Raw genomic sequence first — 72,089 nt, 5'->3', positions numbered from 1 at the left:
ACAGTGGAAACTGAAACTGTACACAGAGGAACCTGAAGCAGTACACAGTGGAAACGGAAACTGTACACAGTGGAAACTGAAACTGCACACTTTGGAAACTGAAACTGCACACAGAGGAAACTGAAACTGCATGCAGTGGAAACTGAAAATGTACACAGAGGAAACTGAAACTGTACACAGTGGAACCTGAAACCGCACACAGTGGAAACTGAAACTGCATGCAGTGGAAACTGAAAATGTACACAGAGGAAACTGAAACTGTACACAAAGGAAACTGAAACTGCACACAGAGGAAACTGAAACTGCACACAGTAGAAACTTAAATTGCACACAGCTGGACTGATGTCTTCTTGCTGCAGTGTACGACTGACCACCACTGAACAGTGGCCATCTGCATGGAGCCTGCAAACCTTGTGTGGTTCATGTCCACACTGACATTTTTTCTGTCTGAGCAGGTGTCTGGTGACTGTTTCAGCCACAGCAGTCTTCGCATCTGCCCATCACCTGTCATCGTGAGACCCCCTCAACTCAACAGAGTGGACATCCAGTGCAACCTCCTTAGAGGGAAACTGTATAAACTGGAGATCGGGGTAGTGAGGGAAAAAGTCCCCGGGAACTTGCTGCTGTACTATACAGTGACTCTGGAGGCTGACGGTGTGTATAAGTACAACACGGGCAGCAGATCTTTCTCTCCAGAAACCGTCACTCGCGTAGTCCACAACGCCAGCTCGATCACCCTGTTGCTCAGTGAGGCTACGCTGGCAGACCTGGACAACCAGTGGTTCTGCAACAGGAAATTTGACCGTAACAAATATTCTGGACAGTACCAGTTTGATCAATTCTTTACAGACCCCATAGCCATACCATATCCTGTCAACATCGACCTCGCCCTCAACCCCTCCAAGCCCACATACCACAGTCACGAAATTGTGAGCTTGCAATGTACAGCTTTATCGGCGTTGAATTTCAACAGAACCACGCCCAGATTTCTGAAGTACACCTTCCAGTACTTCCATGGCGTGGGCTGGGTCACCATAAATGAGAAGGACAGTCTTCAGGTCATCGGAGTCGTGGCTGGTGTGTCAGTGCCAGAAGGAATTTATCTCAGAAGGACATATTCCCTGAAACTACGAGTGTCCTCCATCCCAGGCTGTAGCCGTTCTTTTCGCTGTATTCTGTCGTATGGCTCTACCATCTTTAAAGAAGATACACCTCAAGTGAAGGTCAATGTGACCACATGCACCGGGGGCTGCAGACCCCAGACTGGTGATGAGTGCCAGACAACAGAGTCACCTCCCCAGAACCTGACCACAGAAAGCACTGTGGATTGGTATGATGACACCAAAGAAGTCACGGCTAAACCGCAGGCCTCTCCTAGCAACAACGCGAGTTTTCTGATCGGGGTCATTGTGGCCGCTGGGCTGGGCCTTCTCATTATCCTCGTCATCGTCCTCATTCTCATGCAACGTCGGAACAGGATCAAAGGAAACGCTCTGGGCAAAGTGCGGAGACGCTCCTTCGTGGTGCAGAAAGGCTCCCCCGTGGTGCAGAGAGGCTCCCCCATGGTGCAGAGAGGATTCCCCGTGGTGCAGAGAGGATTCCCCGTGGTGCAGGGAGGCGTCCCAGCACTCCCCCAGCCTTCCGTGCAGGAAAGCTCCATCGCTGATGGCATTTCCGAAGTTCAGTCTTCCACGCCCTCTGCCTACATGTCCGACACGTGGCAGTCTGGGAGTTCTGTTGTGGCTAGCTCTGTGGCTCCCAGCACCGTCGTGTCTGAGAGCTCAGTGGACGTGCGTGACCTGTCCAGATCTGACGGCCGTGTGTTTGTTTAGACTGGCCTCTGGCCACAGTGGCTGACCCCGCTGTACATGGGTGACCGTCAGCTGAGCACGCTCCACCAGTCACGTGGCGATCCACCTCTGCTGGCTATGCTGGCTGGTGGAACTCGTGTGGTGTTTTTTTTGTTTTTTTGTTTTTGTTTCGTTTTTTTAATCAAACAATCGGAAATAATGTTTAGTCATCAAACTGTTGGAACTGGCACTTTTCTGAAATTGATGAAACTAATCGTTTGTTTTCAAACTGTTGGAACTGATCCTTTATTATCAAACTGTTGGAACTGGTCGTTTATAATCAGACTGATGAAACTAATCTCATTTTTTTTCAAACAGAACCGGTCGTTTACCATCAAACTGTTGGAACTGACCGTTTGTCATCTAACTGTTGGAACTGACCATTTGTTACCACACTGCTAGAACTTTTTAATCTTTTTATTATTATTTTTGTTTATATTATCAAACTGGCCTTTTTATCAGACAAAGTTGGAACTGGTCATTTGTTATCAAACAGTTGGAAGTTTTTATTCGTTTGTTTTGTTTTATTTTATTTCACACACACACACACACACACACACACAGAGAGACATATATATATATATATATATATATATATATATATATATATATATATATGGAGTGATGGCCAAGAGGTAACGCGTCCGCCTAGGAAGCCAGAGAATCTGAGCGCGCTGGTTCGAATCACGGCTCAGCCGCCGATATTTTCTCCCCCTCCACTAGACCTTGAGTGGTAGTCTGGACGCTAGTCATTCGGATGAGACGATAAACTGAGGTCCCGTGTGCAGCATGCACTTAGCGCACGGCAACAAAATGGTTGTTCTTGGCAAAATTCTGTAGAAAAATCCACTTCGATAAGAAGAACAAATAAAACTGCATGCAGGAATAAAATTTTAAAAAATGAGTGGGGCTGTAGTGTAGCGACACGCTCTCCCTGAGGAGAGCAGCCCGAATTTCACACAGAGAAATCTGTTGTGATAAAAAGAAATATAATACAAATACAATACAATACAAAATATATTCCTTTTTTTTCTTTCTTTTTTTTTTTTTTTTCCTTTTTTTTGCTGCAAATAGCATATGTCTATGGTTAGAGAGAGAGACAGATTTTCTTACCTAACTCTTATCTGCCTTGGTCTCAGTTGATATGCTTTCTTGATCAAACTGTGTTGATCTGCCTGAATTTGCTGATCTAACGTGTTTTCTGTCTGGGTTTTTCCTTGGTTTAACATGTTGATCTGCCTGGGTTTTAAAAATAAATGTTGACGTTCCTGGGTTTTGTTGATTTGTGTTCATATCTTTGGGTTTTGTAGATCCAACTCAATTGATTTTCTTGATTTTTGTTGATTTAAAGTGTTGATTTGCCAGGGTTTTGTTGATCTGCATTATATATATATATATTTTTTTTTTTATCTAACATGTAGATCTGCCTGGTTTCCATGAACAAATTGTGTTCATCCGCATGGGTTTTATTAATCTATGTTGATCTGTTTGAGTATTGTTGATCTGCTTTTTGTTGTTGTTGTTTGTTTTTCGTTTTCTTTTCTTTCATTTTTTTTTTTTTTTTATCTAATCCGTGTTGATCTGCTTGGATTTTGTTAACCTGCTTGGATTTTGTTGATTTAACACTGATCTTCCAGAGTTCCTTTTATCAAACGCGTTGATCTACCTGGACTTCGTTGATGTAATGTGGTGATATGCCTGGATTTCGTTGATCAGTCTGGGTTTTGTTGATTTGACTCTGATCTGCCTGTATTTCGTTGATCCAACGTGGTGATCTACCTGGGTTTTGTTGATACACATGGGATCTGCTGATCTAACGTGTATATCTGCCCGGGGTTTTGTTGATCTGACGCGTTGATCAGCCTGAGTTTTGTTGATACACATGGGATCTGTTGATCTAACGTGTTGATCTGCCCGGGGTTTTGTTGATCCAACGTGTTGATCTCCCTGGGTTTTGTTGATACACATGGGATCTGTTGATCTAACGTGTTGATCTGCCCGGGGTTTTGTTGATCCAACGTGTTGATCTCCCTGGGTTTTGTTGATACACATGGGATCTGTTGATCTAACGTGTTGATCTGCTCGGGCTTTTGTTGATCTGACGCGTTGATCAGCCTGAGTTTTGTTGCTCTACCTAGTTGATCTGCCTGGGTTTTGTTGATCTAACACGTTGATCTGCTTATATTCATCAGCCTGGGATTTTTAAAAAAAAATTTTTATCATTTAACATGTTGATCACCGTGGGTTTTATTTATCTAATGTGTTGATCTGCCAGGGTTTATTTGATCTAACGTGTTGATCTACCGATGTTTTTTCAATCTGTCTGGGTTTTGTTGATCTAACGGGTCGACCTGTCTGGGTTTTGTTGATCTAACGGGTCGACCTGTCTGGGTTTTGTTGATCTAACATGTTCATGCTTGAGATTAGAAACTTGGGTTTTGTTGATCTGACGTGATTAGCCTTTTTTGTTTGTTCTTTTTGTTTAAATACTTCTTATTGATCCATGGTGTTGATCTGCCTGGGTTTTGTTCAGCTACCGTGTTTTTATGAATCTAATGGGTTGATCTGCCTGGGTTTTGTTGATCAGCATGTGTTTTGTTGATCTAACGCGTTGGGTCTTATAGATCAAAGGTGTTGATATGCCTGGGTTTTGTTGATCTAACGACTTGATCTAGCGGGGTTTTATTGATCTAATGTATTGGACAGTTTGCTGTGTAGGCCCAATGGTCATTGCAGTTTTCAAAAAAAGTACTTTACAATGTTCAATACATCCTGTTATGTTGGAATATAACGAAGATTGTGGGTGAAAGGATGTGTGTTTGTGATTGTGAATGAGGGACCACGCATAAGAGTTTTATGCGTGCGCGTGCATGAATATGCGTGCAAATCGGCGTCTTTTGTGTGTATGTGAATGTACATAGATATACATAAATATGCAGACATAGATATGCATACCAAGACAGTTGTCTTGTTCACTTTGCGTCACTTTTTGTATGGCGATTGCTTTTGTGTGTGTGTGCGCGCGCGTGTGTGCGTGCATGTGTGAGAGAGAGAGAGAGAGAGAGAGAACACTGAACACTTTAATGTCAATAGCTTTACAGCCCTAATGACATGGGGGTTCATAATACAAAATTAATAACAACTTGTATCAATAGTAATGATATTGATGAAAACCAAATCCGAAACGAAATCAGTCTATATATTTGTATAACTAAATGCACTGAGTTCGACCATCCACGTATTTGTTGGGACCCACCCACCAACATACTCACCACCCGGAAACTCCTCCATCACACCCACCCACCCACACACACACACACACACACAACGCGTTTGCTGCCATTCCATGTTACTGAGAGCCGTCGCCCACGGGGCGTCCGTGTCGGCTGCACATGATTTCTGAAGTCTCGCTACATTGCAGCGAGAAGGCTTGAAACCTGCAGCGAAACGATGTTTTTTTGTTGTTGTTTTAGACAGCGTTTCTTTCTTCTTTTTTTTTTTCCAAACACACTCTCGTTTCCTCAGTGCAGCAGGTATAGGTATAATTCGTCACACTTTATCCATCTAGTCTATTTATTTTATTTAGTCCTTTTATTCTGCGTTCCGAGCCCCTGTGACCACAAGCTCAGTAGTTGTGTGTGTGTATTGCTGTTGTAGTGTTGTGTGTGTTTGTGTTTTCACCCTTGAATACAAGGTTCTGTTCTACATGTTTTCTTACGTGAACCACGATTACAGTTTCAATGTTCAAATTCAATGTTCCGTGTAAACTGAACAGACAAAAATTGTTCACTTCCGTTCTTGTGTCAATAAATTTTATATGTTTTCTGGTCCAAGGAAAGAAAAAAATCCAAAAGAATGGCATGGAAGTGTACGAAAATGACAAAAAGGAAGAAAATTAAAATATAGTGATGACAATTATATTTCTTGGGTGATTTTTAGCAAATGCAGACATACGCACGAAGATAAAGATTACGCAAACAAAACGAACCATGAAAAAACCACACACACACACACACACACACACACACACACACACACACACACACACACACACACACACACACACACATATATATATATATATATATATATATATATATATATATATATATATATATATATATATATAAACACACGCATACACACACATATATATAATATGGTGGTTCATCCGTCGGGATCGACGAGGACCATCTAGTCATCCTGGGGGTGGGTGGGTTGGGCTCTGTGAGTGCGCAGATGACTGGTCAGGCCAATCCGCGCCCGGAAGGTTCTGACGCAGTGTGGACAGGGGATGGTGGCGGCTGTCAGGGACTTGCTGGCACTGCTTTTCCTGGCCTGTCTGCGTTGCTCTGCTGCAGCGATTCTGTTGGCCTCACAGGATTTGGCGCCTTTGTGGACAGCTTAACGCCACTTTGGTCTGTCCATTGCATTCAGCTCCCATGTGTCGTGGCTGATGTTGAAGGCCTTCAGAGAAGCTTTCAGAGTGTCTTTGAAGCGCTTCTTTTGGCCTCCATGGGAGCGCTTGCCATGTTGGAGTTCGCCGTACAGCAGTTTCTTGGGGAGCCGGTGGTCTGGCATGCGAACTACATGGCCTGCCCAGCGCAGCTGGGCCTGCATCAAGATGGTGTAGATGCTGGGCAAGTTTGCACGAGTGAGCACCTCTGTGTCAGGGATCTTCTCTTGCCACTTTATGCCGAGAAGTTTTCTGAGGCTGGTGGTGTGGAAGTGGTTCAGCTTTTTGGCGTGGCGTTTGTAGACCGTCCATGATTCACATCCTTAGAGCAGTGTGGTGAGAACTATGGCCTTGTATACTTTGAGCTTCGTCTCCAGGGTGATGTCTCTCCTGTTCCAAACGTTCTTATGGAGTCTGCCGAAGGCAGTGCTGGCTTTGGCGAGTCTGGCATTCACCTCGTCGTCGATGACAACTGTGCGAGACAGTGTGCTGCCCAGGTATGTGAACTTGTACACCGCGTTCAGTCGTTGCCCGTTGATGAAGATGTTTGGTTCAATGTAAGGCTTTCCTGGAGCTGGCTGGTGCATCACCTCAGTCTTCTTTGTGCTGATTGTGAGGCCAAAGTTGTCACAGGCAGCAGAGAACTTGTCGATGCTGTGTTGCATGTCAGCTTCGGAGGCAGCGTTGAGAGCACAGTCATCAGCAAACAAGAAGTCGTTGACGGTGTCTGTCCTCACCTTGGTTTTTGCTTGAAGCCTCCTGAGGTTAAAGAGTGAGCCATCTGTGCGGTACCTGATGCCAATGCCTACGTCAGCGTCTCTGAAGGCATCTGTCAGCATGGCTGAAAACATGAGACTGAACAGGGTGGGAGCAAGAACACACCCTTGCTTGACTGCGTTGGAGACAGGGAATGGTTCTGAAGTCTCTCCGTTGTCTTGGACTCGGGCCAGCATCCCATCGTGTAGTTGCCGTATGATGGTGATGAACTTTCTGGGACACCTGTACTTCGCCATGATTCTCCAAAGGTCATCTCTGCTGACAGTATCGAAGGCCTTGGTCAGATCGACATACGTGGAGTAAAGGTCGGCGTTCTGTTCCTGACACTTCTCCTGGAGCTGCCTGGCAGCAAACACCATGTCGATAGTCCCGCGTTCTTTCCGGAAGCCACACTGGCTCTCTGGTAGGAGACCTTGCTCAAGGTGTGCTATGAGACGGTTGAGTAGCACTCTGGCCAGTCTTGATTGCGACGGACAGCAGGGATATTCCACGGTGGTTGTCACATGCCTGACGATTTCCTTTCCGCTTGTACAGGTGTATGATGGAAGCGTCGTTGAAGTCCTGTGGAACTGCCTCATGCTTCCAGATGAGCTGGAACAGTTGATGAAGCTTCTCAGCCAGCGCCATACCACCTTCTTTGTAGACCTCAGCTGGAATGGAGTCTGAGCCAGGGGCTTTGCCATTGGATAGCAGACGGATAGCTTTCTGGGTCTCCTCCAAAGTTGGAATGGCATCCAACGACTCACTGACTGGCACCTGGGGGAATCGGTCGATGGCTTCATCATTGATGGTGGATGGGCGGTTCAGTACGCTGTCAAAGTGTTCAGCCCATCTCTCAAGGATCCCGTCCTTGTCAGTGATCAGGGTAGAAGCATCAGCACTGAGGAGTGGAGCAGATCCGGAGGTAGTGGGACCGTAAACTTCTTTCAGGCCGTTATAGAAGTTCTTCATGTCGCTCCTGTCTGCAAAGCCCTGGATCTCATCAGCTTTGTTGCTCAACCAGGAATCCTGCATCTGCCGCAGCTTCAGCTGGATGGTGCTGCGTGTGCTCTTCAGTATGTCTTTCTTTGACTGTGACTTGGGATCTTCAATGTGGGCTCTGTAGGCTTGGCATTTGTCTTCTAGCAGCTGCTTGATCTCAGTGCAGTTCTCATCAAACCAGTCTTTGTGCTTCCTGACAGAAGGCCCCAGGCACTCCATGGCAGTGTTGTACACCGTCTCATGCAGTGCGCCCAATGCTGCCTCCATATTAATAATAATAATAATAATAATGGTACTTATATAGCGCTAAATCTTGTGCATAAACAAATCAAAGCGCTTTCGCACCAGTCATTCTCACGCAAGCATAACTCTAAAACTGAAAAAAAAAAAAAAAAAAAAAAATCTAAAAAGACAAGGAAGAGGCAGGGAAGGGAGGCGATTTTGGGAAGAGGTGGGTTTTAAGGCCAGACTTGAAAGAGCTGAGTGTGGAGACTTGACGAAGCGAAAGAGGAAGTTCATTCCAATTGCAAGGTCCAGAGACAGAGAAAGAACGGTGGCCAACAGTCGAGAGTTTGAATCTGGGTATGTGTAAGTGGAGTGGATCCGAAGCTGATCGTAGTGAGCGAGATGGAGTGTAGAGGTGAAGGCAGCCACAGAGATAGGAAGGGGCTGATTTGTGAATACATTTGTAGCATAGATTGCTGATCTTGTACTTTATTCGGTGTGAGACAGGGAGCCAGTGGAGATGTTGCAAAAGAGGAGTGGTGTGCTCAGATCTTTTCTTTCTGAGGACGAGTCGGGCAGCAGAATTTTGTATGCGCTGAAGGGACTGAATGGATGAGGCAGGCAAACCAGACAATAGAGAGTTACAGTAGTCAAGGCGAGAGAGAATGAGAGAAACGACAAGTCTAGATGTTGCGTCAGTGGACAGATATTTCCGGATGGAACTGATGCGCCGCAGTTGACAGTAGCAGGATTGACATGTCTGATTGATAAATGTTTGCATGGACAGTGTGTTGTCAAGGACAACGCCGAGGTTCCTGACTGAAGTGGACAGAGGGATGGATGTACTGCCAAGTTTGATTGTATTAGTTGTAATGGAAGAGAGTTTTTGTTTAGTTCCTATGATCATTGCTTCAGTTTTGTCCGCGTTCAATTGTAACTTATTTAGAGTCATCCAATTTTGAATATCCAGGAAGCAGTTAGATGTTTCTTGCAAGAGCGACAACAGTTTTTCAGGTGTATCACTCTTCTGGAGTTGAGTGTCATCAGCATAAGAATGATGACTGACATTATGGCGGTTGATAATTTCAGCGAGAGGAGCAGTGTACAGTGTGAAGAGCACTGGGCCTAAAACAGATCCCTGTGGGACTCCATGTTCAATTTTAACGGGTTCAGACTGGAAATTATCAACAATGACAGACTGGAATCGATCAGTGAGATAAGATTTGAACCAGTTTAGAACAGTGCCGTTGATACCAAATGTAAAATGAAGACGGGAAAGAAGGATTGAATGGTCTATCGTGTCAAAGGCGGCTGACAAGTCGAGAAGAGTGAGAAGGGAGATCTGTCCTGAGTCGGACGCTAGCAGTAGGTTATTCAGGATGTGGAGGAGAGTGGTTTCGGTGCTGTGGTCAGCACGATAGGCAGACTGAAATGGGTGGATGAGATTGTTGAAACAAAGGTGATTGTTGAGCTGCTTCAGGACGGCTTTTTCAAGGAGTTTGGACAGGAATGGAAGATTAGAAACTGGTCGATAGTTTTTCAGAATGTTTGCGTCAAGGTTGGATTTCTTCAGAAGAGGCCGGATTATTGCAGTTTTGAAAGTGGATGGAAACGTTCCAGTGAGAAGGGATGAGTTGACAATGTTGGTGATTGTAGGGAGAAGCTGTGAGACACACTGAGAAAAAACAGAGGCTGGTATAGGATCGAGCTCACAGGATTTTATTGTCATTTCTTTGAGGATTTCATGGACATCTGTTTCAGTTAATGGATTAAAGGAATGGAGAGGAGTGCCGTTGAATTGAGGATCAGGATGAGTAGGTTGGAAAGGCATTTGGTCTAAGATGGTACGAATATTCTGGACTTTGTCAAAAAAGAAAGAGGAGAAGACATTGGGGAGTTCAGATAAAGTGTAGGCAGAAGGAAGAGGAGTCTTTTTTTGCAGTGCCGAGAAGATTTGACATGATAGTGTAAAGAGATTTGGTGGATGTGGCATCGAGAACTTGAGAAGAAAAGAAGTTTGTCTTCGCTGATGAGATCATATGTTTGACTTTATTTATTTGTTTTCGGAAGATTTGATTGTGGACTTTCAGTTTTGTTGATCGCCATCGCCGTTCCAATTGGCGACGTTTGCGTTTTGCAATTCGAATGTCTTGTGTGTACCACGGGGCGGAAGGTCTATCAGGGAGCATGCGGGTAGTGGGGGGTGCATGTTCATCCAGCAGTTGAGAGAGGACAGAGTTGTAGTGTGTAGAGACATTGGTGTGGGAAGAAATTTTGGAAAGGCGTTCAGCAGCTTGAGAAGAAAAAGTGTTAATGTTGATGGATTTCAGGTTGCGACGAGTAACGGATTTTTTGGTTCTGGTAGGTTTTGAAATATTAAGCAAGAATAATACAGCAGAATGGTCGGAAGAGAGTTCGTCAGTTACAGTCACTGACGCAATCATAGCATCAGAGTCACGTGTGATGAGCCAGTCCAACGTATGGCCAGATCTGTGTGTTGGTTCTGTAACGAGCTGAGAGAGAGAATGATTGGACAGAGATAGACATAGGCGTTTGACATCAGAGGAAGTTTGGTTGTTGAAATGAAAATTGAAGTCTCCGAGGATGATAAGTTTGCCAGAACGAAGGTTGTAGTAATCAAGTAATGTTCGGAACTCATCGTGAAACAGAGAAGACGTTAGGTTATTTTTGTGGTTATCCAGCACGGTGGACTCAAAGCGTTCCTCCAGGGTGTCAGCAAAGCTCTGCTTGATGTTGCCTAGCTCCAGCTTGTTGACATTCAGGCGTTTGAGTGCTTTCATGCCCTGAGGCCGTCTCTTGGGCTGGATGCGGAGGTTGAGCTTGGAGACGATAAGGCACTGGTCTGTCCAGCACTGGGCGCCGCACATGGCCCTCGTGACTCGTACGTCCCACGCTTCCCAATCACGCCTTCCCAGGAGGTGCTGTCACAACCAACTCTCGCGTTAAAGTCACCAAGAATGATGAGCTTGTCTGCGTTGGGAACAGTGGTGATGACAGCGTTCAGGTCCTCGTAGAACTTGTTCTTGATCTCATCCGGGTTGGTCATCGTGGGCGCGTATGCACTGACAATTGCAGTAAACTTCTTCCCGTTGCATATAGGGAGTTTCATCGTCATCAGGCGATCGTTCACTCCTTTCGGGGGGCCAGCCAGCTTGCCAACGAGGGTTGTCTTCACTGCAAAGCCAACTCCAGCCTCACGTCTCTCCTCAGGTCCGCGACCACTCCAAAGGAAGGTGTAGCCTGCGCCTCGCTCACAGAGTTCGCCTTCTGCCAGTCTGGTCTCACTTAAAGCAGCGATGTCGATGTTGTACCTGGCTAATTCACTCGCAATGAGTGCTGTGCGTCTCTGTGGTCTGGCTGAGTCGCTTCTGTCCAGAAGCGTACGCACGTTCCATGTGGCAATGGCCAATGGGGTGCTCCTTGTTTTCTTCTTTCTTTCCTTTGTGTGTCGACCGCTTGAGTAGGGTCCCCGTCAGCCGCAGTATGCTGACTAGGGTGGTGTGGAGCAGGCAATGTTTAGGGCACCTTTTCTAGCCCCTTCCTCATGCCATGGAGTTGAGCAGTGCTGTCCTGAAGAGGGCTGCTCAGTCACTGAGGGGGCTGCCGATCTCCACCACCTCTCCAGTCGGTGAAAAACGACCGTATGGCCTGAGCCGCCTGTGTGCAGGTCCGCGGCTACGAATGCCAGTGTACCCACACCTGTCGCTTCGTCGCTCGCCTGTCGCCACAGAGCTTGGGGAAAATGATGGTACGGGATGAAAGATGACTGATGACTTGCGCGATGATTTTGTTTATAGTGAGGAGGAGTTGCGCACCGTCGACCTCACTCTCTTGTCCGAGACCGTCTGTATCCAGTGGCAAGACGAGGTCAAGACGACTGGAGATGGAAACGGATGCAGTGGATGACCAGGATGTCCTATGTGCCTCATCCTGCCCTCAGCACTCCACAGTGCTCTGCTGCAACCGCCTTCCTCTCCGTTGAACCATGAAGTTTTCCTCCGCAGAGTCCGCCGGATCCAGTCTTCACATGCTTGGGTAGACAAGCCCTAACTCACCGAGGGTTTGAGACCCGTCGGCTACCCTCACCACGTTTAGCCAACCTGTCAAAGCCGTTGCCCGGGGGTTGAGCGCTGCCGCATGCTAGCAGCTTCTAGGACCCATAAGTGAGAGCTGGGTGCCGGTGGGGACCAACAGAGGACGAACCACTCCCGGAAGAGCGTGATAAGCCCCCCCTCTAGAGGTACTACCCCTCCCGTGCACCCCCTAACCCCCCATATATATATATATATATATATATATACACACACACACACATACATGCATACACGTACATATGCACATTTCTGCACAACATGAAATCTACATTAATCTTGGTAGTACATTCTTCGTTGTATGTTCAGTGTTGATTTCATATGACTGAAGATCAGTTTATCTAAAAAAAACAAAAAAAACAACAACCAATAACAACAACAATACATCCTTGATTAATTATAGTGGCATGTTTGCTGCTGAGATATAGAATTCTAAGCATTACAAATATGGTACTATGTAGCGTAAATAAACATAAATCATTGATGCGGGACCCATTCTGTCAAATCACTTCGTTCGGTTGTTCTTCAGTGAACACAACCTTTTATTTATAAAGATACCATTTTCAAACAAGTGTATGAATGCCATTTTTTTAAAAAAGGTGTATTTTTCAACCTTTTAATTGTAGACACTAAGAGATGTTCAATGACTGGTTTATGTCTGTTAAATCTGTATCTGTATATAAAATGTTTGGCAAGCAAAAAGATCTTATCAAGTATATCGTCTGTTTTTGTGACAATGTGCAACAACACAGATAATCTTGTGCTGAGTCTTTTTCACGTTCACAGAAGTTGCATTTTTCGTAACTAGTAACATCCTTCTTCAAAATACTAATCGTCACTAAGATGCCATAACACAGTCTGATTTGAAATCATTTCAGTTTCATCTCTTTCCTCCTTCATAATTATCAGTTTTAAAGTGGTTTTCCAGTCAACGCGGTATCCAGAGGTAACCAAAATTGTAGACTATGTTATTTGAGTTATTGCAATCACCTTTCTAAAATAATGGGAGAACAGTGGGTTAGAGAGAGAGAGAGAGAGAGAGAGATTCGTTGCCATCAAGATCATAATTAAATTCATATCAAATGCACAAATGCTTTGTGAATATTCACACAGAACAGAATTTCCGGTGGCAATGTTTACGTCTTTGAAAGTATCAGAAGCGTCCGGTGTTCAAGGCAGTGGTAAGCTAAGAAAACACATTTGAACTCGTAAAAGATTACCCTGTGATTTAATGTTATCTCTCTCATTCCTTCCTCAACCGCTTGTCCACCCCCACCCCCTCACCCCCCCCCTCTGTGTGTGTGTGTGTGTGTGTGTGTGTGTGTGTGTGTTTTAGATACCATTATGTTTTGTAACATAGAAGATTCTAGTAAAAGCTTGACGACCAGATGTAAACTGATATGCACACAAAGTGCATAGAACTATAGGATAAATGAATAAAGAGTCATTCTGTGTCAGCATATCTGTAGTAGTAGTAGTAATAGTAGAACTATAGGGACTGGCAAGTGGTCTGCCTAGACCTATGGGCCTTTTTTATGTCCCCATCGAATCTTCATCTTCACTTCTTCATTTTATTTTATTTATTTATTTTCTTCTTTTGTTTGCTGATGTTGGGCGGGTTAGGCAAGTACACTTCAGTAAGAAACTTTGTTTTCATTCTTCATATTACATAATCAAACATTTTTTACGTTAAGATGGTGTTGGTGTTAAGGAGATTTTTGAACGTGTTTGTATTTTGTGCAAGTTTAACTGAGGTTGGTAGTGCATTGCACATTTGTGCAATTCGGTTAGCCAATGAATTTTTTCTAAGGTTGGTGTTGCAGTGTTCTAAACATATTTTCTTTACTGAGTTCCTTGTACTTTCATAATCCAACATTCTAAAGATCTATGTCTTGCATTTACAACATTTATGTTATTTGTTATCTTAAAAGTTTCGATCAAATCTCCTCTTAATCTTCTATCTTTTAGTGAGTGTAGATTTAAGTATGTAAGTCTTTGTCTGCACTCTGTCCTCAGACTCTCTTTATAGATCTCTCACTGAAATCGTTTTATTTATTTATGTTTTCATTCATTTATGTATATATATATATATATATATATATATATATATATATATATATATCATCTATATTATCTTACAATCTGTTCTCTCTCAAATCTGATTTATAATTCGGTATGGTTAGGAATGAAGTGTCCTGCTCTGGAGGCAGTCTCACCAGACTTTATTAAAAATATGTAATTCAGCTTTTGTAATTAAAAAGGGGCAAGAGAGGTTGGAGAGTATTAGTGCATCATATGCACCAAGGGCACCACAGAAGCTAAAAAATAAGAATAAGATAGAAATAAAAATCAGCACAAGTAGGCCCCCAGCATGATGTACCACCACAGCCAGCTGACATGGCACATAGTACTGACATACATGTACACAAACTGTATCCACCACAACCACATTCTGACAAAGTACTTGACATGTAAACACAATATATATCTAAACTCACACACCACTTCATCAAGTCCCACTTTCATAAAAATTTGTTCAAAATATTATCACGATGATAAGATAGTAACCACACATATTTGATATGCATACTGTAAAAGACATGAAGTCATGAATGTGTGAGTGTGTGTTTGTTGATCATGCAGTTGGAAGTGCAAGAACATCCCCCTACTCACCCACCCCCCACCTCCCCACACACACAGACATACACACACACGCATTCACACAGAGATGGAGATGCACCTCAATGACTTAATTCAGTTTAAAGTCCTGTACGTAGTCTTCTATTCAAAATCAGAAACACAATCACTGAATCAGAAACTGAGAAAGTGAAAAACCAGCCGATGTGCTCATGTGGTAGGGCCACAGCCCATCTGACGAAATCAGTTCATGGACACACTGGAGAGCTCACATCACTGCACTGAAACATGTACTGATGTAGTGTAGATCCATACATAAATGAAAAACAAAAGCATGCATGCAGACCTTGGAATTTGCTTCAGTCAGCGGGCACAGACGCTCACAGCTAAACACAAATTGACAAACACACACTCACTCAATGATTGATCATGATATATCACACAGTATTTGTGACACAGTGACACACACACATGCACACACACACACACACACATACACACACAAGAGATACCACACACACACACACACACACACACACACACATCACACATATTCTGAATGAAGATTGATTAATTGAAGCATCTCTTAGATATGATCAGCATGGTAAAAGAGACTAGAAATGGCTTGAATATTGAAATTACTTCTGATCTGCAGTTTTGGCTTTGATAAATGTGTATGTGTGTGTGTGTGTTTACGTGTTCGTGCAGACAATGGAGATGACACCACCACCCCAAATCTAGAAACTTTCAGTTTCAGTTTCACTTTCTCAAGGAGGCGTCACTGCGTTCGCACAAATCCATACACGCTACACCACATCTGTTGAGCAGATGCCTGACCAGCAGCATAACCCAACGCGCTTAGTCAGGCCTTGAGTGCATGCTTACATATTTGTGTACCTATGAAGGGGATTTCATTTTACGTAATTTCGCCAGAGGACAACACTCTCGTTGCCATGGGTTCTTTTTCAGTGCGCCAAGTGCGTGCTGCACACGGGACCTCGGTTTATCGTCTCATCCGAAAGACTAGACGCTCAGTTTGATTTTCCAGTCAAACTTAGGAGAAAGGGCGAGAGCGGGATTCGAACCCACACCCTCACGGACTCTCTGTATTGGCAGCTGAGCGTCTTAACCATTCTGCCACCTTCCTCCTACTATTTCTACGCACGTGTCAGATACTATTACTCAATCAAATGTTGATCCACAAAAGGTTGCTCCGATTATGAGCACTTCACCTGTTCCACTGTGGGAATTAACGGGAGCAGCTTTTGACATTCAATATTGTGACATTAAGAAAGATGAAAATCCCAATATACTAGCTCCTCGAGTCAAATCACAATTGTCTGAAACATCCCCCACCACTTAAAAATATGCACAGACGGTTCCGTTATAGAAAATCAGTTTGCTGGTTCTGGATATGCCATTCCTACTTTGAAAATTGAAAAGTCATATTCGAAATGGCTTCTCAATTTTTACAGTTGAATTAATTGCCGTTCTTATGGCATTAACATATGTAATTGATCTGCCCCTAAACTTGATTAATGTTTTATTTTGTGTCGATTCAAAATCAGTTCTACAGTCTATCAAATCAGGTTGTACGAACATTAATTATAACATCATTTTTTAAGTAAGATTTTTGATTCACTGTATTGAAATGAGAGGAACTAATATTGAAATATGCTGGATTCCCTCACACTGTGGGCTTTTTTCTAATGAACGTGCAGATCATCTTGCAAAGCTTAGAGCTAAAATCGCTTTAAATGCAATTGAACTTCCTCATCGTTTATCATCATTTGAAATGTGTAATATTGTTGGAAGAAATATGCAAAATTCCTTTCTGTCGTTAGAAGTTAACACTTCTGCCTTATTAAATGCTAAAAGAACTGGCTAGTTATGTGTTGAATAGTCCAGTTGGTTGTTTATTGTAGGTCCCCACATGAGCCTCTTTTCAAATAATAATCTACAGAAGTAGTGCATACAATATTTGATTATTGATAATTTTTTTTGGTCCCAATCCTGCTTCCCCCGTCCCGCCTCTCACACACACCCTTCCAATATTATGTTTTTTCTTTCTCCAATCACTGACACTCACCCTCTCCATTTTACATTTTGTTCTTTGTCTTTTCCACATTCTGTTCTCTCTCTCTCTTTCTTTCTTAGTCCCCTCCCCTGTACCTCAACCACCCTCCTTTTCATTCGAATATACAGAAATGTCGATTTCTAATTAATAGTAACAATCATCATTTTGATAGAAATGATAATAATCCAAGTAATAATAATAATACTAATAATATCAGTTATTTTCAGTCTAATATCATTTTAGATGAACAGACTATAAATAAATAAACGAACGAAAGGATTTACCACTGGAGACTGTTTCTCACAAACACCCACAGACTCCAAATCCCAGAAGGTTTTCAGACCTGCCTCAGAGACCTCAGTACAGAAAAGCTGATGCATAACCCTAACAGGACACAGTACAGAATTTGCAACTGGCACGCACCCTGACAAGACCCAGCCAAACACAGATTTCTGAGCTACCAAACTCTGAGACAAAAACTGCATCTCGCTGGTCATCAGCTTCCAATATGCATCAAGACCCACAAGGATGTCCACCTTCACCTTTTGGCCTACTGGAACTGAAACAAATCCAAGCTCACCGTCAAAGGAGGTCAAAATACTCCTAGGGACAGAGGGCTGACACAGAGGGACACAAAAAGTGGGAATTTCAGTTGCCCTCAGCCTCACCTCACTCCCATTCCCTTGCAGCTGCACATTGTACACATTTCTTTCTTTGACCCTACTTGTAGTATCTGTGCTGAATGCAGCATAAGCAAGAGCCTCTGACCCCAACCACTCTGTATACTAGATCCTTGGTAATGTAGGATCTGTCTGAGCCAGTGTCAAAGAGAATGACTGCTTCAGTCATCCCATCCTGGCCTCTTGCCTTAACCCGTACTGTTTGCATTAGAACAGGTGTCTGATTTTCAGTCACACTGACACCAGACACATGTACCCTTTTACTAGATAAGCCTGAGCTAGGCACTGCTGCGCCCTGGTGTGTATATGTGTTCAAAATGCGTGCATCTGTGTTCCTTGTTGGACTAATATATTTCTGATTCCTCAGGAGAACACAAAAGGGCATGATGTCCACCCTTGCACTTGACACATTTTGCCCTACACTTTCTGAACGAGTGCCCCTTCACTGTAGACAGACATTTGAAACAGGCACCTACACTCCTAAGCTTTGCTTTCCTATCACACATTTTAGCACATGTTACAGTGAAGCAACTGACCATTGTATGGTTCTTCCTATTGCACAGTTCACAAGCATGATGATTTGAAGAGGTTTGCAAAGCGGCGGCTGTAGGTGGCGAGTCCTTGGGGGTATTGTTGTTGGTGAAGGTTAGAGATCGTTCCCTCCTTTCTATCTCTTTCTTCAAAAAGTTCATGAGGATGTCAAGGTCCCGTTCATGTGTCTCTCCTTCACGGGTCCACACGAGGTGCAGGTCCTGGGGGTAGACGTGACAGGATAAGCAGAGTGAGGATGACACCATACTGTTCACCAGAGATGTCCAAGCCGGCCAAACTCCTGATGTGAGTTTGGAGGTGGTTGTACGTCATCCACAGTTCTTCAACTGAAGGTGTTGACTGAACTTCAAACACCAGCAAATCTTTAACGAGCGTGAAAATGATGCATCTCTGCTTCAGCAACTCGCAAGCCGTTTTGTAGTTTGCTGCTTTGAGAGAGAGTCCCTGAATCGATGCCTTCACTTCTCCCTCTAGAAGGACCGTAGGTAGGAAAATCTAGTAATTTCTGGAAGATCGCCCTTGTCCACAACAGCTTCAAACTATTTCCAGAAAAGAGTCCAGTTCTGAATGTCTCCGCTAAAGGTTGGAAGTTCAAGTTTTGGTAATTTTGCTTCCACAGCAGTTGAGCTTTCTGGTGAATGGGACCAAACATCATCACGACCCTAAATGCTGGAAAGCATCTTCAGAGCAATGAGTCTGCTCTTGGTTGCTTTCTCCCTGAACACCAAAGCAACCTCAATGTTGGCATCCAAATTTTCTTCATCAATAGCTGACTCTATGGCTGACTGTGCATTGTCTAGGTTACTCAGCCGTTCCCTAAATTCACCCAGAGCTTTCACACAGGATCGCGTAACCCAACCCCTGGCTGCTGTACGCATTCTTACCTTCTGTTCCATGTTCACAGCCATTTCCACACACAAGTTCAACTTCCACTGAACCTAACACTGGCACAAGCAAACTTGACACAGTTCGTTATCCATATATGCTACACCACATCTGCAAAGCAGATGCCTGATCAGCAGCATAACCCAACGCGCTTAGTCAGTCTTTGATAAAAAAAAAAAAAAAAAAAAAAAAAAAAAAACCCAACAAACAAAAAAATAGATAAAATACAAAGATAAATGGATAAAAATACTTCTACTACTACTAATGATATTCAAAAGGCGCAAAATCTTGATTAAGTCAACTCTAGGGTCACGCGCGCGCGCACACACTCACACACACACACATGATAATTAAGCAAATAAATGTAAAACATGCAGACACACTCACACACACACACACACACACACACACACACACACACACACATGCATAGCAGATATGCAAGAAACATGCCGTTTAACAGATATGAAAGCACGATCAAATACACATAAATGTACATGACCACCAACACGCACACACACACATTACCCTGCACCCCCCACCCCCGTCCTCCACACACTCATTTCCAGGCTACAGATCGCAGCTTCCACGGCACACACACACCCACACCCACACACACACTTACTTGTACAAGCACACACACATACGCCCATATTCCCCACCCCCAACCTCACACACATATATATATATGCACGCCCGCACGTTCCAATATTCCGTTGCTTCCACAGCAGTGTACACATGGATACACACACATACCTCATCCTCAACACCCCCACCCCCCCACCCCCCTCGCCCACACACACATACACGCACGCACGTGCACACCGCTCTCCTGCCACATGCGTTTAATTACACCCTCGTGCACACACACAAACACACAGACACACACATACACACACGCACAGAGGCTGCCACTGATTGGCCGCAAGAGGGGTGGTAAAAGATCTCTGATGCCAAGACCGTGGCGTGTAGATGTTGCTCAGTCTATTGTATTTGGAAAAGCCCACAGAGACTGTTCCATTTTGAAGTAATTTGCGCAGTGTTGGTTTGGAAATGATGTCGATATTCGTTTGATTTGCAAAGCATCATGCTCTATCTTTCACGCTAGACTTACAGCCGCTCCCTCTCTATACCTTTATTTCTTTGAGGTGATCGATGGTGTGGTGGCCTTGTACCTGTTCTTTTTGGTATTCTTTGACTTTTCTGAGGATTTCCGATTTTCCTAGATGTAGGCCGCTTGTTATTGTTGCGTTACCAGCAAGTCTGTCAGCTCGCTCATTTCCCTTAACATCTGCATCTCCCGGGCAGTATGACCATGTAATTTTTTTTAATCTGAAAGTTGTGCATTGCCTCATGTCACTCTGGGCTTCCCATTCTGCTTTCAATTTTCTGTATGATGTTCATTGAGTCCGTTAGAATCATGGCATGTTGGTTTCCGGGCATATGGATAGATGATAGCCACTGGAGGGCATGTGTCACAGCTTCAACTTCCATTGTTAGGCTAGAAGTTGTGACTTTGTAGGCAGCATTCTCTTCCCTAATTGTTTTTCCATTTTGCTTCGCAGTGAATCCCCAACCGGATTGGTCTTTGGTGGCTGAGCCATCTGTGTATATCATGATGTCCTCTTCTTTACTGTTTTTCTTCCATGAGTGGCTTCACTTCTGCATCAGTTTTTCCCTCTGGCCACTCCCAACAATGTCTTCCTAGAGTGGGTGAAATGGCTGTGTTGAATAGATGATTGAGGTTTTTGGGGTTTCCTCCCATTCTTTTGTTTCTTTCAGGTCTTGTAGTTGGCATACCAGCTGGATTGTGTCTTCTGCTTGTCCCGTCCATGATCTTCCTCGTCCTAGACGGCTGGCTTTTGGTTCCTTGATTGCGTCATGCAGTGGGTTTTGAGGGTTTTCTAATGCTCTGGTGTAGGTCTTAACCTGTTCTAACCTGTTTCTGGCCCGCACTGAAGGAAGGTGAAGCAGGTATCACATGGTTTCTGTGGGCATGTCTTTTGTTGTTCCAAGGATCAGCCTCATAGCTTCATTTTGAACTCTTTCTAATTTTAGGAGACTGCTTTGAGATGGTGTTGTTAGCCCAGGTCTGTTGATGATCACACCGAGGACGAGTGATTGATATAGCAGGAAGAGGTGGCAGCGTCCTGTCAAACTGTATTCCAAGGTAGTGTAGGCATTCGGTTTTCTTGATTTGAATTCCGTCAAATGACACATGTGGTGGTGATTTGCTCGCGGATCTGTTGTTGAGAGTGCACAACAGCGTTTGAGCTTTCACTGGATTGATGGAAGATCCTGTGTCCTTGCACCATTGAGCGATAATGTTCAGTTGTTTCTGGACAGCTTTAGTTCTTTCCTGAGCAGTTGAGTGAGTGTAAAACAAAAAAGGGCATTGTGGGAAGATTAATATCAAATCAACTTCTGTTGTGGCCCTAAATCACAAATAAAATTATTGGCAATGCAATATGCAACAGTATTTCCAGAGAAAATGGCAATGTCAAAGTTTACCAGGGACACACACACACACACACACACACAGAGAAAACCGAACACGGGTTAAAACATAGAATCACTTTGTTTATACAAGTGTGCCAAAATGACCCCATGATGACGCGAAATTAAATGACGTCAGAGACGTCATTTACGCAAACTGGTCCATGACCAAATCTGGTAAGCCTTCTTCGATCTTCGTGAATGAACGGTAATGTGCAGTGTGTGCGTGTGTTACTAAACTTGACAGATTTTGTACTGCCCTGAAAAAGCAATATTCTTCGTTTTTAAATGATGTAGACAAAGGGGGCTTGGGAAGGCCAGGGAAGGAGACTGGTAAAGGGCTTGGTGCGAGAAGCCAGGGTGTTAGAGGCAGGGTGCTGCCCTCCTGAAGATCAACGAACTTTCCAGTCTTGGTTCCTGGTGTGTGGAGCATCAGATGCAAGGTTTATTGCATCTCACCCACACTACACGGTCAGTGTGAGGGCTGACAGTGACATCGTGTGACAGTGACAGTGTGTGACAGTGACAGTGTGTGACAGTGACATAGTGTGGCAATGATGTTGAGGGGTGGCAGTGACAGTGTGTGAGAGTTGGCAGTGACAGTGTGAGGGGTCACAGTGAGGGTGTGTGAGGGGTGATAGTGTTGGTTTGTGAGGGGTGGCAGTAACGGTGTGTGAGGGGTGGCAGTAACGGTGTGTGAGGGGTGACAGTGACAGTGTGTGACAGTGACTATGTGTGAGGGGTGACACTGACGTTGCATGAGGAGGGGTTACAGTGGCGGTGTGTAAGGGTTGGCAATATCAGTGTATGATAGTGTGTGAGGGGTGGCATTAAAAGGTGTGTGAGGGGTGGCAGTAAAGGTGTGTGAGGGGTGGCAGTGATCATGTGTGACAGTTATGGTGTGTGAAGGGTTGCAGTGTGATAGTGTTTGGCAGTGAGAGTGTTTGAGGGGTGGCAGTGATAGTGCTTGTGATGTGACAGTGACAGTGTGTGAGGGGTGACTGACAGTGTGTGACGGGTGACAGTGATGATGTCTGAGGGGTGACAATGACAGTTTGTGACGTTTAGCAGTGACAGTTTTGTGAGAGGTGACAGTGACAGTGTGTGACGGGTGCCATTAAGAGTGTGTGAGGGGTGACAGTGACAATGAGGGGTGACAGTAACAGTGTGTGAGAGGTGACAGTGACAGTGTGTGAGGGGTGACAGTGACTGTGTGAGTGGTCAAATCGACAGAGTGTTAGGACAGAGAGCACTGAAGATTTCCTATTGATGTGGGTTCATGAAGAAGCAGACAGTTTAGTGCAACACTCAGTGGGACTGAAACTGTACACAGTGGAAATTAAAACTGTATTGTGGAACTGAAATTTTACCCAATGGAAACCATAGCTATGTGTAGGGATTGAAACTGCACACAGTTGACACTAAAACTGTTCAGTGGGACTGAAACTGTACATAGTGGAAACTGAAATTGCACACAGTGGAAAATGAAACTGCACACATTGGAAACTGAAACTACACAGAGAAAACTGAATTTACACACAGTGGAAACTGAAACTGTACACAGAGTAACCTGAAACAGTACACAGTGGAAACGGAAACTGTACACAGTGGAAAATGAAACTGCACACATTGGAAACTGAAACTGAACACAGAGGAAACTGAAACTGCACACACAGGAAACTGAAACTGTGCACAGAAGAAACTAACACTGCATGCAGTGGAAACTGAAAAACTGTACAGAGAGGAAACTGAAATTGTACACAGAGGAAACTTGAACTGCGCACAGTGGAAACTTAAATTGCACACAGCTGGACTGACGTCTTGCTGCAGTGTACGACTGACCACTGCTGGACATCTGCATGGAGCCTGCAGGCCTCGTGTGGTTCGTGTCCACACTGACATTCCTTGTGTCTGACCAGGTGTGTGGTGACTGTTTCAGCTCGAATGGTCTTCGCATCTGCCCTTCTCCTGTCATTGTGAGACCCCCTCAACTCAACAGAGTGTACATCCAGTGCAACCTGCTTAGAGGGAAACTGTATAAACTGGAGATCGGGGTGGTGAGGAAAAAAAAAATCGGGAACTTTCTGCTGTACTATACAGTGATTCTGGAGGCTGACGGTGGGTATAAGTACGACACGGGCAGCAGATCTTTCTCTCCAGAAAGCGTCACTCGCGTACGCCACAACGCCAGCTCAATTACCCTGGTGCTCAATGAGGCCACGCTGGCAGACCTGGACAACCAGTGGTTCTGCAACAGGAAATATAACCATAACAAATATTCTGGACAATACCAGTTTGATCACTACTTTACAGACCCCATATCCATACCATATCCTGTCAACATCGACCTCGCCCTCAACCCCTCCAAGCCCACATACCACAGTCACGAAATTGTGAGCTTGCAATGTACAGCTGTATCGGCGTTGAATTTTAACAGAACCACGCCCAGATTTCTGAAGTACACCTTCCAGTACTTCTTTGGCGGGAACTGGGTCACCATAAATGAGAAGGACAGTCTTCAGGTCATCGGAGTCGTGGCTGGTGTGTCAGTGCCACAAGGAATTTATCTCAGAAGGACATATTCCCTGAAACTACGAGTGTCCTCCATCCCAGGCTGTAGCCGTTCTTTTCGCTGTATTCTGTCATATGGCTCTACCATCTTTAAAGAAGATACACCTCAAGTGAAGGTCAATGTGACCACATGCACCGGGGGCTGCAGACCCCAGACTGGTGATGAATGCCAGACAACAGAGTCACCCCCCCAGAACCTGACCACAGAAAGCACTGTGGATTGGTATGATGACACCAAAGAAGTCACGGCTAAACCGCAGGCCTCTCCTAGCAACAACGCGAGTTTTCTGATCGGGGTCATTGTGGCCGCTGGGCTGGGCCTTCTCATTATCCTCGTTGTCGTCCTCATCCTCATGCATCGTCGGAACAGGATCAAGGGAAACGCTCTGGGTAAAGTGCGGAGAGCCTCCTTCGTGGTGCAGAAAGGCTCCCCCGTGGTGCAGAGAGGCTCCCCCGTGATGCAGAGAGGATTCCCTGTGGTGCAGAGAGGATTCCCTGTGGTGCAGAGAGGTGTCCCAGCACTCCCCCGGCCTTCCGTGCAGGAGGAAAGCTCCATCGCTGAAGGCATTTCCGAAGTTCAGTCTTCCACACCCTCTGCCTACATGTCCGACACGTGGCAGTCTGAGAGTTCTGCTGTGACCAGCTCTGTGGCTCCCAGCACCGTCGTGTCTGAGAGCTCAGTGGACGTGCGTGACCTGTCCAGATCTGACAGCCGTGTGTTTGTTTAGGCTGCCCTCTGGCCACAGTGGCTGACCCCGCTGTACACGGGTGACGGTCAGCTGAGCACGCTCCACCAGTCACGTGGCGATCCACCTCTGCTGGCTATGCTGGCTGGTGGAGCTCGTGTGTTTTTTGTTTTTTTTTGTTTTGTTTTTGTTTCCTTTTTTAATCAAACAATCGGAAATGATGGTTAGTCATCAAACTGTTAGAAATGGCACTTTTCTGAAATTGATGGAACTAATCGTTTGTTTTCAAAGCTGATCCTTTATTATCAAACTGTTGGAACTGGTCGTTTATTATCAGATTGATGAAACTAATTTTTTTTTTTTTTTTATTAAACAGAACTGGTCGTTTACCATCAAACTGTTGGAACTGACCATTTGTCATCTAACTGTTGGAACCGACCATCTGTTACCACACTGCTGGAACTTTTTAATCTTTTTGACTCACTTGTGTAAACAAAGTGAGTCTATGTTTTACCCCGGTGTTCGGTTGTCTGTGTGTGTGTGTGTGTGTGTCTGTGTGTGTGTGTGTGTCTGTGTGTCCGTGGTAAACTTTAACATTGACATTTTCTCTGCAACTACTTTGTCAGTTGACACCAAATTTGGCATAAAAATAGGAAAAATTCAGTTCTTTCCAGTCATTTTGTTTAAAACAATATTGCACCTCTGGGATGGGCACAAAAAAATAAAGAATGAAGCCTAATTATATGCAAACTGCATTTACTGTTATATTTATATTTTTTGTATTCTCTAAACTTGGCACTTTGATCTGATATTCTGACCCAACAGCTAGAGTAGTCATTATTATCATTTTTTGTTCAAACAGGAACTTCTTTTGCTAAGCATGGAAGTTTTATTTATTTTGCAAACGTTTTGGTGCAGTAAGTAAAAAAGGGAAATTACATCATGTATTGAGTATAATTTCAAAATGTAATGTTTAAGATGAGAAAGATCAGTTTAAAGCAAACTAAGTTCCCAGCAGAGTAATTTCCCTTGTTTTACTATCTACACCAAAACGTTTGCAATAAATAAACTTCCATGCTTAGCAAAGGAAGTTCCTGTTTGAACAAAAAATGATAATAATGACAGATCTTTTGTTGGGTCGAATATCAGATCAAAGTGCCAAGTTTAGAGAATACAAAAAAAAAAAAACAAAAAAATAACAGTAAATCCATTGTACTCAATACATAAAAAGATTGGATTTTTTTAAAAAGTGTATCACAGGTAAGTCTTGAAGGCTTTGTTTTTCTTCTTATTATTATTTTTGTTTATATTATCAGACTGGCATTTTTATCAAACATTTGGAAGTTTTTATTAGTTTGTTTTGTTTTATTTCATTTCACACACACACACACACACGTGTATATATATATATATATATATATGTATGGAGTGATGGCTTACAAGTAACACGTTCGCCTAGGAAGTGAGAGATTCTGAGCGTGCTGGTTCGAATTACGGTTCAGCCGCCGGTATTTTCTCCCCTCCGCTACACCTTGAGTGGTGGTCTGGACGCTAGTCATTTGGATGAGAAGATAAACCGAAGTCCTGTGTGCAACATGCACTTAGCGCACGTAAAAGAACCCACAGCAACACAAAGGTGTTCCTGGCAAAATTCTGTAGAAAAATCTACTTCAATAGGAAAAACAAATAGAACTGCAAGCAGGAAAAAAATGAAAAACAAGAGACGCAAGGCCTTCAAGACTCCCTTGTGATACACTTAAAAAAAAATCCAAGCTTTTTATGTATTGAGTATAATTTTAAAATGTAATGTTTAAGATGAGAAAGATCAGTTTAAAGCAAATTAACTCCCCTAGCATTAATTACAGAGTAATTTCCCTTCTTTACCATCTGCACCAAAACGTTTGCAAAATAAATAAAACTTCCATGCTTAGCAAAAGAAGTTCCTGTTTGAACAGAAAATGATAACAATGACTGCTCTTGTTGTTGGGTCAGAATATCAGATCAAAATGCCAAGTTTAGAGAATACAAAAAATATAAATATAACAGTAAATGCAGCTTGCATATAATTAGGCTTCATTTCTTATTTTTTGTGCCCATCCCAGAGGTGCAATATTGTTTTAAACAAGATGACTGGAAAGAACTGAATTTTTCCTTTTTTTATGCCTAATTTGGTGTCAACTGACAAAGTATTTGCAGAGAAAATTTTAATGTTAAAGTTTACCACGGACACACACACACAGAGACAGACAACCGAACACCGGGTTTACACAAGTGAGTCAAAAATGAGTGGCGCTGTAGTGTAGCGACGCGCTCTCCCTGGGGCAGGCGCAATAGCCGAGTGGTTAAAGCGTTGGAGTTTCAATCTGAGGGTCCCGGGTTCAAATCTCGGTGGTGGGTAAAGGGTGGAGATTTTTCCGATCTCCCAGGTCAACATATGTGCAGACTTGCCAGTGCCTAAACCCCCTTCGTGTGTATACGGATGTAGAAGATCAAATACGCACGTTAAAGATCCTGTAATCCATGTCAGCGTCCAGTGGGTTATGGAAACAAGAACATACCCAGCATGCACACCCCCCGAAAACGGAGAATGGCTACCTACATGGCAATGGCAGCCGTCAGTCGACTCTGCCCATGTAGGCAGCCTGTTGTGTAAATGACTCAGTGTTTGTAAAGTGCTTAGAGCTTGGTCTCTGACCGAGGATAGGTGCTATATAAGTATCCATATCAATCAATCAATCAAGAGCAGCCCGAATTTCACACAGAGAAATCTATTGTGATAAAAAGAGAAATATAATACAAATACAATACAATACAATATATATTCCTTTCTTTTTTTGTTGCATATGGGATATGTCTATGGTTAGAGAGAGATTTTCTTATCTAACTGTTATCTGTCTTGGTCTTAGTTGATATGCTTTCTTGATCAAACTGTTTTGATCTGCCTGAATTTTGCTGATCTAACGTGTTTTCTGTCTGGGTTTTTTCTTTGTTTAACATGGGTTTTAAAAATAAATGTTGACGTTCCTGGGTTTTGTTGATTTGTGTTCATATCTTTGGGTGTTGTAGATCTGATTTTTGTTGATTTACAGTGTTGATTTGTCGGGGCTTGTGTTGATCTGCATTTTATTTTATTTTATTTTTTAATCTAACATGTAGATCTGCCTGGGTTTTCTTGATCAAACATGTTGATCTGCCTTGGTTTTCATGAACAAATTGTGTTGATCCGTGTCACGGATCAGCCCAACCTTTCGTTGCTGCGGAAGTATAGGCGGAAGTGCGAGCGATTTAGTATGGCTCAGTGGCCGGTGAAAGTGGTGTTAGTCCCGATGGTTGGGAGTTCGAATCCCAGTTTCTCTAGATCATGTTTTCTGACATGTTCTTGGTTTGGTAAAAGCGTGTGCATGCACACTCGTTTTACCTGTGTAAGAGTTGTGCAGCACGTGCACACACCGCTCTGGAGGAGCGAGAGGGCTCTTGTCACATTGGCATGACTGCAACTGCAGTGCAGTGCGTGCGATGTGTGTTTTGGCCGGTTAGCGTGCCAAGTGCAGAACTCGCGCTCACCTGCCGTTTACCTGGCTGCAGCTGACTGTGATTAGGTGTGACTTGGCTCTGAGACGTCAGAGAGCGCGGACCTTGTGGCAGAGGCCCGGAAGGCTGATGGAGAGGAATTCTTGGCCAGCCAGAACCTCTGCCTGATTTTTAGCGAGCCGGTGAGCAGAGGCTGCAGTGCCCGGCTGAAGGTCCCACCCAAGTCACCACCTTCGCCCATCACAAGCTGTCGTGAGGTAACCTTGTATCAGGCGGTAACTGTCTCGAGTGTCTTTAGTTGTCTTTTCCACTTTTGGGAGGTCTGTGGGTTGGACAGTGGCTGGGGTCACTTTATGAAACTGTTACGATTACCTGATGTTACAGACTGTCGTGTAACGGTCCAGTGTTATAATTATCATTCCGTGTGTTACGGGTTTGAGTTTATATTAATACGCTTGTGAGGAAGTGTGAGGGAATAGTATAATCTCCGTAATTTGTTCGACAGAGTGTACGTTGGATATGTAAAGCTTACAAGCTGATGTTAGTATCGGGAATGTGAGGGAGACGTTGGGGGAAATACTGTGTTTCGATAGGTCCTTAACCCTGCGTAAGTGGCCGCTGGTAGCAGCGTGTCAGAAGATAGTGTTTTCCGTGTAAGCTATTGTGGCAATAATAGGTTACTGAGTTCTCTCCCTGTATGGACCGAGCACTGGAAGGGTTTGTGTATTAATTTGTTCACTTTAATTGCTCTGCTTGTGATCCGAATGGCTTTGGCAGCCATGTGCTGACGCTATCATAATTTTTCCCTTTTGAATGTTCTGTTCCAACATGTCTGCTTGTGCAAGGGAGGTTACCTTGATTGGGCCTTCGATTCTGGCAGCGTAGGGCTGTGGGAGCGTGCTTCAGGATGCGCGGCGCAAGGTTTGGGGTTCGAGTCTTGGGTTGACCTGTGCCACCGTATAAGTAGGGCGACGGCCGGTACCCTGGCAGGTTCCGGACCCCTCACTTCCAGGCATGCATGTTGTCGTGCGATTGGTGTATGACAGTGGTTGTGCATTATTTTGCCTTAGAGTGCTTGTTGAATGAATGAGAGCACAACCTGTGGCTTCTTAGGTCGCCCAACGCGCATAGGGTTATGCGGTTATGGACTGGTACTGACAGGGGGTTATCCCCGTCCCCAGCTTGTTTGCTTATTTGTCAAGTAGCGGCAAACCGGCTGCTCTGCTGTCCCAGCTCCGAGGTCGCCCCTCGGGGTCTTCCACCTGAGGAGCCGAGCGCTGACACGAAACCCTGGGGTCGCACCCTGGGGATCCAGATCGTCCCTCGGCGTCGACCTTCGACCGCAGCCTGCCCTGCTTACCGCGACCTCCCGGACTCATCTGGTGGGGTGCTCTGTGGGTGAGCTGGACGTCGAGGGAGAGACTGTAGTTATCGTTCGACTCTCAGCCTGGAGCAGGGATTTTTCAGTCCGTCAACGAGTGACAGATGAGTTAAATGAACGTTGCCGCTTGTGCAGTGAATGTGCGAGTGTGTATGTGTTTGGTTCGTTTTTCTTTCGTTTCTTGATTTTGTCCCGGTGGGGGTTAAAGGTGGGTTAAGGAGGGGTGGTTTGGAGTTAGGTGGGGGCGAGGGTTTGGGTTTGGGGATAGCTTAGGTAGTAGGTCCTGTACCCATATGTATGTGATTGTGTGAATAAAAGTTGTAAAATCGTACACGGATTTCTGCGTCCTTCTTGGGAGTGTGTGTTGCGCGGTGTCGACCCTAAAAGTCCACGTCTCCTGACTTTTGGGCTTGCCCAGATTTCTGGAGTGTGTGACAATCCGCATGGGTTTTATTAATCTATGTTGATCTGTTTGGGTATTGTTGATCTTTTCTTCTTTTTTTTTTTTTTTTTTAAATCTAATCCGTGTTGATCTGCTTGGATTTTGTTAACCTACTTGGATTTTGTTGATTTAACACTGATCTTCCAGAGTTTCGTTCATCAAACGTGTTGATCTACCTGGACTTTGTTGATCTAATGTGGTGATACGCCTGGATTTCGTTGATCAGTGTGGATTTTGTTGACTTAACTCTGATCTGCCTGGGTTTCGTTGAGCCAACGTGTTGATCTACCTGGGTTTTGTTGATACACATTGGATCTGTTGATCTAACGTGTTAATCTGCCCGGGGTTTTGTTGATCTGACGCGTTGATCAGCCTGAGTTTTGTTGCTCTAACTGGTTGATCTTCCTGGGTTTTGTTGATCTAACACGTTGATCTGCTTGTATTCATCAGCCTGGGATTTTTTAAAATTATTATCTAACATGTTGATCACCCTGGGTTTTATTTATCTAATGTGTTGATCTGCCAGGGTTTATTTGATCTAAAGTGTTGATCTACAGATGTTTTGTCGATCTGTGTGGGTTTTGTTGATGTAACGGGTCGATCTGCCTGGGTTTTCTTGATCTAACATGTTCATCTGCTTGAGATTAGAGACTTGGGTATTGTTGGTCTGACGTGATCAGCCTGGGTTTTTAAAAATATTTCTTATTGATCCAAGGTGTTGAACTACCTGGGTTTTGTTGATCAGCATGTGTTTTGTTGATCTAACGTGTTGGGTCTTATAGATCTAAGGTGTTGATATGCCTGGTTTTGTTGATCTAACGGCTTGATCTAGCGGGGTTTTATTGATCTAATGTATTGGACAGTTTGCTGTGTAGGCCCAATGGTCATTGCAATTTTCAAAAAAAGTATTTTATAATGTTCAATATATCCTGTTCTGTTTGAATATAACGAAGATTGTGGGCGAAAGGATGTGTGTGTGTGTGAATGTGAATGAGGGACCACGCATAAGAGTTTTATGCGTGCGCGTGCATGAATATGCGTGCATGCATGTGTAACTGAATCGGCGTATTTTCTGTGTATGTGAATGTATATAGATATACATAGATATGCAGACATAGATATGCACACCTAGACAGTTGTCTTGTTCACTTTGCCGTCACTTTTTGAATGGCGATTGCTTTTGTGTGTGTGTGCGCGCGCGTGCGTGCGTGCGTGTGTGTGTGTGTGTGTGTGTGTGTGTGTGTGTGTGTGTGAGAGAGGGAGAGAGAGAGAGAGAGAACACTGAACACTGAACACTTTAATGTCAACATATAACTTTACAGCCCTAATGACATGGGGGTTCATAATACAAAATTAATAACATGTATCAATAATAATAATATTGATGAAAACCAAATCCAAAACGAAATCAATCTATTTGTACAACTAAATGCACCGAGTTCGACCATCCACGTATTTGTTGGGACCCACCTACCAACATCCTCACTGACTCACCACCCGGAAACTCCTCCATCACACACACACACACACACACACTAAATACAAAACAACGCGTTTGCTGCCATTCCATATTTCTGAGGGCCGTCGCCCACGGGGCGTCCGTGTCGGCTGCACATGATTTCTGAAGTCTCCTACATTGCAGCAAGAAGGCTTGAAACCTGCAGCGAAACCATGTTTTTGTTGTTGTTTTAGATAGCGTTTCTTTCTTCTTTTTTCCCCCAAACACACTCTCGTTTCCTCAGTGCAGCAGGTATAGGTATAATTCGTCACACTTTATCCGTCTAGTCTATTTATTTTATTTAATCCTTTTATTCTGCATTCCGAGCCCCTGTGACCACAAGCTCAGTAGTTGTTGTGTGTGTATTGCTGTTGTAGTGTTGTGTGTGTTTGTGTTTCCACCCTTGAATACAAGGTTCCATTCTACATGTTTTCTTACGTGACCACAATTACATTTTCAATGTTCAAATTCAATGTACCGTGTAAACTGAACAGACAAAAATTGTTCACTTCCGTTCTTGTGTCATCAATAAATTTTATATGTTTTCTGGTCCAAGGAAAGAAAAAAATCAAAAAGAATGGCATGGAAGTGTACGAAAATGACAAAAAGGAAGAAAATTAAAATATAGTGATGACAATTATATTTCTTGGGTGATTTTTAGCAAATGCAGACATACGCACGAAGATAAAGATTACGCAAACAAAACAAACCATGAAACACACACACACACACACAACGTGCGCCGGCACACACACACACACACACACACACACACACACACACAATTATATATAAACACACACACACACAAAGATATATATATATATATATATATATATATATATATATATATACTGATATAAACACACGCATACACACGCACACTGATGATATATATATATATATATATATACATACATACATACATACATACATACATACATACATCACGTACATATGCATGCACATTTCTGCACAACATGAAATCTGCACTAATCTTGGTAGTACATTCATCGTTATATGTTCAGTGTTGATTTCATATGACTGAAGATCAATTTATCTAAAAACAACAACAATACAACCTTGATTAATTATAGTGGCATGTTTGCTGCTGAGATGTAGAATTCTAAGCATTACAAACATGGCACTATGTAGCGTAAATAAACATAAATCATTGATGCCGGACCCATTCTGTCAAATCACTTCGTTCGGTTGTTCTTCAGTGAACACAACCTTTTAGTTATAAAAAGATACCATTTTCAAACAAGTGTATGAATGCCATTTTTTTTAAAGGTGTATTTTTCAACCTTTTAATTGTAGACACTCTAAGAGATGTTCAATGACTGTTAAATCTGTATCTGTATATAAAATGTTTGGCAAGCAAAAAGATCTTATCAAGTATATCGTCTGTTTTTGTGACACTGTGCAACAACACAGATAATCTTGTGCTGAGTCTTTTTCACGTTCACAGAAATTGCATTTTTCATAACTAGTAATATCCTCCTTCAAACTACCAATCGTCACTAAGATGCCATAACACAGTCTGATTTGAAATCATTTCAGTTTCACCTCTTTTCTCCTTCATAATCATCAGTTTTAAAGTGGTTTTCCAGTCAACGCGGTATCCAGAGGTAACCAACATTGTAGACTATGCTACGTATTTGAGTTATTGCAATCACCTTTCTAAAATAATGGGAGAACAGTGGGTTAGAGATAGATAGATAGATAGATAGATAGATAGAGAGAGATTTGTTGCCATCAAGATCACAATTAAATTCATATCAAATGCACAAATGCTTTGTGTATATTCACACAGAACAGAATTTCCGGTGGCAATGTTTACGTCTTTGAAAGTATCAGAAGCGTCCGGTGTTCAAGGCAGTGGGAAGCTAAGAAAACACATTTGAACTCGTAAAAGATTACCCTGTGATTTAATGTCATCTCTCTCATTCCCTCCTCAATCGCTTGTCCCCCCCCCCTCTCTCTCTCTGTGCGTATGTGTGTGTGTGTGTGTGTGTGTGTGTTTAACAGAAGATTCCAGTAAAAGCTTGATGACCAGATGTAAACTGTTATGCACAGAAAGTGCTTAGAACTATTGGATAAATGAATAAAGAGTCATTCTGTGTCAGCATATCTGTAGTAGTAGTAGTAGTAATAGTAGTAGTATAGGGACTGGCAATTCATCTGCCTAGACCTCAAGGCCTTTTTTATGTCTCCAGCGAATCTTCATCTAAACTTCTTTCATTTCATTTTATTTATTTATTTTCTTCTTTTGTTTGTTGATGTTGGGCCGGGTACGCAAGTACACGTAAGTACACTTCTTCATATTACATAATCAAACATTTTTTCTGTTAAGATGGTGTTGGTGTGAAGGAGATTTTTTAACGTGTTTGTATTTTGTGCAAGTTAACTAACATAGGTTGGTAGTGCATTCCATATTTGTGCAATTTGGTTAGCCAATGGATTTTTTCTAAGGTTGCTGTTGCAGTGTTCTAAACAAATTTTCTCTACTGAGTTCTTTGTACCATCATAATCCGACATTAAAAAAAATATATGTCTAGCATTTACTGTTTTACATCATTTAGGTTATTTAATGTCTTAAAAGTTTCGATCAAATATCTTCTTAATCTTCTACCTTTTACTGAGTACAGATTTAAGTATGCAAGTCTTTGTCTGCTCTCTGTGAATAGCCTGTCTCAGTCCTCAGGCTCTCTTTATAGATCTCTCACTGAATTTTTTTTTTTTTTTTATGTTTTCATTCATTCCCCTGACCCCCCCCACCCCCACCCCCCCCCAAAAAAAAAGAAAAAAAAAAGTCTATATTATCTTACAATCTGTTCTGTCTGAAATCTGATTCATAATTCAGTATGGTTAGGAATGAAGTGTCCTGCTCTGGAGGCAGTCTCACCAGACTTTATTGAAATTATGTAATTCAGCTTAGAGACATGTAAATTTTAAAAAAGAGCAAGAGAGGCTGGATAGTATTAGTGCATCATATGCACCAAGGGCACCACAGAAGCTAAAAAATAAGAATAAGATAGAAATAAAAATCAACACAAGCAGGCTTCCAGCATGATGTACCACCACAGTCAGCTGACATGGCACATAGTACTGACATACATGTACACAAACAGTATCCACCACAACCTCATTCTGACAAAGTACATGACATGTAAACACAGTATATACCCAGACTCACACACCATTTCTTCAAGTCCCACTTTCACAAAAGTATGTTCAAAATATTATCACAATGATAAGATACTATTAGATTGTAACCACACATATTTGATATGCATACTTAAGAGACTGCATTATCATCAATTCAGAATTGTGTCAGCAAGTCATGAATGTGTGAGTGTGTGTTTGTTGATCATGCAGTTGGAAGTGCAAGAACATCCCCTTACTCACCCACCCCCCAACTCCCCCTGTACACGCACACACAGACATACACACACACGCATACACACAGAGATGGAGATGCACCTCAGTAACTTAATTCAGTTTAAAGTCCTGTACATAGTCTTCTATTCAAAATCAGAAACACAATCACTGAATCAGAAACTGAGAAAGTGAAAAACCAGCCGATGTGCTCATGTAGTGGGGCCACAGCCCATCTGAAGAAATCAGTTCATGGACACTCTGGAGAGCTCACATCACTGCACTGAAACATGTACTGATGTAGTGTAGATCCATACATAAATGAAAAACAAAAGCATGCATGCAGACCTTGGAACTGGCTTCAGTCAGCGGGCACAGACGCTCACAGCTAAACACAAATTGACAAACATACACTCACTCAATGATTGATCATGATATATCACACAGTATTTGTGACACAGTGACACACACACATGCACACACACACACACACACACATACACACACAAGAGATACCACACACACACACACACACACACATCACACATATTCTGAATGAAGATTGATTAATTGAAGCATCTCTTAGATGTGATCAGCATGGTAAAAGAGACTAGAAATGGCTTGAATATTGAAATTACTTCCGATCTGCAGTTTTGGCTTTGATAAATGTGTATGTGTGTGTGTGTGTGTGTGTTTACGTGTTCGTGCAGACAATGGAGATGACTCAGATATGACCAGACAGGGTCACTACAGATGGTCATGGTCAGGGCACAGCACATCCAACTCTTCCCAGTGTCACACCACTGAGCCATGGGGGACTCCCTGCCAGCCATCAATGTGGATCAGCTGACACACTCCGTCAACACCGCCATCCATGGCAACCTGCCTCCTCTGCCTCCCCTCCCCCCTCCTCCCCGTGCTTCTGTGTCCTCGGCGGCTGGGGTTGGGGTTGAGCATTCTGAGGGGGGCAGTGGGAGGATGGTCCCTGTGTCAGTGTCCGGACTTTCCAGTGTGCCCATGTTCAGCTCTCAGCCAGTGTTCAGTGTGTCGGCCCAGTCACCACAGGGGTCAGGTATGTTTCCAGACGTGCGTACATGCTTATGAATGTGACTGTGTATGTGTATGCAGTATCAGAAGTGAATTCATATATATGATTTTGTCCAGATGCAAACGTGTGTCATTTTTTTGTGTGTGGTTTTTTTTTTTTCTTCTTTCTTCGTGTCTTCATATTTAATTAGTTCATTTCATGCTTTTATTTATCAGTTTATTTATTTATTTATAATACATTCATTTATTCATTCATAACTCTTCGTAGGTGATCAGTTTGTTTCATGCTTTTATTCATTTATTGATTTATCTGTTTATTTATTTTTATTCATTTATTCATTCATTCATTTATTCATTTGTTTATTTCAGGCAGCAGCACCCTCCCTGGTCTGTCTCCCTCTGACAGTGACTCCTTGATCCCTACCCATCATCACCACCACCATGACCGCTCTGTTTTCACACCCACCGACCTCCCTGTCTGTCGTTGCCCTGTTTCGGCTTCCACCCAGACCATCACCACCACCACCACCACCACCATCACCTCCACCACCACCACAGCACACCAGACAGTGGATGTGATCAACACTGTGGTCAGCCCCAGTGTCAATGGTGGTGTATCATTGTTACCAGCAGCGCCGTTGTATCCGCCTCCCGTCAGCGTCAGTATCTGCAGCGGTGTTTATCCACGGCCGTCACTCCCCCCTCTGCCATCAGCTGACTGGCAAGTCAGTGTCACGACAGGCAGTGGTGTGATGTCATTGTCCACACTTGTCCAGCCGCAGGGTAGTGTCAGGTCCGTGTCACAGCCACTTGCGGTCAGTGAGGGCAGTGCTGGTCCACATGCAGCACGGACAACACCACCCCAAGGGGTGACCCTGCCGACAGCAGGCCCCATGCTGATCATGTTCTCCGTGCGACTGCCCACACCAGAGACCAGCATGGGTCAAGGTAAGGTCACCTACATGTACACACAGGTATGCTGAATGAAGGCGCGATGGAAATGAATTCATTACTTTGATTAGTCTGGCGCCTAGTACTGCAGCCTATGGGCCTGGTTGGCCTTTGGGAACCATCCCAACGACAACTGTCCTAAAACCCTCTTGGCAGAGAGAGTGGGGATGTAACTTTGGCAAGACACTCTCCACTATAATCAAATTCCAGCTCAGATAGTCTGGACAGCAGTTGCCTCCTCTTCTGTTCTGATGGTCATAGTCGAACTTGACTGAGTGTCATGCAGTTTAAGAAATGACAACTTTTCCTGTTGAATTCTGAGTGTCTTGTAAGTGTGGGAATGGAGATTGTAGCACAGTAAACACAAACTGAACTTTTGAATTCATGAAACTAAGACAAGAAATATTGTAAACATGTTTACATCAGATGTTAGCGGTAAACTGATCATCAAAAGAGGGCGCTAGTCAGGGATGCAAAGGGGAGGTGACCTACTTCGGGCGGTTATCGGCTGTAGCTACTTTCGTTTTCTCCTCATAGGCGGGTAGTAGTTTGCACAGGACAGGAATCAGACCCCTGCCGGAGTCTGCACTAGTGGGTCACAGTAAGTATGTTACTTAAACATAATTTTAGGAAGAAAATTTCCTTTTTGAGGCATACTTGGAGCATTGACAGCCCTTTTATATGATTACCAGAATGTATTCTGAGAGATTGTCCAGGCTGGGGAAACTGTATTGGTTTTGCTTTTGTGAAACTAGTTGAGTGGTTATTATGATTAGCTCACACCCACAGATGAGTTCGATTTTTACATGTCTATGAACTCAACATTCTCAAGCAGTCGTTATGCATCCATTCCTCTTCAACACAGCTGAGGACACAGTATATACAGTGTGGAGTGATGGCCAAGATGTAACGTGTCCGCCTAGGAAGCGAGAGAATCTGAGTGCGCTGGTTCGAATCACGGCTCAGTCGCCGATTTTTCTCTCCCTCCACTAGACCTTGAGTGGTGGTCTGGATGGTAGTCATTCGGATGAGATGATGAACCGAGGTCCTGTGTGCAGCATGCACTTAACGCATGTAAAAGAACCCATGGCAACAAAAGGGTTGTTCCTGGCAAAATTCTGCAGAAAATCCCACTTTGATAGGAAAAACAAATAAAACTGCACGCAGGAAAAAAAAAAGTGTGGCACTGTAGTGTAGCGACGCGATCTCCCTGCGGAGAGCAGCTCAAATTTCACACAGAGAAATCTGTTGTGATAAAAAGAAATACAAATACCTTTCATATTGCAAGGATTGGCATGGCTATGCTGTGGTGTGTCAGGCTGTGCATAGTATGCACACTTCATTGTCAGCTTGGAAATCAAGGGTGGCCAGAATGATCACTTCACTGTGCAGATAGAAAGAAAAAGTTCATTTTGTGGGGCATCACTGATGACTTATGATGTAAGGGATGATTTCTTTGTCCATGTTTGTACTATGTGCTGGTGTGTGTGTGTGTGTGTGTGTGTGTGTGTGTGTATTAGTCTGTGTGTGGGGGTGTGTGTGTTCTTTAGTTCAATGTCTTTTACTATGAATGATAGTGGATGAGAAGAGGGCGCAAAACTTAGGGAGGGAAAAAATAAAGTCACCATTCTAGTGTCTGCATGTATGTGATTGAGAATGTACACTGTGTAAGTGTCAATTTACACAAAGTCTGATCATATACTATAGTAATTAGTACACAATGAAAATAACTAGGTGAAGTTGTGTGTGTGTGTGTGTGTGTGTGTGTGTGTGGGCGCGTGCGTTCATGTGTGCATGTGCTTGTGTGGATGTGTGTGTGTGTATGTTTCTGGTCTCTCTCTGTGTTTGCAGGCAACAGACCGGAAGGGGTGATGTCGTTGCCAGGCCCTCGACTTTCCCCTCTCCCTCCCCTCCCTCTTCTCCTGCCCCTCCTCCCTCCCCCACAAGACGGTCGCCTCCCTGCCTCGGTGGTCTCCTCTTTGCCCGCTGGTGCTGCCAGTGGCCTCCCCTTGCCCCACCTGCCCATTCAGCTTTCCTCCTCCGTGTCCTTGCTGCCTGTGGCCCCTCACACATCTGGAGCTGCTCACACTAACAGTGATCTCCCTTTGCCCATGCCGCTTCCAACGCAGCCACCTGTGTCTGGTGGGGTGGCCCCTTGCCCACTACCTTCCCCTTCTCCCGCCACCTCTGTCATCATCCCTCACTCTCCCTGCCCCCCAGCCCCACCCACGTCTCTGTGCACATCAACCTCAGAATGGCAAGCGACTGCTTGTGTGTGCTTACCGCATTCTGTTGCCGATATTGTTCAGGGTGGTGCGCCCTTGACAGTGTTGTCTACAAGCAGTTTCCCCTCGCCCAGGGTTCAGCTGGGGCTTCCTTTGACATGTGTGTCCAGCATGGACGGACCATCTTCCAGCAGATCCAGTGGTGTTCCTGCTCCTCCAGTTCAGAGTGGTCCTTCCTTGATGTCAGTGTCAGCTGGTCATGCGGCCTTACCTCCCCTTGTTCCCCGACCGTCGCTGTCAGCGTGTGGGGAGGTTGTGTTGGGGACAAGGCAGGGGGAGGGTGTGGTGACCTTGGTGCAGTCGTCACCCTCTACCCTCGCTGGAAGGGGTGTGCTGCCTGCAGTTCCTGGGAGTCGCCACCCCTCCTCCTCCTCCACCTTACCACTGCCTGGGTTCCCTCCCTTCCCACCCCTGTTGTCATCATCTCCGTCAGGGCCTCAGCGGTTTCTTCTCCTCCCCCCTCTTCCTTCTGTGCCCCCGTCCCTCCCCACAGTGACGTCCGATGGAGGTCTGACCATTCAAACTGGTTTGGTGAGTTGTCTGACCCCTGTCTCTGCCCCTCTCCAGTCTGCAGGGATGGGGCAGAGTGGTGTCCCTTTGCCTGTATCACAGGTATCCCTGCCCCACAGCTGTGCACCCTCAGGGGCTTGTGGCGGCGGCAGGATGGCCTGGACTTCAGGCCTCGTCCCCATGCTGAGACACCCCCCTCCCCTCCCTTCCCAGCCTCCTCACACCTTGTCCTCTACCTTCCTCCTGCCCCCTCCCCCTCCCCCCCCTTCTCCTCCTCCTCTGTCCTGCACTGAGATGTTGGACAGTTCACCGTCATCAGTGGCGGTCAATGTGGCTGTGTGTGTAGGTAAGGGTCCCCATTATCAGGTGGGGAGCGCGGGGCGGGGCAGGGTCAGGATGTGTGTGGAGGAACCTCCTGCAGACGGCAGTGCTGATGATGACACCCACATGTCTCCCCATGTCCGGCAGCCTGCATCAGGGGTCAGCCAGAACCAGGCCGTCGCTTCAGCTGCCATGGTCAGCGTCGGCGATGATGACCATGACATGGTGGCGGCAATGAAGGAGGGAGATGCATCGGAGACTCCACCAAGGTCCGATGTCAGGATGCCTGGTCAGGGCTTCCTGAGGTGTACAGGAGGTGCGGGGGGTGGTGTTCCTGTCAGCCGCCTGGGTTCTTCTGTGTGTCATGTGTCACACCCACCCTCATCTCTCACTGGTGTTACTGCCCACTGCTCCCTGCAACCCCTGACCCCCACACTGCTCCCCACACTTCCCCCCGCACTCCCCCCCACATTGTTCCCCGCACTGCCCCCAGTGGTCAGCTGTGTGCCCCCGGTGACCCTGACCTGTGGCCATGGTGGGGGCGTGGCTGCTGCTGCAGTCTGTCCCCCCTCCTCCCGCACCCTGTCAGCCATCCCTGACGTGTGTCACTCTGTGCTGCCCCCTGGCCATGTCCACAATTTATCACTGGATCCAGGGGACTGTCAGTCCAAAGTTAGTACATCTGATCATCCCTCTTTCATGGGCAGGTCAGGAAGGGTGCCGGAATCCAGGTGCTGTGGATGTTCTGCAGATCTTCAGTCAGGGCTGGTGGCAGGTCCTCACTGTCATGTTTGCAGTGCTGACAGCAGCGGCAGTGGTGGTGGTGGTGGTGGTGGTGTGTCTTCCCCTCCAGATAAGACTACTGCGGCGGCAGCAGTGGTGTTGGGCGGTCAGTTCCCCAGCAAGATGTTATCAGCACCGCCACCACCATCCAGTGTTGGTGAAGGGGGAGACATGTCATTGTCAAGCACATACATGATCTTCCACGACTCCGACGTTGCGGCCACCAGCCTCCTCCACATTCACCCACCACCCTCCTGTCCCTATCCTTCACCGTCTGTGGAGCTGCCTCCCCTACATCATCAGGGAACTCTTCTGCAGTGTCTGCCATCTGGTAACATGGAAGGGCGGAAGGCGGCAGCTTGTCAGCACCATCGGCCTCTGGTCCGGGACAGTGTCGTGTTGACAGAACCGGTCCATGGCCACTGTCCCTCAGGGCCGGCCACCTTTGGCATTCCTCAGCGTGATGTTGGTGCCCTGCACGTCACAACCACAGGTGTTTGTTTGTTTTTGTTTTTCTCAAATCATTCTGCTCCAGGTACAAATTAACTGGTACCATGAGTGCTCCCCCTGTGGACCAGGTACGTGTATTCTCGTAACAACAAACTGTTCTAATTTTGTTCTTTTTTTTTTTTTTTTTTTGCTGCCCCATAATCTGCACCGTTTCACTGGTATTAGTCCCACGCCACTCATTTAGATTCCCCCATACACGGCCACACCCAGGTTCATTCTTGCTTGGCACATTTGGCATTCCAAACTAAGTTTTGCTGACGGATTCTGGAAGCATGAAAACAAAGCTTTGCTTGACCAATTAGATCAACAATTCTTCATCTATTTTTGTTGTTTTATTGAACCACCCTGTGGTTTTTTTTTGTTTTTTTTTCTGCAGTGGTCTCATGTAGTGCTGGTCTAGGGGAGTTGTAGCAGGCATGTAGCTGTGGGGTAGAATGCGTTAACCCTCTTTCCCCCAAGCTGCTCAGCACAAATCACCCATGAAATCCCATGCCAAGGGGAATAACTTGCGGTTATGATAGTGGGTAATTATAAACATTGATTAAAAATATAATTGCCTTCTTTTGTTGCACATATTTATTTTTCCTGCATTCTACACATAATAAAGTTGCAAAAGAATTTTTGTTTCCAGGCTCATGTTGCTTTGTATTTATACACAAAAAAATAAAAGTGCAAATTTTGATGGTCAACTTTGAAAAAAATTCTTTTAATTACGGTATGATTTTCTTTGAAACAACTTAACAAGTTTATCTGGTCTGCAGTGCCTTCTAACACATCTTTTTATTCTTTTTCTTACTCAACTTGAATTGCAACAATGAACATGCTGATTTTCATGTTCTTTTCATTTTTGAGGGATGATGTGTTTTCCTATGATGGTCGGGAGAAAAACAACAGCGAACAAACAAAAACAAACAACAAACCTAGCTCACATGTAATTTCTCCATAATGAAAAGAAATATATAATCCATTGAACTAGCAAAATCAGGAAGATCGTGCATAATGCCAATAAGTGTCAGTTCAATCAGTGACTGACAGTATTGATTCCGACAGTCTGGCAATCAATTCATGATTTGGGAGGTCCGGCAGTGGATTCAAGATTTCGGGAGTCTGGCAATCGATTCACACTTATGTACCGACTACACTTTCAATATCGGTAAAACTCAGTCAGTGGATGTCTAGGTCACTGAGCATGTTCGACTTTTACAAAATTCTCATGCAGAAATCATCATAAGAACAGTCATTTGGTTTATGCTACTACTCTTGACAGTCATCAAACTCATCTTGCAACTTTGAAACTTCAAAACTTTAGCAGAACTTAACCAAATCAGTAATATATTTCCATTGAACTAGCATAATCAGGAAGATCATGCAGAATGTTCGGGTGTTATGCTGCAAGCCGCTATTGGGCGAGTATGATGGATAAGAGTTAATGTTATTATTCAGTCACTATATTGTATAAAAACAAACACTTTCAGATTCAGTTTTTTAGATAGTATTTTTGTTTAATCATTACATTGTGTTAAGAACAGAAGCACATGCAGTTTTTTTTGTAATAATATTTTTATTCCATTATTACATTATTACATTGTAATTGGTATAAAGAACAGAAACACATTTAGCGGACAATTGAAAACAAAGAACAATGATAGCCAGGAAAAAGACCAACAAAGTACAGAAACTCAGTATAACAGACAATCCTAATACATTTGAAACTGGTCCCAGCATGTAGCAGTTGTACATATAATGTATATATGCATATTATGTGGAAAATATTAGCTTACATGATGTCCTAGACATGTACATTATTATCATTGTTGTTACTATTTTTTAATTGTTTTTTGTTGTTGTTGTTGTTGTTCATCACAACGACAGGTGCTGGTGCCCACCAGGTCAGTAGTACAGGTGATGTGGCCCCACTACCCTCCAGTGTGTCCTCCAGCCTGAGGATGGTGCCCTGTCAGTTTGCCTGTGGGCATGCTGACCACAGGGTGGTGGACTCTGCTCACCTGGTCAGAGAGGTGGGGGGGAAGCTGCCTGTGGAGTCATGTGCCGCTGGCTGTCGCTTCCCCGCAGGGAGCGCCAAGGGTCTGGCTGCTGTGGCCCAGCCCCTTGTCTCGGTGCCGGAGACAGCGGCGGCGGTGGTCCCTGGGGTCCAGTGCGGTCAGTTCACAGCTGTGGTGGAGGAAGGGGAGGTCAGCAAGGCGCCCCCTGCCGTGTCCTGTGTGCCCGGGATGGGCTGCTGCCAGTTCCCCCCTACCACCGATCCCCCCCATCTCCTCCTCCTCCCCGCCTCCAAGCCTTCCTCTGTGTACTGTGGCCGTGACCTTGACCCTTGTCAGTTCAGCAGCGGCAGCATTGGTGGTGGTGGTGGTGGTGGTGGCGGCAGACCTGAAGACCAGCATAGCAGCATGCTCCTGGCCCCCACCCCCACCCCTACTCCCACCCCTTCCTCCAGCACCACCCACCCCACCCCACAGTGCCAGTTCTCATCATCAGACCCGGCCCCTCCTGCTCCCCCACCACCTCCTCCTCTTCCTCCTCCTCCCACGCTTTCCCACCTTCACCTTCCACTCCCCCTGCCCACCACCTCCACTACAGTCATCATCACCACTCCCACCTCTTCCCAGTCCTGTCTGTACCCTGCCGGCCTGAGTGACTTCCCCTTCACCTCCTCCTCCTCCCTCCTCCCAGCGTCCACCTCCACCTTTAATGTCGCATCCACCACCACCACCACTACCCCTACCACCATCACCGCCACCAGTGATGTGCCTCCCGCTCCCCACTACGCCCCCTCCCTGACCCCCACAGCCACCACCACCCCCTCCCTGTCGGTGGATCCCAGCAGTCAGACAGCAGCGGTGCTTCCTGCCGTGGGGTATTCCCCACCGGGCCTGTCCAACCATGGCTTGTCTCCCCACCTCTTCAGCCCCCTGGGGCTGGGGGTGCTGGAACCACCACCACCGCTGCCTCCCTCGTCCTCCTCCTCCTCCTCTTCCTCCTCCTCCTATTCTACCAGCACAGAGCTGACGAGGGGTGTGCAGGGGGTGAGGTGTGGTGGTGAGGTTGATGAGGGGACTGCTGGTGTGGTGGGTCTGTCTGCTGTCTCCACATCAGGTATGACCCCTGGCTGTGTTTATTGGCTTTTCTTCATGTTACTTTTTTTTTTTTTTCGGTTAGAATTTGATAAGTGGTCAGGTCCTTGTGACTTAGTATTGAAGGAAAACACTGCTCGTAAGTTGCAACTCATAAGACTGATAGAACTTAATATATAATATAGTTTAAGTTGTACTTAATATGTGTCACAGTTTGTGTGTGCATGTGTGTGTCATTTTGTGTGTGTCATTGTGTGCGTCAGTTTCAAGAGTTTATGTGTGTGTGTGTGTGTGTGTGTGTGTGTGTGTGTGTGTGTGTGTGTGTGACTGTGTTTTTGTGTGTATACATGTGTGTGTGAAACAGAACATACACAGGAATGGAGACAAACTGAAGAAGAGTGACACTGGCTATGTTCTATTAGTGTTCAGTGTTTGTCCAATGATAAAAAGTATCCCATTTTATAATACAGATATATTCTAGTTTTGTTGTTGTTTTTTTACTCTCTTTCTGTCTCTCTTGAAAACATTCTGTCTGCATTGTGAATATAGTTGTTTTGAACTGTTTTCCGCATGTTTCAGCATGAGCAAAAGTCTCATTTTGACCGTAGTCACATTGTTACCCCTGAGAGAACCATGTTTCCAGTATGATAGGTGTCCACAGTTAGAGAACTGCTGGTTTCCAATAGGGCAGTTCCAGTATGATAGAGGTGAATAGTTCAGAGAGCCATAGGTTTCCAATATGACAGGTGTCCATAGTTCAGAGAACAGTAGGTTTCCAATATGATAGAGGTCCATAGTACACAGAACCATAGGTTTCCAAAATGATAGAGGTCCATAGTCCAGAGAACAATAGGTTTCCAATATGATAGAGGTCCATAGTACACAGAACCATAGGTTTCCAATATGGTAGAGGTCCATAGTCCAGAGAACAATAGGTTTCCAGTATGATAGAGGTCCTTTGTTCAGAGAACCATAGGTTTCCAATATGGTAGAGGTCCATAGTCCAGAGAAAAATAGGGTTTCCAATATGATAGAGGTTCATTGTTCAGAGAATCATAGGTTTCCAGTATGATAGAGGTCCATAGTCCAGAGAACCGTAGGTTTCCAATATGACAGGTGTTCAAAGAACCATAGGTTTCCAATATGACAGAGGTCCATAGTCCAGAGAACCTTATGTTTCCAGTATGGTAGAGGTCCATAGTCTAGATAGCCACAGGTTTCCATAATGATAGAGAACCATAGAACCATAGGTTTCCAATATGGCAAGTTTTCAAAGAAAACCAGAGAACCATAGGTTTCCAATATGGCAGGTTTTCAAAGAACCATAGGTTTTCAGTATGATAGAGGTCTATAGTCCAGAGAACCATAGGTTTCTGACGGGTGTCCAGTGGTGTGAGCCAGTCTTTCTGTAGGAGCAGTGACCCGCGGTGACTATTGAGGATGCTGTCATTTTTTTTCTTTCTGTAAGCAGTGCTGGACATGCTGCTGCTGAAAGCAGACGTCCCCTCCATCCACAGAGGGTCAGGTGACAGGACGACCTTGACCTCCCTGCCTGAGGTCACAGATATGGCGCACACTGCTGACACCCAGGACGGCGGTCACAGTGCTCACAGGACCATGCAGGTGTGGAAAATGGTGGCCTGTACTTTTGAAATGTCTGTGGTCTTTTGGGAAAATAGTGACGTGTAATTTCAAAACGTTTGTGGTCTGCTGGGAAAATATTGGCTTGTAATTTAACATTTGTGGTCTTTTTGGGTAAATGATGGCCTGTAATTTTAAAACATCCGTGGTCTGTTGGGAAAATGAAGGCCTGCAATTTTAAAATGTCTGTGGTCTGTTGGGAAAGTGAAGGCCTTTGATTTCAAAATGTCTGTGGACTGTTGCAAAAATGTTGGCTCGTAGTCAAACCTCTGTGGTCTGTTAGGAAAATGTTGGCTTTGAGTTTTAAGATATCTATGGTCAATTGGGAAAATGACAGCTAATAGTTTAACATCTGTGGTCTGTTGGGAAAATGTTGGTTTGTAGTTTAACATCTGTGGTCTGTTGGGAATATCACAGCCTGTAATTTTAAAGCGTCTGTGGTCTGTTGGGAAAATTTTGTCTTGTACTAAAACATCTGTGGTCTGTTGAGAAAATGATGGCCTGTAGTTTTAAAATGTCTGTGGTCTGTTGGGAAAATGGCAGCTTGTTTAACATCTGCGGTCTATTCGGAAAATGTTGGTTAGCAGTTTAACATTTGTGGTCTTTGGGGAAAATGTTGGCTTGTAGTTTAACATTTGCAGTAGGTTGGGAAAATGTTAGTTTGTAATTTAACATCTGCGGTCTGTTGGGAAAATGTTGGCATGTAGTTTAACATTTGTGGTCTTGGGAAAATGATGGCCTGTAGTTTTAAAACATCTGTGGTCTGTTCAGAAAATGTTGGCTTGTAGTCTAACATTTCTGGTCTGTTGGAAAAATGTTGGTCTGTAGTTTATTTTATTTTATTTTATTTTATTTTATTTATTATTATTTTTTTTTGCTGCCCCATCATCTGCACCGTTTCAGTGGCATTACTCCCATGCCGCTCATTTAGATTCCCCCATACATGGCCACACCCGGGTTCATCCATCACAGTTCCAGCGTCGGCAGTCCGAAGTGAACCATCGGTGTTATGTCACCAGGAGGCCACACACCAGAGGAGACCCTGCACTGCTGCTGAGTCACTTCGGTGGTGTTCAGTGGTGCCTGTTCTGATTTAACGTACTTCTTCTTCTTCTTCTGCGCCCGTGGGCCGCAACTCCCACGTCCACTCGCACGCACACGAGTGGGCCCTTACGTGCATGACCGTTTTTACCCCGCCATGTAGGCAGCCATACTCCGCTTTCGGGGGTGTGCATGCTGGGTATGTTCTTGTTTCCATAACCCACCGAACGCTGACATGGATTACAGGATCTTTAACGTGCGTATTTGATCTTCTGCATGCATTTACACACGAAGGGGGTTCAGGCACTAGCAGGTCTGCACATATGTTGACCTGGGAGATCGTAAAAATCCCCACCCTTTACCCACCAGGCGCCGTCACCGTGATTCGAACCCGGGACCCTCAGATTGACAGTCCAACGCTTTAACCACTCGGCTATTGCGCCCGTCATTTAACGTACTTAGGACACCACCTACTAAGCCCCCTACTAACGACAATAATGGCTGGCTTAGTCGTGGAGCCAGACTGAGAGAGCGTCCCTCCCAGAGTGGAGACCGACACCACATCCTTCAAACAACAGCCTCCCATGAATCTGCCGACACTGAAGACATTAACAAGACTCACCTCAAGCACAGAAGTGGAGGGGTATCGAAACTGAGGTCACCATGAAAGCAGGGCATGAAAGGCCACAGTCTTTGAGACTGTTTTGTTTATATTGATGATGATGGAGGAGGAGGAGGAGGAGGATGACGATTTTGCTATGGAGGTCCATTTTGGTTTGGGACTGCATGACAAGGCTGTACTCTACGCTTTCTGTCATGATGATATCCTGGCGTTAACCAGGCCCGAGAGATGCAGACAATTGCAGTGTTGGTCAGGTAATTAAAGCAACACACCCAAAGACGTATCCTTGAAGTGGATGACACTTGACTGTGTGGTCCCAGTCTCCCCATTTAAGCCTGCAGCACACTTAACTCTGGGTAGGAGCCAGTCATGGGATGAAAAACCCACCTCTGTTGGGATTCAAACCTTCATCCTTCCAGCCGTCAATCTGCGACACTTCCCCATGGTGGCTGGTTTGGCCTGTAGTTTAACATTTGTGGTTGTTGGGAAAATGATGGCTTGTAGTTTAACATATGTGGTCTGTTAGAAAATGATGGCCTGAAGTTTTAAAACGTCTATGGTCTGTTGGGAAAATGTTGGCTTATAGTTTAACATTTGTGGTCTGTTGGGAAAATGACAGCCTGTAATTAAAAAAAAATCAGTGGTCTGCTGGGAAATAGTAGTTAAACATCTGCAGTCTGTTTGGAAAATACAATACAATACAATACAATACAATACAATACAATACAATGCAATGCAATGCAATGCAATACAATACAAATTACAATACAATACAACACATTACAACACAACACAACGCAACGCAACGCAGCGCAGCACAGCACAGCGCAGTGCAATGCAACACTTAAAAAGAAACTGTTACTGATGCAGTTTGTGCTTTTATTTTTTGACTGATAATTGTATTAGATGTGTGCAATGCTCTTTGCTGTGTCAAAGTTATTTTATTGGATGTCTTTGAATTCTGAAACATGTGCTGTATGTCTCTGTAGTGCATATTTTGTGTCTGCATTTTGAGCTGGACACATGACTACATGTGAATTTTTCCCAACAGAAGGTAAGATTGACATTACATGAAATTTGACAGAGACACATGGAATGAGATGATAAAGTAGACATGACATGTGACAGAGACACATGGAAAGAGATGATAAAGTAGACATGGCTTGTGACAGAGACACGTGGAAAGAGATGATAAAGAAGACATGACAAGTGACAGAGACACGTGGAAAGAGATGATAAAGTTGATATGACATGTGACAGAGACACATGGAAAGATATGATAAAGTAGACATGACATGTGACAGAGACATGTGGAAAGAGATGGTAAAGTAGGCATGGCAAGTGACAGACACGTGGAAATAGATGATAAAGTTGAGAAGACATGTGACACAGACACGTGGAAAGAGATGATAAAGTTGACAGGACATGTGACAGAGACACTGTGAAAGAGATGATAAAGTTGACATGACATGTGACAGAGACACTTGGGAAAAGATGATAAAGTTGACATGACATGTACCAGAGACACTTGGGAAAAGATGATAAAGTTGACATGACATGTACCAGAGACACTTGGGAAAAGATGATAAAGTTGACATGACATGTACCAGAGACACTTGGGAAAAGATGATAAAGTTGACATGACATGTACCAGAGACACTTGGGAAAAGATGATAAAGTTGACATGGCATGTGACAGACACATGGAAAGAGATGATAAAGTTGATATGATGTGTGACAGAGACACTTGGAAAGAGATTATATAGTTGACAAGTCATGTGACATATACACTTGGAAAGAGATGATAAAGTTGACATGACATGTGACATATACACTTGGAAAGAGATGATAAAGCAGACAAGACATGTGACAGAGACACATAGAATGAGATGATAAAGTTGACATGACATGTGCCAGACATGTGGAAAGATATGATAACGTTGACATAACATGTGACAGAGACATGTGGAAAGAGATGATAAAGTTGACATGACATGTGACAGAGACACATAGCAAAAGAAGATAAAGTTAACATGACTTGTGACAGAGACACATAGCAAAAGAAGATAAAGTTGACACGACTTGTGACAGAGACACATAGCAAAAGAAGATAAAGTTGACATGACTTGTGACAGAGACACATAGCAAAAGAAGATAAAGTTGACACGACTTGTGACAGAGACACATAGCAAAAGAAGATAAAGTTGACATGACTTGCGGCAGAGACCCATGGACACCACAACAGGACCACGGGGCCAGCAGGGAGCCCCTCATGTTGGTCCCACCTGTGCGGCTGGCAGCGGGATCCCTGACGACTTGCTGGTACCATCTGCTTCCTGTCGTCAGCCTGTACCTGTCTTCAATGGCCAGTGTACGCTTGTCTCTGTGTGTGTGTGTTAGATAAGTTACAGATGATAATAACAATAATAGTACTCACGAGGAAGAAGAATGATGATGATGATGATCATCATCATTATGATAATTCAATGTGTATAATGCCTTTCCTTGTAAAACATGCTCATTTGTGCTGTACAATAGAAAATTGATGTTTAAAACATGCATTTAAACACTAAAATGACAACTTCCATAATAACCTGACAAAGATGTCAAACACTAACAATAATTTATCAGGACCTCACTAAGTGTGTTGGGTTATGTTGCTGGTCAGGCATCTGCTTTGCAGATGTGGTGTAGGGTATATGGATTTGTCTGAACGTTTTGATGCCTCCTTGAGTAACTTAACCCCTAGGCTGCCTGCATGACGAGATAACTCGTCATGGCAAGCATGTATGCTTCGCTGCCTGCATGACGAGATAACTCGTCATCGAAATATTCTGACTTTTCCCTGCTTTGCATTCAGTTCGTTGACAAAAATGCTGGTAGCTTTAGCTTGGGGAATCTTTCTGGATTCTATTCATAGCTAGAAACACCATCTGCGTCATAAGGCAGTCCTTTATTTGAACGTTTTGGTTGGGTTACTGGCCGCAGTCTTTGCCTGGCTCCTCTCCTCGCTCGCTCAACAAAATGTCGGACTGACTCCGTGCTCAAGACATGCGCTCGTGGCGAACTAAATCAACCAAGATTACTTTCTTCAGCTAATGCTCAGAAAGAATTGGAGCATAAATTCGAAGGAGAAGACAGTGGTGAACATTTATAGGACGATTTGATAGAAAATAAAGGGAGCAATCAAGAGAGTGGCCAAGATACAACTATCAGTGAGTGATGCAGGCTGTTCAACTCTAGCAGACGAATTTTTAGCAGGGCACCGTATGAGCTATTTTCTTGGCACTCAGCCAACGCGGTCTGATGAAGTGACGATGTGAGAGGGGTGAAGAGGAGGGGGGTGGAGACTGAGGGGGCGTGGCCTCACATCCATATTATCACTTGCAGAAGTCACAATGCATCTATTTCTTTTTCAGTTTTTTTATATTGTGGTTGTTCTAGTATGATTTTGTGTGTGCAGATATCCATTTGTCCAGAAAATGATATTTTTGTGCAAATTACCAGACTAATGTTTGTAATGAACAAGTTGAAAATGTGACAAAAAACAAAACACTGATTTCAAAACAACAGCATGTCACTTAAAATGCATAAAATGGGAAAACATCATGTGTTTTGTATTCTTTATTCATTTCCCTTTCAGAAAATATATACTTTTATGGGTCTTTCTCCAATAACAAAGAGCACAGAATTTTTTGAAAATTTATACCCGTTTTTTGTGAAAAAACCCTGGCAAATAGATTTCACTTAAATCTTATTTTCCTGGCAGCGAAAGGGTTAACTGAATTGAACTAACAATAATTTATGTACATACACACACTAAAACAAAGCACAAAAAATAACACTCAAAATACATATTTAACATTGCAATGCTGAATGATGGAATCTCAGATCCCAGTGCTTAACAGTAATATCATTATATTAAAAAAAAAATGTAATACTTAAAAACCAGTCTAAGTGTTTAAAACCCAATGACCATGCCCAAATAATGCACAGCTAAAATCATAGTATTTAAATATCAATTTCGCCTTCCCTTTCGCTCTACCACAGAACACCTTAACAATATAAAAAGATATGCAGAAAATGGAAACAAGCACACGGTCTCACTGTCGCAGCCATTAAGCAAGGTGAATTTCATCGAGGTGCAACTTTAAAAAAATTTTTTTATATTATTATTTTTTTTTTCAAAGTTGCAAGGCACTAAGTTTTACTCACAGAGGTAGAGAGTTCCAGACAGTGGGGCCAAAGACAGAGAAAGATTTTTTTACCAAAGGTCTCCAGGGAGAACTGAGGATCTGTAAGCAGAGAGACCTGTGTCAATAGAGCGTAGCAACGTAAAAGGATGGTATAGATGGAGAAGATAAAAAAGATATGCTGGCATATAACTGTGTTACAGACACTAAAAGCAGAGACAGGCAATCTTGTACTAAATTAACTTTCACAGGAAGCCAGTGAAGTGTTCTGAGCAGTGATGTTGCACTCTCATGCCTGTTTTACAGAGTGCTCATGAGTGTGGCTGTATGATTCTGAATGCATTGAAGTTTATTCAGTTTCTTATCAGGGAAACCTGCCAAGAGAGAGTTACAGTTGTCTAATCTAGATGGTGTGAAATAAACAGCAAGTTTGTTGGCAGCAGCAGTGGAATGGATAGAGTAAATTTTGCCTAATCTACATAATTAAGAGAACAGAGTGCAGCACAAGTATTTGACACAGGCATCCATGGAACATGTTTCATTTAAGTAGAAGCCAAGGTATCTGACAGACTGGGAGAATGATATGTCATTGCCAGAGATGGACAAAGGGTTAGAGGTAGTCAAGTTTATCTTTGACTTTGTGCCAGTGGCAGGAAGCTCAGTTTTAAAGATGAAGTGTTTGAAAATACTTTTTCATTATTAACAACAAACAAAAGTCAAATGTGTTATTTTGATAAACAGGTACCCGGTATATTATTTTCCTATTTCATCTCATTTCCATGTGTCTCGGTCACATAATTATCATGTCAACTTTATCATCTCTTTCCGTGTGTATCTGCCATCATGTGTATTTGTGTGTGTGTGTGTTGTGTGTGGTATGTGTGTGTGTGTGTGTGTGTGTGTTCATGGATGTGTGCGTGTGTGTGTTGTGTGTTTGTGTGTGCATGCGTGCATGGATGTGTGCATGTGTGCGCAGTCTGCTTGGAGTGTGGCAAGGTGTGCGGTGAGGTGTGCGTGCACGGTGTGCCCAGCTTCAGCCAGGTGAGGGACAACCTGGTGCTTAGCAGGGCCCGGGCCACCTTGCCCGACTGCCTCTACCTGGCCCAGTCCTCTGTCCTCGGTCACTGCAATAGCACAGGTATGATAAACTGGTCACCCTGTGTGTGTGTGTGTGTGTGTGTGTGAGTGTGTGAATACAGTTACTGCTGTCATAGCTGTGAACAGTGGCAGTGAGGCACTGAACTAGAAGTGTAAGGACAGATCTTCTTTCTTCAGAAAGAAACAGGGCTCCTTCAGAAAGCAACAGAGGCACTTCAGAAAGGGACAGGGCCTTATCAGAAAGGGACAGGAATTGTTCAGAAAGGTACAGGGTTCTTTCAGAAAGGGATCATGACTCCTTCAGAAAGGGAGAGGATTCCTTCACAAAGAGACGTATGCACTTCAGAAAGTGGCAGGGCTCCTTCAGAAAGGAGCAGAGCGACTTTGGAAAGGGATAGGGTCCCTTCAGAAATGGGCAGGGTTCCTTCAGAAATGGACAGAAATCATTCAGAAAGGGGCAGGACTCCTTCAGAAAGGGGCAGGGTTCCTTTAGAAAGGGGCGGGGTTCCTTCAGAAAGGGACAGGGCTTCTTCATAAAGGCACATGGTTCCTTCAGAAAGGGGCAGAGGCAATTCAGAAAGGGATAGGGATCATTCAGAAAGGGACAGGGTTCTTTCAGAAAGGGGCAGGGTTCTTTCAGAAAGGGGCAGGTCCTTCAGAAAGGGGCAGGGCCTCTTCAGTTTGTTTCTCAAGGAGGTATACTTGTGTTTGGACAAATCCATGCACACGACACCACATCTGCTGGGCAGATGCCTGACAGCAGCATAACCCATCACACTTAGGCCTTGAGTGCATGGCTATATATATATATATATATATATCTATATTGTGTGTGCTTATAATATATCCTTCAGGAAGAGAAGGGGGCACATCAGAAATGGGCAGGTTCCCTGTTTTCCTGGCTGCTTTGTCACAGTGGGAATGAAAGGAAAAGGTTGGTGCAAAGAGGGTGGGTACTGTTGCGAAAAGGATTCATCAGTAACTCCTTTGGAAGTGGGACAATCTGAGCGCACAGAATCCCATGCTCGGCAGTTCTTTCTCTCCCTCCACTAGACCTTGAGTGGTGGTCTGGATGCTAGTGACTCGGATGAGACTAAAAACTTGGGTCTTGCGTGACATGTACTTAGGGCATGTAAAAGAACCCACAGCCAAAAGAAAAAAAAGGGGCTGTCCCTGGCAAAATTATTTACAAAAAAAACAACAACCCAAAAACACTTTGATATGAGAACAAATACTTGTGCAGGCAGAAAAATGAAGGAAAAAAAATGAGTGGCAGTGCTCTGTAGCGATGTGCTGGACCTGAGAAGAGCAGCCTGAATTTCACACAGAGAAATCTGTCATGATAAAAGAGTAATACAAGACAAATACAAATTTATAATATAATCCAGTTGTCATCATCATCGTCATTGTCTTGTCATCATCACCATTTCATCATCTTTATTTTCCTTTTCCTCCTAACAGCATTATCATCATCATCATCATCATTGTGATTGTTTTTGTTTGTGATTATGGATGATGACCAATGCCTCATGGCGCTCTGTGTGTGTGAAGGTGTGTTTGCCAAAAGAGCACTGAGCATGCAGACAGAGTTTGGTCCCCTGCAGGGAAAAGTGCTGCCCCCTGGTGAGAGCATGGAGAAAACCTGCTTTGGTCAGTGGAAGGTAAAGAAAGACAACTCCGGTTATGTTGGAGTGAATGGGATGGCTTGTGCCCCTTGAGTTGTGTCTTCCCTCAGAAGACCTTTAGTTAACAGTGGTCATGTTGCTTTAACTGGACATTCCATTCTGACCACTACACTATATAAAAGACCTTTTACTAGTTTAAGTTATCGGTGATCATGTTGCTTTAACTGCACATTCCATTCTGAACATTGCATTATATAAAAGACCTTCAGTTAACATTGGTCTTGTTACTTTGACTGCACATGCCCTTCTGAACGCTGTAAAAAGTCCTTTAGTTAATAGTGGTCATGTTGCTTTACACTGTATGAAAATCTTTTGATTAATGGCGGTCATGTTGCTTTAACTGCACATTCCATTCTGAACACTGCACTATATAAAAGGCCTTTTAGTTATCAGCGGTCGTGTTGCTTTAACTGCACATTCCATTCTGAACATTACACTGCATAAAGTCCTTTTGTTATTAGCGGTCATGTTGTGCACTTTCCATTCTGAACACCACACCATATCAAAAACCTTCTGTTAATCAGCAGTCGTGTTACTTGAACTGCACATTCTGTTCTGAACACTGCAGTACAACAAAAAACCTTCAGCTGACAGTGGTCATGTTTGTATAATGGCATGTCCAGTTCTGAACACCACAGTATATCAGTAACTCGGAGTTGGGAAACCAACTTGAAAGTACCCACAGCCAAACTGACGCTGTCTCCAGAAAACCGGGAACTGAGAGGAAAGCGCAGGATCAATACAGCTCTGGCTGTGGGGAACAAACTGATCAGCTAAACAGTGATTAAAGGGGAAATGGTTAAAGGTTCCATGGCCTTTCACAGCCATTGAGGCAGTGATTTCTTACTCACTTTGTCTGGCTCCGCATGGGAAGGTGGGGCCCATTCCTCTTCTTCTACGGTTTTAACCTTCCCCCCAACTGAGGTCGGGTACCCATTCACTCGTGTGTGGAGCGTGAAGTGAGGGGAAAAAAACTGGAGTAAAATGCCTTTCCCAAGGAGACAACACAAGTGTGAAACTAAGGGGAGATTCGAACCCTGATCACAGGTGAACGTTCATTGGATCAGAAGTCCTAACACCTAACCGATTCTGCCACAGGGACTCACAACCAAACAATGATGTAGTGTAGACAAAAAGTAAATTTATGATTTGAAATGTCTACGTTGATTGTTTTGAAAACCGGTTATTTAAAAAAAAAAAAAAGTCTGTTGTTGTATTTGTATTTATATTACTCTTTTTGTCTTAACAGATTTCTCTGTGTGAAATTCTGGCTGCTCTCCCCAGGGAGAGTGCGTTCCTACACTGACAGTGCCACCCTTTTTTTTTTTTTTTGTCTGCCTGCAGTTTTATTTGTTTTCCTATTGAAATGGATTTTCCTGCAGAATTTTGCCAGGGACAACCCTTTTGTTGCCGTGGGTTCTTTTATGTGCGCTAAATGCCTGCTGCACATGGGTCCTCGGTTTATTGTCTCATCCAAATGACTAGCGTCCAGACCACCACTCAAGTTCTAGTGGAGAGGAGAGCTATTAAAAAAAAAAAAAAAGAAAGAAAAGTTTATTGTTGACATATTTCCTGGTATCGTCGTATTCAGATATTCTATGAGGAAGGGGTGAGAACTCTGGACGTGAGCGACGAGAACAGCAGCAACTGGCTGATGTTCGTCAAGCCTGCACGCTCCATGCTGGAGCGCAACCTGCTGGCCTTTCAGCGAGGTCATGACCTTCTGTTTCTCACCACCAAGGACATCCAGCCTGACCTTGAACTTCGCTTCTGGTTTGCCCCGGACTACGGCCGGATGATTCGTAAGGACTGGGGAAACGTTGGGAAGGTTGTGGGGGGATGGTTGGGGCTTAGACACACCAATAGGATGATGCCAGAGTGTTGCAGTGACATTGAGTGTCACATTTTGGGGTTACATGATGTAGGACAATACCACAGTGTTACAGTAACATTGGGTATGTAGGTAAATACCTGAGTGTTACAGGCATTGGTCGTCACATTGTGGTGTTGCATGTAGGACAGTATCAGAGAGTTACTATAACATTGGGTGTCACATTGTGGGGTTACATGTAGGAGAATACCAGAGTGTTACAGTAACACTGGGTGTCACATTATGGGGTCACATGTAGGAGAATATCGAGTGTAACAGTAACACTGGGTGTCACATTATGTGGTCACATGTATGAGAATATCGGAGGTTTACAGTAACACTGGGTGTAACATTATGGGGTTCACATGTAGAGAATACCAAGTTTACAGTAGCCACGGGTGTCACATTATGGGGTTACATGTAGGAGAATACCAGTGTTACAGTAGCACTGGGTGTCACATTGTGGGGTTACATGTAGGAGAATACCAGAGTGTTACAGTAACACTGAGTGTCACATTGTGGGGTCACATGTAGGAGAATACCAGAGTGTTACAGTAACACTGAGTGTCACATTGTGGGGTTACATGTAGGAGAATACCAGAGTGTTACAGTAACACTGAGTGTCACATTGTGGGGTTACATGTAGGAGAATACCAGAGTGTTACAGTAACACTGAGTGTCACATTATGGGGTTACATGTAGGAGAATACCAGAGTGTTACAGTAACATTGGGTGTCACATTGTGGGGTTACATGTAGGAGAATACCAGAGTGTTACACTAACACTGAGTGTCACATTGTGGGGTTACATGTAGGAGAATATCAGATTGTTACAGTAACACTGAGTGTCACATTGTGGGGTTACATGTAGGAGAATACCAGAGTGTTACAGTAACACTGAGTGTCACATTGTGGGGTTACATGTAGGAGAATACCAGTGTTACAGTAACACTGTGTGTCACATTGTGGGGTTACATGTAGGAGAATACCAGAGTGTTACAGTAACACTGTGTGTCACATTGTGGGGTTGCATGCAGGACAGTACCAGAGTGGTGTGTGTTACATTAACATTGGGTGTCCACATTGTGGGGTTACATGTAGGAGAATACCAGAGTGTTACAGTAACACTGAGTGTCACATTGTGGGGTCACATGTAGGAGAATACCAGAGTGTTACAGTAACTCTGAATGTCACATTGTGGGGTTGCATGCAGGACAGTACCAGAGTGGTGTGTGTTACATTAACATTGGGTGTCCACATTGTGGGGTTACTTGAAGGATAAAACCAGAGGTGCATGATAAAACCAGAATGGTGTATGTTACAGTAACATTGGGTGTCACATTGTGTGGGAACATGTCGGTCACACACACGTAGTGGTGTATGTTTGTTTTCAAGTCCCAAAATGACAACCTCTGACACTCTGACTCCCTCGCTTCTTTTAAACCTGGCTTCAAATCTCATCTCATCTCTTTGAATAAGTTTTGTTGTGGCATGTCCATCCAAACAGTATGTACTCCTGTACGTGTGGTGTGTTTGATAATATGTATTCCTGTACATGATTATGGTATGCTTGACTACTTCTGTCTACATACGTATGTGGACACATATATATGCATGTATGTTCTAATGGTTGTGTCTGTGTGTGGGGAAGGGGCGGGTATGTAGATATGTGTTTGAATGTATGCTTATATGTAGGCATGCATTGTGCTTATGTGTGTGAATAATATGCTGGATTCATTTTGGTGTATATATGTAACTTTGATGTAATATGTATGTGTGTCTAGTTTGCCAGGTACATTTTAGTGTGTATACGTAACTTTGATGTAATATGTGTGTGTGTGTACAGTTTGCCAGGTACATTTTAGTGTGTATATGAAACTTAATGTGATATATATGTGTGTATAGTTTGCCAGGTATATTTTAGTGTGTATATGTAACTTTGATGTAATATGTATGTGTGTATAGTTTGCTGGGTACATTTTAGTGTGTATATGTAACTTTGATGTAACGTGTTATGTAAAATATCACATGGTTCTTTTTTTTGGTTTTTTTTGTTGTTGTTAAAGCTCCTAAAAGCAGTTTTTCTTGACAAGAGCAGCTGTAACAGCATCCAGTTTCTTTCTTTTTCTTTTTATCATCACACAAACACAGTGGACACGAGCAGACCCGCACCAACATCCTGCCCATCGTGCGGCCAGTGCGGCCAGGTGTTCCTTCACCTGTGGCAGGTGCGGGCTCACAGCCGCCAGGCCCACCCCCACCTCCCCAGCAAGACGTGGGCATGCCCGGTGTGTGGCCTCACCTTCCTGTCGGCAGGGCGACTGAGGGAGCATGGCCGCTCCCAGCACCGGCACCTCCAGGCCCACACCTGCACCACCTGTGGGAAGACCTTCGCTGATGCCCGCAACCTGAAGGCCCATCGTAACATCCACACAGGTACAGAGAGATGCCGACCGTTAATGATTTCGCTGTATTTTGTTACATTTGTTCAGATATTAGGCCAACATCAAAACTATTCTGACAAGTTCATTTTCGTCTATATAGCATGGTTATATGTTATGATTTCGCCATATTTTGTTACGCTCAATTGCGGTTTGTTCTGATGTTGCACCAGCAGAATTGCCAACTGTGAACAGTTACGCCAACGTCAAAACTGTTCTGACAAGTTGATTTCAACTGCATAGCATGGTCACATGCTTTCCTGCTGTAACATTACCCAGATGCTCCACCTATCGATCACAAGGCCAGGGCAGTCACTACAAACCTGATGATGTTAAGCTGATTGTGTGCATGTTTACACTGAAACAGCATTGAGTGGACCAGTCAGCTTAATGAAGTTGCGTCTCGGTCAAACAGCATCTGTGCCCGGTGGATTTAGCTGTGTACATTTGCTTATGTGGCTTGGAGTCCAAGTGTTCCTACCTTCTTCTTCTTCTTCTGCGTTCACTCGTATGGACATGAGTGGGCTTTTACGTGTATGACCGTTTTTACCCCGCCATGTAGGCAGCCATACTCTGTTTTCGGGGGTGCGCATGCTGGGCATGTTCTTGTTTCCATAACCCACCGAACGCTGACATGGATTACAGGATCTTTAACGTGCGTATTTGATCTTCTGCTTGCATATACACACGAAGGGGGTTCAGGCACTAGCAGGTCTGCACATATGTTGACCTGGGAGATCGTAAAAATCTCCACCCTTTACCCACCAGGCGCCGTCACCGTGATTCGAACCCGGGACCCTCAGATTGACAGTCCAACGCTTTAACCACTCGGCTATTGCGCCCATCTGAGTGTTCCTACCAAATTCAAAATGTTCCAAATTTCCTGATTGTTCCTACAAACACAAGACGGGCTGGCATCTCTGCAGGTAGAACATGGGGGTGAGGCGATGATGGTATGGACACTCACGTAGTGCCAGATGTCCAGAGACAGACCAAGCTGTAGACACTTTACTTACAAACATGGGAGTCATTTGCTTAACAGGCTGCCTACCTGGGCAGAGCCGACTGACAGCTACCATGGGGTGCTCATCGTTAGTTTCCTGAATCACTCAGGTTTCAGTCATGCACACACACACACACGCACTCATATACACATATATCATTTTATGTGTATGGTTGTTTTGTTCGTTTATCCAACCTTGTGGGCAGCCATACTCCATTTTCATGGTTGTGAATGCTAGGTGTGTTCTTGTTTCCATAACCCACAGAACTCTGACATGGATTACAGGATCTTTAACGTGCGTATTTGATCTTCTGCTTGCATATACGCACAAAGGGGATTCAGGTACTAGCAGGTCTGCACACATGTTGACCTTGGAGATCAGAAAAATCTCCACCATTGACCCACCAGGTGCGAAGAGGTGTCAAACTCGGGAAACTATGGAAAGTATCCAGAGCTCTCGCTGTATAACCACCGCATCCGTCAGGTATCATATTGTGAGAGCCCACTTACACACACCAATGAACTTGGGAGTTGCAGCCCACAAACATGGAAGAAGAAGAAAGCATAGTTTCAGTTTCAGTTTCTCAAGGAGGCATCACTGTGTTGGGACAAATCCATATGCGGTACACCACATCTGCTGGACAGATGCCTGACAGCAGCAAACCCAATGCACTTGTCAGGTTTTTAGTGCCATGCATATATGTGTACCTATCTTTATGGATTCCTTTATGGGGATTTTGCCAGAGGGCAACACATATGTTGTCATGGGTACTTTTTCAGTTTGCCAAGTGCATGCCGCAAATAGGACATTGGTTTATCTTGGCATCCAAATGACCAGATGCTCAGTTTGATTTTCCATTCAAACTTGGAAGAAGGAGAGACACTGGGATTCGAACTCAGACCCTCACAGACACTGTTTATGGCAGATAGGCATCTTAACCATTCTGCCACCTTCTTCCATTATGCATAATGAGATATAACATTTAACAGTTCATTGAAGTCAGCACAACAAAGTCCCTAAAATTCTTGGAAACAGAGGGTTAGAGTGCAGTCACACAAGATGATGTCATAAAATTATTCAAGGCTTTCTAGTATAATTTCAGAACATCATACAAGTCATCACAATGCAGTGCCACTTTTTTTTTTTGTCTGCAAGTGTAACAATCAGAATACAGAATGGTGCCACCGACAAGGCTTTTTTTTTGCTAAGGGTATTTTAATGTGAGCTAAGTGCATGCTACACAAGAGACCCCAGTTTATCATCTCATCTGAAAGACTAGCACCCAAACACCATCTACTCAAGGTCTAGTGGAGAGGGAAACAAAAATCCTGGATCTGACGTATGATTCGAACCAGCGGACACTTGCTTCCTAGTTCAGGCACATGGGCTCAAAGGCGGCTGACTCCGCACGCCTTACGTCGTTGTTGTTGATGTCGTTGTTGTTGCAGGACTGCGACGCTTTGGCTGTGAAGTGTGCGGCAAGCACTTCACCCAGAAAGCCCACCTGCAATCCCACCAGGCCACGCATACCAAGGTCAAGGCTGTGCAGTGCCGCTTCTGCAGCAAGCGTTTCGCACGGCCGTCGGACATGCGCCAGCATGAGCTGACGCACACACAGGAGAAGGCGCTGCGCTGCGAGCAGTGCTCCAAGGTGTTCCACAAGCCCAAGCTGCTGCGGCGCCACATGCGCACCGTGCATGACAACGAGCGCAACTACATGTGCGAGCGCTGCTCCAAGACTTTCCACACCAAGTACAAGCTGACCCGGCATGGGGTCAGCTGCAGGAAAGCCTAGAGTGTAATGTGAATCTGACTCGGCATGCATGGGGAGAGCTGTAGGAAAGCCTAGAGTGTAATGTGAATCTGACTCGGCATGGGGAGAGCTCTAGGAAACCTAGAGTGTAATGTGAAGCTGACTCAGCATGGGGAGAGCTGCAGGAAACCTAGAGTGTAATGTGAATCTGACTCAGCATGGGGAGAGCTGTAGGAAACCTAGAGTGTAATGTGAATCTGACTCAGCATGGGGAGAGCTGCAGGAAAGCCTAGAGTGTATGTGAATCTGACTCAGCATGCATGGGGAGAGCTGTAGGAAAGCCAAGAGTGTATGTGAATCTGACTAAGCATGCATGGGGATAGCTGCAGGAAACCTAGAGTGTAATGTGAATCTGACTCGGCATGGGGATAGCTGCAGGAAAGCCTAGAGTGTAATTTGAATCTGACTCAGCATGGGGAGAGCTGCAGGAAAGCCTAGAGTGTAATGTGTTGAGGTCAACAAAGCCTAGAGAGTAGTGTATCAGGGTCAGTGAAGCCTAGAGTGTAATGTGTCAGGGTCAGCAAGGTCACAAAGCCTAGAGTGTAACTGTGTGAGGGTCATTGAAGCCAAGAGTGTAATGTGTTGAGGTCAACAAAGCCTAGAGTGTAATGTGTTGAGGTCAGCAAAGCCTAGAATGTAATGTGTTGTGGTCAACAAAGCCTAGAGTGTAATGTGTTGGGGTCAACAAAGCCTAGAATGTAATGTGTTGAGGTCAACAAAGCCTAGAATGTAATGTGTTGAGGTCAGCAAAGCCTAGAATGTAATGTGTTGGGGTCAACAAAGCCTAGAATGTAATGTGTTGAGGTCAATAAAGCCTAGAATGTAATGTGTTGGGGTCAACAGAGCCTAGAATGTAATGTGTTGAGGTCAATAAAGCCTAGAATGTAATGTGTTGAGGTCAATAAAGCCTAGAATGTAGGGGTCAGCAAAGCCTGGAGTGTAATTAGCAAAGTCTGTAGTGTAATCAGCAAAGCCTGGAGTGTAACGTGTTGGGGTCAGCAGAGCCTAGAGTGTAATGTGTTGGTGTCAGGGGAAGGTGAACCCCACTCCCCCAACCCTGCCTCCCCACTTCCCCCCATCCCCCCGAAAAAAAGCCTGGTCACAGTGATGAGTTGTGTGGCTATGGTTTGGCATTGTGCGGCACTAGTCTGTCTGTCTGTCTGTAACTTCAGTCCTGAATGGGTTATAATATAAGACTGCATGACTACTGAGTTAGGATGGTCAACCTGCACTTGTGATGGAAACGGAACATGACTGGTATTATGTGTAAGAGTGAGACAGAAAGAGAGAGAGAGAGAGTGTGTGTGTGTGTTTGTGTGTGTGGTATTTTCTGCAGTGTGACAGGTTGTACACAAAACATGGTGTAATTTGGGTTTTTGAATGTTTAGAACACAGAGAGAGAGAGAGAGAGAGAGAGAGAGAGAGAGAGACTGTGTGGAATACTGAGTGAATAAAAGAGAAGTTCTATGACCTGTGTGTTTGTGGGCTGCATCTCATTCACTTCTTTGTGCTTTGAAGCTGTCTTTGCCAAAACACTCAGCACTCAAGGCCTATATCTTGCACAGTGCACTGATTCATGATCATCTGTTTGCCGAGGATTTCTTTGTCAGTCAAATTCTACACCTGTTTAAAATCAAACTGGCATTTTGGGGAATAGGGGGAAGTAACTCGAGCAGTGCGACTTCCAGATGGGTGAAAATTTCACACGATTTTCATGGAGTCATATCTTAAGGATCATGAAAGTCTGTGATTTTTGAAGTGATCAGAACTGGACTTTGTGACAATGTTCCACTTACGGTTGTACAGCAGGCCAATACAAGACTGGATTCTTAACTGAGGAACGTATGAAGATATATGTTTTTTTTGTTTTTAAAAAAATAATTTTCTTTTCTGTATTTGATTGAACACACAAAAACCTTTATAAAAAAAACAAACAAACCACGTAATGTGTAATGTGCTGGTTTCTCCCTCTTTTTTTTCTTCTTCTTTTATTTTAACAAGATTTTTGAAGATTTGAAGTTGAGCTTGTCTTGATATGGATGACCAGGGCAACAAGAGGAGACCATTGTGCCAAGGGCTGTGAGTCCAGTACATGATTTTTGACTCACTTGTGCAAACAAAGTGAGTCTATGTTTTAACCCGGTGTTCGGTTGTCTGTGTGTGTGTCTGTGTGTCCGTGGTAAACTTGCGTGTGTGCGTGTGTATGTGTGTGTTGTGTGTGTGCGCACGCTGTGTGTTTTGTGTGTGTGTATGTAGGTATGTATGTATGTGCCTACGTATATATGCATGCGTATACGTGGTTGTGTTCTTTCAATTTCATTTTTTTTTTTTTTTCTTCTTTTTTTAAAATACCTGTTGCATTTCTTGATTTAATCAACTGACATGACCTATTTTAATTTTTCTCTCTCGCCTATATTTCAAATTATATGCATATGTTTGTGTGGGGATGTTTGAGTGAATGTTTTTAGTGCTATTGTAAAGCGCATAGAGCTTCAAGAATATGCGCTATAGCAAGAAGTCTGAATAAATAAAAAATAAACTTTAACATTGACATTTTCTCTGCAACTACTTTGTCAGTTGACACGAAATTTGGCATAAAAAATAGGAAAAATTCAGTTCTTTCCAGTCATCTTGTTTAAAACAATATTGCACCTCTGGGATGGGCACAAAAAAATAAAGAATGAAGCCTAATTATATGCAAACTGCATTTACTGTTATATTTATATTTTTTGTATTCTCTCAACTTGGCACTTTGATCTGATATTCTGACCCAACAGCTAGAGCAGTCATTATTATCATTTTTTTGTTCAAACAGGAACTTCTTTTGCTAAGCATGGAAGTTTTATTTATTTTGCAAACGTTTTGGTGCAGATAGTAAAAAAGGGAAATTACTCTGTAATGATAGGGGACTTAATTTGCTTTAAACTGATCTTTTTCATCTTAAATATTACATTTTGAAATTAAACTCAATACATAAAAAGCTTGGATTTTTTTTTTGAAAGTGTATCACAAGTGAGTCTTGAAGGCCTTGCCTCTCTTGTCTTTCATGGGGGGGGAGCAGGTCAAACTGAGTTCAACACACACCAAACAGCTTTTTCAATCTAGTCAGTGACACTTCGGTGGGAGGTGCTGGAGGGTGAGGAGGTTTGGGGAGGGGGGGTGTGTTAAAGCAGGGGTTGTGTGGTGGGGGAGGTGGGGGTGGGGTGGGGGTCAAAGCAGGGGTTGTGTGGTGGAGGAGGTGGGGGGGGGGTCAAAGCAGGGGTTGTGGGGTGGGGGTGGGGGGGTCAAAGCAGGGGTTGTGGGGTGGGGGTGTCAAAGCAGGGGTTGTGTGGTGGGGGAGGTGGGGGGGGGGTCAAAGTAGGGGTTGTGTGTGGGGGGAGGTGGGGGGGAGGTCAAAGCAGGGGTTGTGTGGTGGGGGACGTGGGGGGTCAAAGCAGGGGTTGTGTGGTGGGAGAGGTGGGGGGTCAAAGCAGGGGGTGGGGGGTCAAAGCAGGGGTTGTGGGGAGGGGTGGGGGGTCACAGCAGGGGTTGTGTGGTGTGTGTGTGTGTGTGTGTCAAAGCAGGGGTTGTGGGGTGGGGATGTCAAAGCAGGGGTTGTGGGGTGGGGATGTCAAAGCAGGGGTTGTGGGGTGGGGATGTCAAAGCAGGGGTTGTGGGGTGGGGATGTCAAAGCAGGGGTTGTGGGGTGGGGGTGTCAAAGCAGGGGTTGTGGGGTGGGGGTGTCAAAGCAGGGGTTGTGTGATGGTGGTGTTGGGGGTCAAAGCAGGGGTGGGGGGGTCAAAGCAGGGGTTGTGGGGGGTGGGGGGGTCAAAACAGGTTGTGTGTGTGTGTGTGTGGGGGGGGGGGATCAAAGCAGGGGTTGTGTGGTTGGTCCCCTGCCATTGCAGACAATAGTTGATATGGCTCACAGGATAATAACCCCCTCCCCCCTTTTTTTTGTCTTTTTTTCCCCACCATACTACACATGTTAACATATCATACCACAAAACAGCAACATTTGCTTGTCCTAAAAAATCACAAAGAATGACAAGTAATATTCATAGACTACAAACATAATAATTTTTGTGTGCAAGAAAATATTCAGCAGTGCTTTCGAGAAGAGGCAAAATGGGTTACATAATATGGTGGTCATTTTTATGCTTACTATCTCTCTTTGCTTTATTCTCACTCTCTCTCTCTCTCTCTCTCTCTCTCTCTCTCTCTCTCTCTCTCACACACACACACACACACACACACACACATGGTTTATGCAAGCGAGTCTCCCAACAGGTGTTCCAGCTCTCTAAAGTTAAACCTTACCTCGATCTTAATGCATGAAAACGTTTTGACCCATGCATGTATTCAGTCCTCTGTTGATTACGCATCATCTATGTTTGAATTTTGCTGTGCCAGTACTTTGAAGCCACAGGTTAGACTGGATTCATAAGCAGGCTCTTGAAGTTGTACTCCTTAACTCTTCTACACCTGTGATCTGAAGACCGTATTGTACTCGATATTATTCCCTTAAACATAATTATGAGCCGCAGTACACAATAAAGCAATTATGATGCATCAAGTACTTGATGGACTGCGCCCTTCTCCTTATTCACTGCTTGCACAATTCCCCACTGAATCAGATCAGTGATACAAACATCTTCAGATCGAAAAGGAAAGAAAAGAAGCAATAGCTGGTCTGTTAAAAAAAAGAAGAAGAAATAAAGACTGGTATAACCAGGAGGAGCACTTTGGAATTCCATACCTGAATACAAAAATGAAAACTTTATCAGCTTCGGATCAGACAAAATAAATTTCCTTTTTAATAGCTTAAAATAACCCCGCAGATAACTCATCACACAATCTGACGGATTTATTGTCTCTGGGTCAACTGGGATTTTATATATATATACATACATACATACATACATACATATATATATATATATATATATATATATATATATATATATATATATATATATATATATATTGTTCTCTCTCTCGGATCGTGTGTGCTCATTCTGTTGATATCATATGTCCTCACCATGTGTGGAAAAAGGCGTGTTCACTGTAAATTTCATTTCCCTGGTTAAATAGATTTTCGTTTCGTTTCATTACGTCTACGTCTCTCTCTCTCTCTCACACACACACACACACACACACACACACACACACACACACAACTTCCCCCTCCCCCTCCACAGAATAGTTTGGTTGAGTCAAGGGGTTCGATATGAGCATGGTTTCATAAGTGAATTTAAAGACATACTATAAGCAAAACTGACATTCATACTAAGAAGCTAACGATAAATACAGGTGGTTTTATTCCTTTAAAGGCGTCTTTCAGGCATAAGAATATTTATTATTTGTAACAAACAAATGGCACTGGTTTAGACTAAGAGTAAGTGGACTAAGAAACTTCAAACATTGGTTTTCCAGCGAAGAAAATGCAAATAATGTGTGTACGTCGCGCGCGAGTGCGATGGAAGATAAAATTCACTTTCATTGTACAGCAGTCGACGATAAACGAAAAAAATGTAGTATGATATATTCTTTCTTTGGTAATCAGAATCACAATGATATTGTAAATATTCTTTCGAATGATAATGAAAACTCTTTGAAAGCTCTAGCTGGATTCATAGCAGAAGCTATGTATGTGAGAAAAAAAAATAATGGAACAAAATGACAACTAATCTCAAGATGATCCACATTTAACCGTTGCGTGCGAGTGCACGTTTTATGTATGTATTTATGCGCATGTGAGTGCGTGCATTATTCAGTATGTATTTTGCGTGTGTATGTGTGTGTGTGTGTGTGTGTGTGTGTGTGTGTGTGTTAGAATCATTCAAGAGGTGCAACAATATGCTTAAAAAGATATCCCCCTTGCCCGGAAGGCTGTATTGCTATGTGGACAATAAAAAGACTTTTCACATCTCTCTCTCTCTCTTTCTCACACACACACACACACACAACACACACACACACACACACACACAACTTCCCCCCCTCCCCCTCTCCCCCACAGAAAGGTTTTCGACCACCAAATACATAAATACATTCTCTTCCCCAGAGCCAAACCAAACTCAATCAAAGAGCATTATTATGTCCCACTCATATTTCTGACATAATCGTTTCATCCGTAAACATGGCAAACACAATCCAGCTTACACCAGCCACTCTCTCCTGGGGGCTTTGTTTCTGCACACTCCCCCCCCCCCTGAACCCCCCCCCCCTTCCCCCCAAAAAACCCCCTCACCATCGACACACACGCGCACGCACACACACACACACACACACACATGAACAATCACATACACACAAACACATACGCGCGCGTACACACACACACAGACTCACACACTCGCTCACACACACACACACACACACATACAAACACGCACACAGACACACACACACACACACATTTTCTCTCTCTCTCTGTTTCTGTCTCTGCCTCTCTCTCTCTCTGTACAAACACCACACAGCGTGTGACCAGCTAATTCCAATCCCACCAATTCTCCAGTCATGCGTGTACTACCCTTCCATCACCTCCTCAAAACTAGTCACCCGTCCTTGTACCGGAAATAATTATTATTGATCTGTTAGTGGTATTGGAAACAAATCATTACTGATCTGCTAGTGGTACTGGAAACAAATCGTTATTGATCTGTCAGTTGTCTTGAAAACAAATCATTATTGATCTGTTGGTTTGTATTGGAAACAAATCGTTATTGATTTGTTAGTTTTATTGGAAACAAATCATTATTGATTTGTTAGTTTTATTGGAAACAAATCATTATTGATCTGTTAGTTGTATTGGAAACAAATCATTATTGATTTGTTAGTTTTATTGGAAACAAATCATTATTGATTTGTTAGTTTTATTGGAAACAATCATTATTGGTCTGTTCGTTATATTGGAAACAAATCATTATTGATCAGTTAGTTGTATTGGAAACAAATCATTATTGATCAGTTAGTAAAGTATTGGAAACAAATCATTATTGATCAGTTAGTTGTGTTGGAAACAAATCATTATTGATCAGTTAGTTGTATTGGAAACAAATCATTATTGATCAGTTAGTTGTATTGGAAACAAATCATTATTGATCTGTTAGTTGTATTGGAAACAAATCATTATTGATCTGTTGGTTGCCTCAGCAGGGACTGCTAATGCCGATCACCCCTTGGACTGGAAACATAACACCAGCCATAGTGTGTGTGTGTGTGCGTGTGCGTGCGTGCGTGATTTTCTGCAATGTGTCAGTTTGTACACAAACCGTGGTGTAATTTGGGTTTTGTATTTTTGGATGTATAGAACAGAGAGAGAGAGAGCGTAAGAGAGAGAGAGAGAGTCGATAAAAGAGTTCTATGACTTGTGTGTTTATGGGCTGCATCTCATTCGCTCCTTTGCGCTCTGAAGCTCTCTCTCTCTCTCTCTCTCTGTGTGTGTGTGTGTGTGTGTGTGTGTGTGTGTGTGTGTTTGGATGTATATGTATGTGTGTGTGTGTGTGTGTGTGTGTGTGTGTGTGAGTGTGTGTGTGTGTGTGTGAGAGAGAGAGAGAGAGAGAGAGAGAGAGAGAGAGAGAGACCGACCGACCGACCCGACTGACCGACAGACAGAAACGTTTCATTAGCATTGATCATTGGTAGAGAATACCCCAAACCATTGTTACTGTGCATTGCATAGAACGTGTCAGACGGACAGAGCTGAAATCAATGAGAGCTGTTTGAAGTATGTCCACATTGTCTGCTCCATCGACTTCAATAATCGGTAGCACCAAAGTTAATTTGGCGGCCAGGAGAGGAAACCTAAACGCGCGCGCGCGCGCACGCACACACACACACACACACACACACACACACACACACACACACACACAAATGTATAAAGATCCAGTCCCAGATAATAATCACCATATCAATGCCCCACTAACTATAATAGAAGTATGGGATGTTTTGTCCTCTCTTCCAAACAATAGGTCATCAGCTGGCCTAGATGGACTTTCCAATGATATGTTAAAACATTTACCAGTAAATTGTATTCATTTGTGGCATACCATCTTTCAAAAATGCTGAAGCCAAGGTGTTGTACCCGCAGTATGGAAACAATCAATCATTGTTCCAATTCGGAAACAAGGAAAACCTAGAAGCGAAATGAAAGGCTATAGACCGGTCGGTTTAACATCTCATTTCGGAAAACTCATGGAGAACATTTTCTTTAAAAAATTAGTTTATTTTTGTGGTAAAAATAAACTAATACCAATAAACCGAGCAGGTTTTCAGAAACGAAAATCTGCAGTCGATCACTTAGCGAAACTCACAACGCACATAAAACATCAATTTGCAAGAAGGAAAAATGTTCTTCTACTTTCTTGGACATAAAAAAGGCTTACAATCAAGTATGACATGCAAAGTTATTATATAAATGAAAGAGCATTGGGTTGTCAGGGCACTTCTACTCTTATATCAAAAGTATTTTTTAGTAAAAGGAGCATGCAGGTTCGTGCAGGAAATACATATCTGAATTTCAGACCACTGGAAATGGGGTTGCCCCAAGGATCAGTGATAGCGCCCATTCTATTTAATATTTTGCTTCATGACCTTCCTAATCATGTATCTGATTCAGTAGTACTTGTACAATATGCGGATGACATCTGCATGTGGATGAATGTAACCATGAGACGAGGGATACCTAAAAGATAATCGAATCATATCAAAAAGTTATATCAAACAGAGCTAGATAGATTAAGTAAGTACATATTGGAAAACGGGTTGACTATCTCCCCAGAAAAGACACACATGGTACCTTTCAATAACGGTAATAATCCAGATGTATTACCAACATTCAAATGAGAAAACGAATTCGTCAAATACCAGCAAAGAATAACATTTCTTGGAGTGTTAATCACTTCTAAACTTGCCTGGAATAAACATATTGAGTACATGATAACTAGAGCCAGAAGAAGTTTTAATCTACTAAACAAAAAATCATTAGTAACCAAAGCTGGAGACAAGACACTGTAATTCTGAAACGTTGATCAACATTACTTATTCGTTCTGAATTATCATAATTATGGCTAAGAAGTATTTTTCAGTGCACCTAAATACCTACTGGAAAAACTTCAGAGCATAGACTGCAAGGCGTGTCGGCTTGCTCTTGCTGTTCCATTCCATACATCATCATTCCGAACATACAGAGAAGTAGAAGAGTTACCCTTGGATGTGTACCGACAACATACATGTACGAAATACGTGGTCCAAAGTTCCACCTGTGAAAATTTTGTTGCGAATGAGGTAAAGCTTAAATCTGATGTCAAATTCCCTGTAGGGAACTTATATTTCAGAACTTTTAGATAAAGCAGTTATCACTGGGGGAAAAAGTTGACGTTGACCTGAAAGAAACGCCTTGCCCACCATGGGAACAAAATAATGCCCAATTTGATATTGAACACACTGCTTGTAAGAAAGACGACAACCCAAATATTGTCGTCACTGCTGTAAGATTACACATTCAAACTACTTACACCAACCATCTGAAGGCATATACTGATGGATAACTTCTCAGTAATCAAAAGGCAGAAAAGGAAAAGTAATACTTTACTGGTAAATATCGGTCGATCTTTACTGCTGAACTTGTTGCAGTTATTATGGTTTTGAACTATCTACTTGATCTCCCCTTTTTCCATTCTCCAAGTGCTGATGTGTGAGGTTTCAAAGTCAGTACTGTATGCGTTAAGCTCCACTGAACTGAAGAAAAAAAATCTAACCTTATAACAGAAATTAGTATGACATGCATAACCTAATTTTAGGAAGTACAAATATAACATTTTCTTTGGTGCCTACACACCTAGGAATCTTACCAAATGAATGGGCCGACAAAGCTGCCAAAAAAGATGCAAATAAGGAAACAAAAAGTACACATGTAGATTCTCCGCTATCTATATCAGATAGTTTTCCATTAGAAAAAATAAAAGAATCATGGGAAAA

General features: G+C 43.8%; 1 protein-coding gene across 2 annotated transcripts; it reads left to right on the top strand.

Annotated features, from left to right (window-relative positions):
• Window positions 1–33,646: 33,646 nt before the first annotated feature.
• Window positions 33,647–62,209, top strand: LOC143282839 (uncharacterized). 2 transcript variants are annotated; one of them, XM_076588666.1, is made up of 12 exons: window positions 33,647–33,748; window positions 35,929–36,290; window positions 36,635–37,213; window positions 39,068–41,608; window positions 43,498–44,739; window positions 46,189–46,340; window positions 50,244–50,391; window positions 53,190–53,351; window positions 54,863–54,972; window positions 56,588–56,798; window positions 59,017–59,301; window positions 61,759–62,209. In XM_076588666.1, exons 2-12 carry the CDS (start codon window positions 36,029–36,031, stop codon window positions 62,103–62,105), a joined length of 6,039 nt encoding a protein of 2,012 aa, XP_076444781.1. In that variant the 5' UTR covers window positions 33,647–33,748; window positions 35,929–36,028; the 3' UTR covers window positions 62,106–62,209. The 2 variants fall into 2 exon arrangements, with proteins under 2 accessions (XP_076444781.1, XP_076444782.1); XM_076588667.1 differs by lacking the exon at window positions 33,647–33,748 and adding an exon at window positions 33,786–34,145.
• Window positions 62,210–72,089: the final 9,880 nt, after the last annotated feature.

This window comes from Babylonia areolata, chromosome 6 (assembly GCF_041734735.1).
Source record: "Babylonia areolata isolate BAREFJ2019XMU chromosome 6, ASM4173473v1, whole genome shotgun sequence".
Classification (NCBI taxonomy): domain Eukaryota; kingdom Metazoa; phylum Mollusca; class Gastropoda; order Neogastropoda; family Buccinidae; genus Babylonia; species Babylonia areolata.
This window is presented reverse-complemented; position numbering and strand designations above follow the sequence as displayed.

Coding starts and splice junctions, on each gene's coding strand:
- LOC143282839 (XM_076588666.1), top strand. CDS start 36,029: ATGGGGGACTCCCTGCCAGCCATCAATGTGGATCAGCTGACACACTCC. Junction 36,291..36,634: donor CCAGTCACCACAGGGGTCAG/GTATGTTTCCAG, acceptor TGTTTATTTCAG/GCAGCAGCACCCTCCCTGGT. Junction 37,214..39,067: donor AGAGACCAGCATGGGTCAAG/GTAAGGTCACCT, acceptor CTGTGTTTGCAG/GCAACAGACCGGAAGGGGTG.